Source organism: Daucus carota, chromosome 9, assembly GCF_001625215.2.
Source record: "Daucus carota subsp. sativus chromosome 9, DH1 v3.0, whole genome shotgun sequence".
Classification (NCBI taxonomy): Eukaryota; Viridiplantae; Streptophyta; class Magnoliopsida; order Apiales; family Apiaceae; genus Daucus; species Daucus carota.
Genome location: NC_030389.2, coordinates 15,202,956 through 15,275,044, shown reverse-complemented (window position 1 = coordinate 15,275,044; position 72,089 = coordinate 15,202,956). Strand labels below are relative to the sequence as shown.

Sequence of the window (72,089 nt, the reverse complement as noted above, 5' to 3'; positions counted from 1 at the left end):
TGACCCAGTTGGACCTATTCAAGTTAAGCCTCCCTCAAGAGAAGTGGTGATCCCTCCTGTGCCAGAAATTGTCAAGGTTCCTAAATCTTCTTTTGCTTATGCATTTCATATCAGTGAACAGCCTCCAATCAATCTGTATCTGAATGAATTGCAAAGTGTGAAGGCCTTGACAAGGACAAAGAAGCTTCCAGAAAGATTGGAATTCCACTACTCACCTCAAACAAAAATTGTGTGGCCACTAGAAAGGATCTTGGATCAGGATTACAATGATTTGAAGACAGTATACATGAAGCTGGACAACAGAACTTCATACTCACAGGGAATCAGAAGTGAAATTCTCAAAAGAATTGAAGATATAAGGAAGAAATGGAATAAACCTTCTGATCTCCCCTTAAGATTGTCCCTTCCTAATACTGGTAGCTGCATTCACAATCATCCCTCAAGACTGATGACTTTTAGAGATGATCAAGGCATTAAAAGATTTTTCAGATTAAAAGATCATGCTAGAAATGCTGATATAGATATCTTGAGGGCAATGCAGAACAAACTCAATTCTAAGATCACAGAAGAGGCCAAGTTCATTGAAGATCTAGAGAGGGAGATCAACAAGAAATTGTCCAAACAGAAGAAAAGGAAACAATGAATATCTGCTCAGTCTAGAGGAGCAAAAATCCAATCCTTGTAAAACTCTTATCTTTCAGCAATTTAAATTCTCTTTCAAATACAAAGATATCTGTTTTCCTTATTATGTGTTTTGTAATCATCAAGCACCTCAAATTTATATCTGAAATTCCTACAGATATAAATAGGGGGAGATTGTTAGGAATATGTGATGCTTGATGATACAAGGTATTTTATTCTTACTTAGAATAAAATTGCATGTAGCTGATCAATTGGTAGCATGCTAAGACAGTATCAATTGATCAGATTGACCCATCAACGGCTGATGAGGTATTGTAACAAAGCTGGAGCATTTTAGCAGTTGATGTAAAATAATGTGTACTTTTAGATTAGCAGTTGATCTATCAACGGATGTTTAGATAGGGTGACATAATTGTAAATATGAGAAGTCATGTAATCTATTCAAGTGAAGTGAAGATTGATCGGTAATTTAAAGTATCAATGGCTATTTGGAAAGAAGATTATCAACCGCTACATCAACATCATCATTATCCCATAACTCAAAGAAGACAATCAACAGCTATTTCAGTGTATCATCAATTGATGATATTAGCAATTGATTATCAGCAATTGACAGCTGCAAGTCAGGGAAAAGACAAAGTCCACATGGGTTGATGTGACAGATGCTGCACCAGCTTTGGAAGCTAAACCAAAAGGAGTTTACTCAAATATTGAGAACCTCGAAGCCTACCATTTCTGGCAAAGCAACAAGAATTTCAAGCTGCCAAATGCAGTATCAAGTCCAAGAAATTCTATATTTGTACTAGCTAGAAAGTGTGTAGGAAAATACTTTTACAGACTAGATTTGTTTGTAGTAGTATATATTCACTTTGTAATTTCACATTTCAGAGTATCAAACACCAAGAACTGAAGAGCAAAGTATTAGAACAAGTTAGCAAGAAATTGTAAGCTTCTGCTCTTCATTCTTTTGTAAGCAGCCAAGTATTTTTACTTGGAAGGTTCTTGATATAAAAATCTCTCAGGTGGATCAAACAATCCACCTGAAATTTTTAAGATCCTTGTTCTTTAAATTTCTGTTTTAGCTTTTATATTCTCTTGTATTTTGAATATGATCTGCTATGCAAAAAGATATTGAATTTTTTGTAGATTGTATTCAACCCCCCCCCCCTTCTACAATCTAACTTATTGTTTGATTTGTCTGAATAACACATTTCAATATAAACCATTAAAATAATTTACCATGTCTTTCCGAAGAATCAACATGAGGAGTGTCTCTAATAGAACTATATTCTTCATCAACTGCAAGAAACATCAATCACTTTTCTGTTACCGTTTAGATTATATTGAATATAATTTTAAAAACAGCAAGTGGTTGGATAATATAACCTATCTTCTTAAAGTACTCCTCTGTTAAATCACTGCCCAACACAACTTTGGATTTCCGAGGACTTCTATTCTCTTTCATCATTTCAAGCCCATAACTAACTGAAATACATTAATGAAACAAACTCAAATACTTTAAATATTAATGGCGATCAAGAAATACATTGATGAATAAAAGACAAAAGAAATCTTGTATGTGGGCAAAGTACAACACATTGAATACTCACAAACATTAGACAGGAGCGAATCTTTTCTTCGTTTCTTCTCACTACCTCCACAATCATCAACAGCATCTTCCATCGAAATAAGCTACCAAAAAACGTAAAAAGTAAACTAAAATGTAAGATAAATCAAAACCCAAAAAATCATTGAGCATCAAGAAACTTACAAATGAAATCGCTGAGCTCCAGAGTCTCCTCCAAAAATTAAGCTGTGTAAACAAATGAGTATTTTCTTGCATCTAACATGATTTTGGGATTAACAAAATACACAATCCCAAGGTGAAAAGGATGCTGATTAGTCCATGTCTTAATAATATCCCTTTCCTTAGCAAGTTCTGATTGAAGAGATGTATACCTTTTGAATAATATCTCTCTTGCTGATTAGGAACAGATTGAGTTTTTTCATAGTAAACAACAATGGTGGTAAATATACCAGAACACTGGTTATAATATTCTTATATATGTATTGTTCTAATAGGTGTTCTGTTAGGTCCTATAAACTCACTATATAAGTTAATATAGTGAACACAATCAATAACACAGTATGACAATATAAGAGATTGAAAGCAGTAAACTCTTATTCTCAAAGCTTAATCGGTTACAAAAACTCTCTCAGTGATTTATATATTATCACTAAGAGCTGCTAGGGTTCTATAAGATATACTCAATAACTCAACTCGTATAGAGTAACCCTAATCTGTGTTTATATAGACACAGTTACAAAATCAATCTCTGATTTGATATCCTATAAATCGGCTATGTATTCTATCAATCAAAGATTGCTACTGTTTTCTGTTTGGTTTCCATAGTCAGCAAATCACTCCTCCGCTTCTATCCTTCCTTGAAGTATATCCGCTTCTGAGCTCTTTCCACGTGTAAACTCTGATGAGTCTTGACTATGTAAACTCTGATCAGACTTTAGCAAACTCTGATCAGCTTCCAGCTTAAACTCTGATCACTCCTGTTCTAAAACAAACTTTAAGAACATTAGTAATCATCAATTATATCTAACAATCTCCCCCAACTTGTGCATAAATATGTTATGTGCAAGTTAACAGATAATTGATGATGTCAAAACAAATAAGTCAAATGCAACAGAGTTTAGCTACATAACAGAAAACTTTTAAAACTTACAGATACTTTTACTCCTTAGCTTCATAGACACCATTGGCTGTCTTTAAGTATTCTCTGAGGAGTTCTCTTTCAGCTTCTGCAAGTGCTGTGATCATCTGTCTCTTGATCTCTCTTAGCTCTGGATCTGAAACTCCAGTTTGATAGATTGCAGCTCTAAGATCATAGATCTTGTTTCTTCTCATGTCTTTATCCAGCCTGATGTAGTAACCTTTGTCAGACTCTTCATTGAAACTAAGAGTACTGATTCCAGCTATTGTTTATATTTTTGCTGAATTCTTCTTCATCTCAACTAGCTGTCCTTGGTAATTGAAGTACTTTGGAACAAAAGGTCCAGCATTCTTGTTTCCTGTTATACCCATCTTTCTCTTGATTTGATCCTTGATCAGATTTGAGATGTGCTGACATGATTTGTTCTTCACTTGAAATATGTACTGAACATATCTCAATTCCTCCCAGTGTTTAGCATAGAGATCAGCTTCAATAACTCTAAACACTGTTCCATCAGACATAAAGTAGATAAGAATGTTATCACCTCTGTCATTCTTTACCAGTTGGACTGAATCAAGTTTGTCCATTCTTTCTTGCAATGCTCCAGTCTTGGGTGCACAGAGAGATGAGGGGTCTGTTGACATTGATCCTATACTCTGATCAAATTTTTCATATTTAGATCCTAATCCTCCTTTATCTCTTCCTGCTTTTCGATGAGAAATTGGTTGAATTGAGCCTTTGTCGAAATTTATCTCAGTCATCAGACTTGGCTTTGCAAATCCTGGCAATGGGGTTGTTGTTGGTTTAAACACAGCTTGAGCCTTGTCAGAGGTTGTGTCTTTCTTTGCTTCCTCATTAACTTGAGCTGTGTCAGAGGTTAATTTTTCTTCTTGTGATTCTGCAATATGAGCTTTGTCAGAGATTGCAGCTTCTGATTTCTTTCCTTTTACAACTTGATCTTTGTCAGAGGTTGTAGGCTTCTTCTGAATCCAGCCTTTCTCAAGGCTATCATCTAATATGCTTTTGCCTTTGCTTGTATATTCATCTTCAGAGTATACCTTTTTGATTGGTAAACTCTGATCAGCAATAGTAGTTTCCTTGATCATTATTCCTTTTTCCTTTGGTCTGGCAGTTGATTTTGCAGGTTTCTGGATTTTGCCTGAGGTTATAGCTTGCTCATATTCTTTCTTTAGCTCTGCTTCCTCTGCAGCAATCAACTCCAAATCCAATTTGGCTTCTGGATTTTCTTGTTCAAATATCAGTCTAGCATATTCTTCATCAGTCATTGGTTTATCTGATCCAGCCACTGGTCTTTGCTTTGATCCAGATGTGACATTGTGTGTTGGAGCTGGAGCAGACTTTGAGCTTTGCTTAGACTGTTTTGCACTGTCAGAGTTTGAAACGCTTCAACCAGTTGCAGCTTGAAATCTCTTGTTCTTTGTGAAGTCATCCACATCATCATCATCATCATTTTTCTTTCGTTTCAGAGTTTGAGAAGTAGACTTGCATTTGACTTGTGCTACTCTCTCCCCCTTTTTGACATCATCCTCATCAGGAATCAGTACTGAGGTTATCAGAGAAAGTGAAGATTGGATGGCTTCAAGCTGTTTAGACATTGTCTCTTGAGTGGACTCAATGTTTGACATCCTCTGTTCCAGAGATTGATTTGCTGGCACCAGCTTCTTCATGTCTTCCTTCAGAGGTAGTAAGTTCCTTTTCTTGTCCATGTTTTGAGTTTCAGCCAAACTTGCTACCTCAGTTCTAAGACTATCTACAGACTTTGATGTTTGAGCATGAGCTGTATGAAATGTCTTCAGATACAGGACTGTTGCTTTGAGACTAGACATTACATCAGAGTTTGTAATCTTGGCCTCTGCCATAGATAAGAATTCTTCAGCTTTTGGAGGCTCCAGAGAATGTTGGTGACTCAGCCAGAGTTTATCCCATACTTCATTAGGTGGATCAACCTGAAGATCCCTGGGAAGAGGCTCAGAGTTTGGCTTCAGAGTCTGCAGTCTGGCATTGTATTGACTGGTAGACTCCCACTTCTATTGTTGAAGAGACATGGGGACTTCATCCTCATTTTCATCATCTTCATTTTCATCATCCTCATCATCATCAGATGCAGGATCAACATGATCTTCAACAGGATCTGGAACAACTTTCTCTTGATCCGTAGATTTTGATTTGCTGGGCTCTTCACCAGCCTTAGCAAGTGACTGCAATGCCTCCAATGCTACCTTGTCAGAGTTTGTAATTACATCATCTGACTTGTAATTTTCTGGAGCTGTATCATGAATTATGGCACCCTCAGGAAATTTCAATGGAGAATGAGGAATTGGAGTGGAGGGTCCATGATCAGAGATTGGAGTGTGAGGATCAGACAATGTTGTCCCAGCTTCAGTTGTAACTGGTTCCTTGCAGATTATTTCCTCATCTACTTCAGATGAAGTAGAAGATACTGTAGCAGCAGAAAGTGGAACAGCTTGAAGAGGATGCACCATCAGAGCTTGAGAAAAATCAGGAAGTGTAGTAGATGGTGCTTGCTCTTCCTCAAGAGTGAAATCAGTGATCTCAGTAATGGGTATCTTTGCCTTCTTAGGCTTGTTTGCCCTTGCTTTAAATCTGACTTTTCTTGACTGAGGGCTAGCCTGAGAAGGTTCAGAGTTTGTTGCATGAGAGGGTTCCAGATCATCATAGTCATAAGCTGCAACAAGTCTCCTTCTTTTCTGCTTTGGTGGAGAAGCAGCTTCAGTGTTTAAAGTCTTAGAGACTGTATCAGAGTTTATTGTAGGAAATGTATCAGAGTTTGTTGGCACATCAGACTTTGTCTTCAGAACTTGTGTAGCAACAGAGGTTCTGGTCTTCACAGTGGAAGGGGCTGTATCAGACTTTGTAGCCCTTGCTGACTTTGATGCAGAAGATCTGCTTGCTGTGGGAGTTCTGGAAGGTTGAGGTTGTTGTTGTTGAACTGGGGGCAAATCCATCCTAGCTCTAACTGGAGCTGGAATTAGGAGAGGCCTCTGGATTGGATACTTCTCATCTTTTGAGATGAGGTCCTTGAACACCCTTTTATGAAGCCTAAAGGGCTTGATCTCATCATCAACAGCAAAATCCACCTCACCAACAGTGGCATTAAACAGTAATTGACAAAATCTTGAGAAATATATGATTTGTCTATTTTCATGCATTCTTTCACCAATATTTCTAAGAACTAATCTACCAAAATCAAAATTAGTAGAGTAGATCAGAGAATACCCAATTTGTAGCATATCCATGGGTATAGCATCCCAGTTGGTGCTTTTCTTCTGGAAGGCCCTTGTGATACAGTCAAAGAAGAAGCTCCATTCCCTTCTTAGTCCTGGACGCTTTAATTGTCCCAATTTATCAAGTGATTCACTGTAGCCCAGAGCATTCATCATGCCCCTGAGATTGGTATCTCCATTTGTGATGTAAGCTGCATTCTCTGGCATGTTGAATGCTTGACGAACTGTGGCTGGAGTAACAGCATACTCCTCCCCTTCATATGTGAACACAATAGATGGTGATCCATCTGCACCACCATTATCATACTGCCCTGTCCTCCAAAAAGTGATGATTTGGCTTCCAGAGAGTCTGGCAGGAGCGGTAAGAGCAGTAGCCAGGACACTCTGTGCCAGGAATTGCTGGATTGGATGATAATCCCTTGGAGCATCTGCTGTGTTAAGAATGGCAGCGTGGTTGTTGGGAACAAATTCCACACCTGCATGAATAAACGCTGAAGTCGCCATTAGAACAGAGTTTGTAAAGGAAGAAAGGTGTTTGAGAAAGTGTGTAAGAGAAGATTTGAGTTGCAGAGAGAAAAGCTTAAGAGTTTGTTGAGAGAGTGTGTGTAAAGATGAAGTGTATAAGTGAATAATAAGCAATAAAATCTGATGTGATAAACTCTTCAGATTTTGTTTAGCTGTACACGCTTGGGCTTTTGTTCAGCTGTACACCTGTCAGATTTTAACTGGTAGATGAGTGTTAGTGGCATGGAGAAAAGAAAATAGTAATCATGAGCGCAGTAAAACTTGTGCAGTTATAAATGCTGATTACACGTTCTCCTATTAAAATGTTTTACATGTAAGCCCACTAACAATACAGCCGTTTTGTACACTCTCTTCACATTCTCTGAATATTTAAACTCCTGAGATATACAAGATTAAAAAATCAAGATAAAATCCCTCGAATTTTAAACTCTGAGATTTAAAACAAAGAAAATAAATTTCTAAGTACCTCAGAATAAGACATAATGTTTAGAAGGTTCATCAAAAATCAGAGTTAGTCATAAAATCCATAGCTCAATAATGTGCTGGTGAAATAATGTGTGTGATTTAACATATTAAATCAGAGACTAAAGAATTTCATAATTTCCTAAGAATAAGGAAGACAAATATAATCTGTTCAAACTCTCAAGACATAGAGAAGTGACATACTCTGATGAAGAATTATGCAATTAAATACCCCCTATATATATATATATACATATGTAATTTTTTTTTTATATATATATAAGGACGCTTCTCAGTGTAAATGAGGCACGACCTTTAAATATAATATTGCATCAGTATTTCTCCAGTAATCAGAGATTGTGACTGGTCACCATAGATTTTAAAATCTTAGCAATTACTTAATACCAGCAAATGTTTGGGTCTTCCCAGTCACTGTCATATAGACATCTAAGATCTCAAAGGAGTACCATGCTTATCATCTGGGGTGTATTGGCTTAGAAATAAAGTCATCAGAGTTTATAACCACTGTGCATCTCTAATTTAATGAGAGAAAATTCAAATTAATCAGTCTCACTTATAATTAAGATATGTAAAGTAAAGGAGTCTCAATGATATTAACATGCTTCTTGTGTAATACAGTAGCACAGAATTGAGATCAAGATTGAAGAACTTAACTGAGATTCATGATTACTAATTCAGATCATGCTTCATAGAATCTTCACAGGTTATTTGTCTCAAAGAAATAAAATGAGATCATTTATCAAGATTCAGAGTTTACAAACATCAGAGAATATCGTCAGAGAATGACAATCAGAGTATAACAAACAGAGTATATCATCAGAGAATGTCATCAGAGTTTAACAATCAGAGTATATCATGGCAAATTTGTGAGCAATACATATGGTAGTTTGACAATTTAAACTTGAAAGATCTGACCATTATGTTTACTCAGTTCCTGATATCATTCCTAGCTCATTCACCAGCCTAGTAAAGGTTGCTTCACATAGTGGTTTGGTGAATATGTCTGCTAGCTGCTGTTCAGTGGGAACAAAGTGAAGTTCAATGGTTCCTTCCAGCACATGCTCCCTTATAAAATGATATCTTATACTGATGTGCTTTGTCAGAGAATGTTGAACTGGGTTTCCTGTCATAGCAATAGCACTTTGGTTATCATAATAAATAGGAATTTTAGAAAAGGATAACCCATAGTCCAACAATTGATTCTTCATCCAAAGAATTTGAGCACAGCAGCTGCCTGCAGCTATATACTCTGACTCTGCTGTTGATGTTGATATTGACTTTTGCTTCTTGCTGTACCAAGAAACAAGTCTTCCACCCAGAAATTGACAACTCCCACTTGTGCTTTTCCTGTCAATTTTGCAACCTGCAAAATCTGCATCAGAGTATCCAATTAGACTAAAATCTGATTCTCTAGGATACCATAATCCCAATGATGTGGTTCCCTTGAGATATCTGAATATCCTCTTTACTGCAATCAGATGAGGCTCTCTTGGATCTGCCTGAAATCTTGCACATAGACATGTGGCATACATTATGTCTGGTCTACTTGCAGTCAGATAAAGCAAAGATCCAATCATTCCTCTATAGTTTGTGATATCCACTGATGCACCAGTATTTTTGTCTAGCTTGGTTGCTGTTGCCATAGGAGTAGTTGCAACTGAACTGTCTTGCATACCAAATTTCTTTAAGAGATTTCTGGTATACTTGGCTTGATTGATAAAAATTCCATCTTCAGTCTGTTTTACTTGTAAACCCAGAAAATAACTGAGTTCCCCCATCATGCTCATTTGGTACCTAGACTGCATGAGCTTGGCAAATCTTTGACAGAGTTTAGCATTAGTGGAACCAAAAATAATATCATCAACATAGATTTGAACTAAAAGCAAATCATTACCATGATTCAAATAAAACAAGGTTTTGTCTATGGTACCTCTAGTGAATCCACTTTCAATAAGAAATTGAGCTAGAGTTTCATACCATGCCCTTGGAGCCTGCTTTAGTCCATAGAGAGCTTTGTCCAATCTGTAGACATAGTCTGGATGCTTTGGATCCACAAATCCTGGAGGTTGTTCAACATATACCTCTTCATCCAGTTTCCCATTAAGAAAAGCACTCTTGACATCCATCTGGAATACTTTGAATTTCTTGTGAGCATCATAGGCCATAAAGATTCTAATTGCCTCCAATCTTGCAACTGGAGCAAATGTCTCATCATAATCAATACCTTCCTGTTGTGAATATCCTTTTGCCACAAGTCTTGCTTTATTCCTTGTAATGACACGTTCACTATCAGTTTTGTTTCTGAAAACCCATTTTGTACCAACTATGGATCTATCTTTAGGTCTTGGTACGAGGGTCCAGACTTTATTTCTCTCAAACTCATTTAGCTCTTCTTGCATTGCTTGAATCCAGTCAGCATCTTGAAGAGCTTCCTCCACCTTTTTAGGTTCTGTTTGTGACAGAAAGCAATGATGTAAACACTCATTTGCTGTAGCTGTCCTTGTTTGCACACCTGCTTCTGGATTTCCAATTATTAAATCAGGTGTATGAGATTTTGTCCACTTCCTAGCATGTGGAAGTTGGCTACTTTCATCATTGGATCCTCCCCCTTGATCCATGCTCTCTTGATTCTGTTGATCTTTCTCTGTAGCTCCCCCTGAATTTGTGCTATCAGAGTTTGAATCAGTATTCTCTGATGAGTTTGAGTCAGCATTCTCTGATGAGTTTGAGTCTTGGTTAGAGTCTGAAACATTCTGATGCTCCCCCTCAACATATGTTTCATCATCATGAACTTGTAAATTTTCACCAGAGTTGGCTGTATTTTGCTCACAGTCAGAGTTTGACTGTTCATCAGAGTTTGTCGAATCAGAGAATATTTCTTCATTTTCAAAATGCAGTTCTTCATGATCATCCATATCTGCTAAACCCATAATTCTCTTGTCATCAAATGACACATGTATGGATTCCATGATCACCTTGGTTCTTAGATTATAGACTCTGAAGGCCTTTGTTGTCAGAGGATAACCTACAAAAATACCTTCATCAGCTTTTAAATCAAACTTGGTAAGCTGTTCTGGATGAGTCTTCAATACAAAGCATTTGCACCCAAATACATGAAAGTACTTCAGATTTGGCTTCTTATTCTTCACCATCTCATATGGGGTCTTGCCATGCTTATTAATCAGTGTTGCATTTTGAGTGAAACAAGCTGTTTGAACAGCTTTTGCCCAGAAATAAGTAGGTAATTTAGCCTCATCAAGCATAGTTCTGGCAGCTTCTATTAGAGTCCTGTTTTTCCTTTCAACTACACCATTTTGCTGTGGTGTTCCAGGTGCATAAAATTGTTGCACTACACCTCTTTCTTTGCAGAACTCTTCCATTGTTGAATTTCTGAACTCAGTTCCATTATCACTCCTAATGATCTTTACTTTGTCTTCAGATCCATGGTCCAGTTGCTTCACATGATCCATCAGATGCAAAGCTGTTTCATCTTTAGAGTGAAGAAAATATACCCAAGTGTATCTAGTATACTCATCAACAATGACAAGAGCATATTTCTTCCTTGCAATGGATGGTACATTAACTGGTCCAAATAGATCAACATGTAGAAGATGATATGGCTTCTTTATTGAGAATTCAGTCTTACTCTTGAAGGATGTCTTTCTCTGCTTGGCCTTTTGACATGAATCACATAGACCATCTGAAGTGAGTAGTGATTCAGGGAGTCCTCTCACAAGCTTTTTCTTTATAAGCTCATTTATGGAGTTGAAATTGAGATGTGAGAGCTTCTTGTGCCACTTCCAACTTTCTTCTGCAGAGATTCTTGTAGATAAGCAAATTGCTTTTCCTTCAGAGTTTGTAGGCAAGTTGATTTCATAAATATTTCCATGTCTGTGAGCAATCACTGCCACCTTGCCTGTTGACTTGCTTACTATCTCACTGTGTTCTTCATAGAAATCAACATGATATCCTCTGTCACAGATCTGACTGACAAAGAGTAAATTGTGTTTTAGCCCTTGAACAAGAGCTACATTTGAGATGATGACATTTCCAAGATTGATGTTGCCATATCCCAGAGTCCTTCCTATGTTGCCATCTCCATAAGAAACACTTGGGTCAGCTTTCGCCACAAACTCTGACAGCAGGGCCTTATTTCCAGTCATGTGTCCTGAACATCCACTGTCCAAGACTAGGATATTCTTCTTGTTGCCCTGCAATCACAAAGACCACTAATTGTTAGTTTTAAGGACCCAGACTTGCTTGGATCCCTTGGCCTTATTAAGTTTGTTAGCTTTTGCAGCGGAATTATTATTATCAGAGTTTGAGCTAACAGACTTTGGAACAGGGTTTGTACTAGAAACAGATTTTGTACTTGCAGAGTTTTTATTAACCTTTTTCAAAGAAGGTTTCAATTGATAATAATCATGATACAAACTATGATATTCTTTGCAAGTATAAATAGAATGCCATAAACTACCACAATGAAAACATGGATCTTGTGGTTTATATCTAATACTACTTTTTCTAACTCCAGACTTTGTAGGTAAGGAGTTAATGTCCTTGTTCTTCCTGCAAAAATTAGCAAGATGATTAGTATTTCCACAGTTATGGCATGTCTTCCTAGGTGCATTTGGAATAGGCATGTAGTTATTACTTTTGTCTATTCCAACCTTGCCATTTCTATTTTTCCTAGGCTCCTTGTCTTTGTTATCAGACTTTACCTTTTTAAGCTTATGCTTAAGCTGTTTCTGAGTCATCAGTCCTATGTTAACCTGTTTGGGCTTATCAGATTTTAAATTGTTGTTAATCTCTGATTCTGGTCTACTCTGTCTAGACTTAGAGGATTCAGCAACAAATTTAACAGGTTTAACCTTAGGTTTTTCAGTTTTAACAAACTCTGTTTTTGATGACTCAGCTTCTGAGTTATCAGTGTAACCTAGTCCCTTCTTCCAGTTTCCACTACCTAAGATATCCTGAGTAGTTTTGCCTGAATTAGTCCATGTCTTAATAATATCCCTTTCCTTAGCAAGTTCTGATTGAAGAGATGTATACCTTTTTAATAGTTCATCTTTGACAATGACAGCATCATCTCTCTCTTTCTGAACTTCTAACATCTGAACTAATTCTTTTTCTAGATAATCATTCCTTTTCTTTACACTTAGAGTTTCAGATTTTAATCTTTCATTCTCTAAAGTCTGATCTCTAAAGCTGATATGCAAAGTTTTAAGGAACAATCTTAACTCAGTTATATCTTCAGTATCAAAGGCAAGAGTAGAATGAGGTACCTTAGCAGTGGATTCAGAGTTGTTGTCAGTGTTTGCCATTAGAGCATAATTGACTTCTTCCTCTGAATCAGATGTATCTGTCCAGTTTCCTTTCTTGGTGATAAAGGCTTTTTCCTTTTCTTTCTTGGCTTTCTTGCATTCAGATGCAAAGTGACCCTTTTCACCACAGTTGAAACAGGTATACTTGTCAGCTTTTCCAGCTTTTCCTTCCTTGCCCTCATTCTTCCTGAAGTTCTTCTTATCATAAACTCTGTCAGAGTTTCTGTCTTTCCTTGAGAAACTTTTGCCTTTGTTGAACTTTTTGTAAGCCAACTTCTTGAAGCTTTTCACCATCAATGCTGCTAACTGCATCATCTCATCATCACTGTCTTCAGAGTCTGAGGGAACATCAGAGTTTGAGTCATCAGAGTTTGATGACTCAATGTCAGACTTTGTGACATGAGCTTTTCCTTTGCTCATAGCAGCTTCCTCTTGAACTTTTAGAGCAACAGACTTTGATTTGCCTCCATGACGTTTGCTCCTCTGCTCCATCTCAAGTTCATGAGTCTTCAGTCTTCCAAAAACATCATCAAGAGACATTTCTCCAAGATCAAGATTGTCTCTTATTGTAGTGACTTTCAAATCCCATTTTTCAAGAAGAGCCAGAAGGAATTTGAGGTTTGAGTCTTCAAGATCATATTCCTTGTTCACCAGAGATAAGTCATTCAACAGTTTGACAAATCTGTCATACAGATCTGTCAAGGACTCACCAGATTTTGAGTCAAAGTGCTCATACTCCTGTGTAAGGATGGTTTTTCTGTTCTTCTTGATGGCTTGAGTTCCCTGACATCTGGTTTCCAGAGCATCCCAGATTTGTTTAGCAGTTTTGCACCCAATCACCCTATTAGACATTGCATTATCAAGGGCACTGTGCAGAAGGTGTTTCACCTTTGAGTCTTTACCAATTGACAAGATGTCCTCAGGGGTATAATCTTTCTTGTCTTTTGGAACCATCTTCTGAGGTTCATCTGCAAGCCCAACAGAGAGCTTGGTGGGCATATGTGGTCCATCATAGATCCTGTCAAGGTATTCTGGATCGACAGAGTCTAGAAATATAATCATTCTCTCTTTCCAGACTGGATATTCAGATGCTTTAAGGACTGGAACTCTAAAAGACGAAGCTTGTGATTTTTCAGACATGATTGTGATTAAGATCTCACTGTAGTTATCTTAACAGAGCTCGCTCTGATACCACTTATTAGGTCCTATAAACTCACTATATAAGTTAATATAGTGAACACAATCAATAACACAGTATGACAATATAAGAGATTGAAAGCAGTAAACTCTTATTCACAAAGCTTAATCGGTTACAAAAACTCTCTCAGTGATTTATATATTATCACTAAGAGCTGCTAGGGTTCTATAAGATATACTCAATAACTCAACTCGTATAGAGTAACCCTAATCTGTGTTTATATAGACACAGTTACAAAATCAATCTCTGATTTGATATCCTATAAATCAGCTATGTATTCTATCAATCAAAGATTGCTACTGTTTTCTGTTTGGTTTCCATAGTCAGCAAATCACTCCTCCGCTTCTATCCTTCCTTGAAGTATATCCGCTTCTGAGCTCTTTCCACGTGTAAACTCTGATGAGTCTTGACTATGTAAACTCTGATCAGACTTTAGCAAACTCTGATCAGCTTCCAGCTTAAACTCTGATCACTCCTGTTCTAAAACAAACTTTAAGAACATTAGTAATCATCAATTATATCTAACATGTTCTTATAAGTGTTCTTATAGAACGAGAAAATTTAAGAATAACATGTTTAATCTAAACCAGAAAATTTCAAAAATTATATTATTTTAAATTCATAATCATTTTTAACAGAAAGGAAATCCTAGAATGAAACAAAAAACAATAAGTTGAATCAAGGAACTATGCGGCACAAATCAGTGTCACAGCAACCTTTGGTCTGCAAAGACTATGGCTCCTAGTAAGACAATAACAATAAGTTGCCATTATTTATTAGCTCCTACTCAAATCACCATATGGTACTTAGCATCTAGTTCTTCAGATCAAATGACAAGCAAAAACTCTATGAAGCCATCATTGATCAACCTACATATACAATCAACCTACATATACAATAGAATATATAGGATAAATAACACAAATATTGAACCATCACATTCAATAATAGGTTTGTTTCATAATATAAAAATATAAAACTTGTTATAATTTTACCACTGTCTAAACCTAGTGACTTGCGGACATTCAAGGTTCACGTAAATCTTTGTGGATGAAAGATTAGTTATCTTAATATTCCCTATAGAAGACATAGATCATTCAACACAAAAGGTAAAAACTTTAAAGATTAAATTTTTACAACGTATCTATTTCTCATACCTTTATACTCAGAAATTCTTGTGCTTGCCATTGTCAATCTTGGGATTTTCAAATTGATCGTCATACAAAGATGTGGCATCAGGATTCAAGGGTCCCATATACGAACTTTGTGTCTAACCCTAATATCACATTTATAAAGATGTTACAGTCGCATCTTTATATGTACTTATACTGCAATAAACGGGCCAAAATTATACCTTCCATCAAAAATTGTGAATCTTATAACTTCTACTTGACCATCGTTTGTCTGGAATCCATCGGTTCGAGATCTTCCACCACTCCGATTACATCTATTACAGTATAGTACATATATTATAAATAAAGAATTGCATTATATTAAAATAATTCTGCTAACATACATACATGTGGAAAATTCATTCAGCAAATCGGGATATCCTCCACTAACATGTTCATGCAATTCTCCTAGTGGAATAATTTCAAACTTGTGCATTCGAATAGAAAATTCCTCTAATGGAAGAACATTGATTATGGTCGCTTGTGTAAGAGTTATTTGTCGTGGGTGATGTACAGGTCAGAAAATACCATTGGTAGGTATGACACTGAAAGTCCTAACCATGCACAAACTTCCTTTATTGATTAAATTCTGGAATTGAATCCATATTTCAGGGGTAGTGGATGGATGCACGTGAGTGTTCAGGATTTACAACAAATAAAAAAATATTAGAAATTGTTTTGATGTCAGACTATGATTTGATAATTTTATTTTTATTAGATGACTTCATTTGGTTTGTATTTTCGAACTCTTTTCCAGAGTGTATGCACTTGGTTGTTTAACGTCCATTTTTATGTTGCAAGCTCATAATTTAGGTATGTGTGGTGTAAATTAATTTATATATGTGTGCCGTAAACTCCTAAAGCTCTATTGTTGTTTCCAAGATAATTCGAATGTTGCTCAAAATCTCTATTTCGACATATGTATTGTGTTAGTCATTGTGTTGGTCTACGATTACATCAGACTTGATTAAGAGTTCAATGCTTTTTCTATACACAAGATGGTTTTGACGTGAGATGAATTTCCCTTAGATTTGGACCATGTTTCTGGGGTATAATCATGTACCCGTGTCTATCTAAAAGTGGTGTGCAGTCATATTGTACAAAATAACGAACATATGACTTAGTAAACGTAGTTAATATTAATATACATCATTCAATAGAGTATTACTTATGTTCAATCAAAATCCATTGATACGTCCCAAACAATACATATAGCAAAAGTCGTCCCAAAAACAGATATTAACATCATGCGAAGATGTAACAGATGTTTAGGTTTCTTAGAGGACGTCCACAATAAAGCAGTTACGGATACGCATTTCCACAGTCTTTCTGAACACAAGACGATCGCGAACTTCAACCTTATTGTCCCTAACAAAACGGTTCCAACTAGCTAACATTCTTGGCATCCCATTGGACATCACCAGACCAACTGTCCATTCATCTTTGTTTGTCCTTAGTAGTAAATTATCTCTGGAAACCCAGGTTTTTGTCTGTGGTAAAATAGAACGTGGTATGTATTGCAAAATTACACAAAACACAATTACTATACAGCACTATCACCAAGAAAATAGAACTCAAAAAATGTTTTCCATGCTATATGGAAAATTAAACTGATAAGTTCGTACCGGGCCATGAGATGAGCCATCTATATTAGATGGAGTCATCAAACACGTAAAATCCATGTGTGGGTGAGGAATAGCTTCGTTCAAAAGTAGTGTTGCATTTGCAACACCTGGTTCCAGAGGGATGTACTGATGATGTTCACCACTTCCTGTAAGAGTGCATATACAATGTGTTTTTAGGTCCTGTGTAACTAACCGAATTTCACAACTGGAAATGTTTCCATTCAGCAAGAGTCCTTACCTATCTCAACAGGATTAAGGCTGAACAGTTTGTCCACTCTTGATGCACTAAAGATGTGTACTTTAAAACATCCTTCACCAGAGTAAACAAAGAGGAGCTTATCATAAGGCCTAATGTCATGTTTATTGATGAGTGACATAAATCCGTAAATTTTTTGGTCTCGCTTGGAGTAAATCCCGGAAAATATGGAGCCATTTGACATCTTCAATGTCATTGTGCTTAGCAGGTACATTGTAAACCTTCTCCTAAAGGATGAAGGTATTTCTTGTAAATGAAGAAAAATTATGTATACAGTTCTACATTCTTAGATAGAACTTATTAACAATTTCCTCCTATAAGGAACTCACCGCTGCCCCGTTCAAAAGTATACCACCATATACGTCGTACGTAAAATAAAATCCTCTTGAGGATTCCGTAGCTGCAAAATTTCATTCTTTCATCAAAGTAATTAGTAAAGAAATAATTAGATAGGTGCTTGATTACACATTGTTTTACCTTTACCACGCGTAGTCCTTGATTGGTCAGAAAGCTGTATACCATAGTTGATTTCAGAAAAAGTTTCATCAAGGATGTTAGTCACGAAATGACCATTTCCTAAATATGACAACACTACAATCATCCAGAATTTGACAGGGTATTCAGAGATGAGACTGCCATTTCCTTCAATGCTGCACTCCTCTCCCTTTAACGTGCCATTAAACTCCCGACCATTAGGCAAGAGTAGTTCAGTATTTAACGGAATTTCATTCCCATAATTCCTAACAAAGGTCTCCGGGATTTGTTGTTATCAGATAAAGAAAGGAAGTGCCACTGAACTATGGAACTTTAAAATTACTATGTACTCATAAACTGTGGTGTATAGAACATATTTACCATTTTCAGAATATTTGAGTCTTTGCGAGGTAGGACGCAAATAATCTTAGGGTAACCCGATTTCTTCATATCCTGCTTCACATAACATAATTATTTATAAATTTAATTTTAACGAACAAGATAAAATCTTACAATCACACTGATACGTATTATTTATAAATTTAATCTTAACGAATAAGATAAAATCCTACAATCACAGTGATACGTAGTATGACATGTTTAGACAGTTAAATTAGCAATTTGTTGCCATATATTAAGTCTTTGGGAACTAATTTCTACCTACAAAATGGGCCAAAAATACACCTTCAAATGTATCAGATTTGTATTAAAAATCCAAGCAAAGAACTTAATATATCATGGTCATGAAAAAAGTACAGTGCCGCGAACATCCATCATAATTACCAACCATCTGCACTATAGACTCTACGAGCGATTCATGTACAGCTGCTACTATGTACTAATTTCACCAGCGGTAGCTTGGATTATTAACAACAGACAAAATGTATGTAATTTGGTTGTAATATACGCTACAACTGATTGTTATAATAAAGAAAGCGAATAATTACCTCCATTTGGTATTCAAGAGGGGTTGCGATCAAATCCACTCATGCTCTTTGCTCTGTTTTGATACAAGTAAGCCTAAATTGGGGATTTAGGGATTTGGATATATAAAGGCATCCAGGATATTTTTTAAGTTCAATTTATATTTTAATATAAAATGAGTTGGGGATGTTTCTTAAATTCAAGTTTTTGTGTATTTTTCAAATTAAATTAGTTTGCTCATTTATCCTATTTCAGTAATTTTGATCGTTTTTCGGTATCATGGTTTATAAAAGATTTGGTAACATCTAAAAATATAATAAACACGGATTAACAGATATATTAAGTTATTAATTGTCTAAAAATAATCTTATGATCTAAAAAAAATATGAAGGCAAAAATAAGCTTTCAGAAAGACTTTTTGGATCTCATTTTGTTCCAAGGTTTTTAAAAAAAGAAACAAATTAATAAGTCTCTTTATCCGCAAATGTTTCTCAGTTTCATATTGGAGTTTTTGTTTGTGAGTTTTATGCAAGTACATAAGCTCCATGCAAATGTTATTTGTCTTGACAATGAGCTAATTTATAATATATTAATTACTAATTTAATATAATTTAAGGAAATAAAATTTGTTAAAATTAGATTTATTATACACTTAAATAGTTGAAACCTAAACTGTGAGTAAGACCAAAAAAAATTGCATTTTTGTTAAGTGTTCTGTACTTGAATATTTGTGAGATGCTCAAACATTTGTACCCGTGCTCTCAAATCTGTTTTCTAACAAGTAGGACTAATCTCGGGATTTAAGGATCCAGAAACCATATAAGGACACCTGGGGATATTTTTTAAGTTCAATTTTTGGGTACTTTTCCAGATAAAAGGTTTTGGGGATGTTTTTTAAACACAATTTTTTAAATGTTTTTGAAATTAAAATAGTTTTCTCCATCGTACCATTTTGATAATTTTAAAACATAATATATAATCATTAAAAACAGATAAATATCCGATATCATATTGATTTTTCGGTTTCTCAGTTTTATGCAAGTACATATGTTCCTTGGAAATGTTATTTTTCTTGGTACTGAGTTAATTTATAATTTATTAAATACTAATTGAATATAAATTAAGGAAATAAAATTTGATTAGATTAAATAAAGCATATACATGATTCAATTGGACTTCTCTAAGTAAGTTTTATCCAAATATCTGTGACTCAAACTCTGACTCTCCCAAGGTTGTACCAATGAAAATACGAGAAGGAAAAACGAAATGAGCACTTAGAAAATAGTACTCAACCTTGAGAACAAACTACCACCATTGTCACACATGTAAGAAACGCAGATAGTCTATACTCCAACAATAACATCAATAGTTAATTAACAATGTCATAGGCTAAAGGTTTTGAAATTCCAGGTATTAAACCAAGTCTAAAAAGCATGATATCAGTACTAAGACCAGCTGGTTGAATGAAAAAAAACTACTCAACAAGGAAGACGATGCCATTAATCTCTTCCACCATTGTCAATCTCAATATCTAATCTTCATCCAGTTCATTATCATCAGAATATTTATTCCACCCTCTGGAGAATCGAGCTTTTCTCCCGTCCTTGACAATCACAAGCCTCCATGCTCCTCGCGGGTTCCTCAAGGTGACTACTTCTCCTGCTATCCATTCCCGAGATGATGGCTTCACATAAGGGGGGGGGATATGCTGCAGAAAGTTGATTCACCGAATTATGATTCACCAACATATATTTTTTAATTGAGTAAAATTCATGTTAAAGTAAAGAGATGATGTACCACTCCGCGCGAGGAGCCATTCACATGTGACCAAGAAAGAACTCGGCTGAACTAAATACCGGCCACAGCTCCGTCATCAACGTTTTATGCATTCGCTTCGTCTTCAAAATCTGCATATTTTTTGCAACGAAAAAACAAAAACATCATATATGCTTGCAAAGTGATCATTAGGGACCAACTAAGCAAAAACAATGTGAAATAACATTGGCTTTACGGATTGCAGAGCTATACACAGACATATGCATTTCAATCAGTTCATTACTTACCAACGAATCCGCCATCTATAATCTCTGGATCATCTTCGGCGTCCGACTCTGTTCAGAAATCACAGTTCACAAAAATGAGCTGTCAGTTGCTCAGAATACTACATTACAATCAGTACGGAAGTTCAGAAGTTACCAATGACAACCACATCGATTGGTAGCATCTTCTCCGTTCTTGAATGGTCAAGGATAATTAAATCAAATCTACCAGTCGCAAGGTACGTAAACAATAACATATCCCAGTTCACAACGTATTGCTTCTGAACAATAGGAAGCAGGCCAAAAAAATTTCCCTCCTTCATATCATAAGTGTGCACCGAACTACTTCGTCATTCACAAGTACAACTGTTACTGATTGTTCTATGATAGTCCTAAATTTTTCCAGGAAGGACAGAGGGATTGTCTGATAGCATTATAGTGTTAGTGAAACAATTTATATTAAATTTATCCTAAATTTATATCCAAGTAGTATGTATCAAGTATGAGATTAGTAACTTAGAAAACATACTATCGATCCATCGTCGAAGATTAAACCTATTGCGAAAATCAAGAATTTCCATTTATTTCCACCAACCATATCTGGAGACAAATTAGGTAAATAGACTTATGCACAGAAATAGTCAAATATCAATTACCGGTGTTCTGAAAATATTACCTTAACAAGTGACCGGAGCCCGAGCAATTCTTCTCTTTGATTGATAAACAACTTCTGAACCATCCCTGACAATTAAATGAATGAAGAAAACACCTATGCCCTTATAGGAGAAGATCACATAAAAACCCAAATCAGCACGAAGTTCAGTATATAACGGATCAAGATCGGTTAAGCTCCTGACAGAAATGTTGTAATGGAGGTGTATTTCATGTCCATTTGGCAACTGGAGAATTATATTACTCGGAATTTTTTTGTTAACAGCGTTTACAAACCAGTTGGGAAGCCTCTGCATTGTTTTAGAGGTAAACAATCAAATATGCAAGTACCAAATCGAATGTTAGAGAAATATTTAGGAACATATAAAACATCATTAACTTCATTCAACATGTATTTTAGTTCTTTTAACTTACTAGCATTGAAAATTGTTGCGCCGTACCATGGGAGCTGATCATAAACCGAGGCAAATTCTCAAGTCTTTCGTGACTCATCTACAAAAGCATTACAGATTGGTGCCAATGGTTAAAGTTCTCATGGTCGTTTATCACATAATGTTTATGACATCATAAAACGATAAATATAGTTTAGCTGAAAAAATTCATACCTTCATTTCTTGAAACGATTTGAAGCGAGCAGACATCTCTTGCCTCAGTTGTTTGTAGAAATTTTGTGGGAGTAGTCTGTATGTGGTGTTTTTTCCCCAAATAGATTGTTGCCTTTTGGGGTTTATGAAATTTCTATTCTCTTGATGATAACTGATGAGATTGTTGTCCTTATTAAAGTTAATTACTAATTAATCAGGTATTTATTATCTAAACATTATACTCTATCTGTCCCATATTAATAAGTTGTTTTGCCTTTTGACACTAAATTTGAGATTAAAAAAACACCTCTATCTATTATTTTTCAAATTTTCATTTTCTGAGTAAAAAACAAATGTTAAACTTTTATATGAGTTAAAAAAAATTTGAAAAATAATATGTAAACTTCTGTTTTTTGTACACCTAACATTATGTATAAAAAGTCAAAGCTACTCTAATTATGGGACAGAGCGAGTATATTATAAGCACAGATTTGACATATTTATTATATTATTATAATATTATATTCATATTTTTAATTGTCTTTAATGTAGGATAATACCTTCAAATAAAACATTTTTGCCCGTGTAAATGAACGTGCGGTGTTCACTTAAATACAATTGTCGTCAGATAGACAATTGTTTGGACCTATTCTAACAATGACTGCTATTCGATTCAACTAAATTCTCATTTTATAAATAAAAATTTAATTGGTAAACTTTTAAAGAAGCTTTTGGTTCGATGAAGCCGGTATCTACTAAGACTTTGATCAATTTCTCAAACTCTACGAGGGTAAAGAAGATTGAAAATGACGACTTCATCATACCCATGCACAAGTTCGAGTTGGTTGACATGGGTGATCTACTCAAAATTGCAAAATCGTATAATAATGCTGAACAACCAGAATTTGGAACAGGTAAGACACATGTTCTAATTCATGTCAATACCTCATATCATACCTTATTTAACTGTGAATTCATCAATGATTCTTCGTTTTGACACAAACGCAGATGTCATTGGAGTATGTGAGGAGTATGTGAGGAGTAGGAGATCGACACAGTTAATGGACGTAGAAATATTGTTAGGTTCAGGATGACGGATGGTGATAGGTCCATTATTTTGCACATTTTAACTACCTATTTATTGCTTGTTTTCGTATTTTATTAGTTAATTGTTTTGTTTTCAGGAATTTTTAGAGAAATCGAGAATTCAAGAGAAAAAGGAACAAAAAGGTGCAAGAAGGGAAAAAGAGGAAGAAAAAGAAAAGAAAAAGAAGAAGAAGAAAAAAAAGGGAAAAGAAAATCAAGACACAAAGACCCTTCTACCCCTAAAACCCTAATCTTGGCCTATATAAACATCTTTTTCTCTCATTAGCCACTATCTTAGTTCACCCTAGTTTTTACGTAGTTGTTAGTAGCCTCTCTTACCATCTTCTACATCTAGAATAGTTTTCTCTTTCACTTGTAATCTCACAAATATTGTAAACACTTTTCATATATATATAAGTTCAAGTTTAGTTTTCTTATCTCTTGCATCCTTGCTTTGTTGAAATTTATGGCTATAACCAACCTTCTTTCTAACAAGTGGATAAAGTGGCATTTATGCCAACCACTTGTGGGTTGAAGAGCCTTTATTTTATGTTTTGAATTTACATTTTTAGTATTTAGCTTAAGCCTCTTTTAATTCTCAATATTATTAGTGGGTTCAATGATTTACTTGATATTTTGGTTTGTAGTTTGATGAGGTTTTGTTAGAAACATAGTAGATAAGTTAGTTTTGAAGTTTGTGTGATTTGGAGTTAGTTTGGTGTGATTTGGTGTTGTTTTTGTTCTTGGTTTTGGTAGTTGTGGGGGCTTTTTGGTGTAAATTTTAGTTTATAATTTTGAATTGAGGTTAGTGGGTTTATGTTGGAAATATTATGTTTAGGCTAGATTTGAAATTTGGTGTAGTTTGGAGTTCATTTGGTTTGATTTGAGTCTTGTTTTGGTCAAAAATGGGGTGTTTAGGGGCTATTTAGTGTAGAATTTATTGTTGAATTTGGTTTAGAGGTTAGTGGACTTTTATTTGTTATATTTGGAATGGCTAAATTTTCCGGTCAAACTAATTTTCCGGCGAGATTTAAGCTATTCCGGGCACCTCCATAGATTCCGGTAATTAGTTTATGTTTGGTTAGTTTTTGTTGAAGTTACCCGCGGCGCGTTGATTTCCTGTATAAAACTACTGATTTCATTTCCGTTGTGTTTCGTCAGCGCGCGGTTGTTTTTGTTTTCTTTATTTTTTTTTATTAATTTATTCAGATTTTATCTTTATATTTAATTAACTTGCTACCTAATTTGTTAATTAATAATTTGTTAGTTATTTAAAATTTAGATATATAAAAAAATTCACCTCAAAATCTTTTGGTCTAATTTGATTAAGTTAAAAATTAAGTTTTCGCGAAAATAAATTTAGTCCTTGGAACGAATCTTATATTACTAAAACGGGATCGTGCACTTGCGATTAAAATCATATTTTTAGCACATCAGATGGAAGGTCATTGTTATTTAATATAGAGAAAAGTGCACTATGTGTACCTGTGCTTTGGCCTATACAGCACTTGCAATGCTGTAGTTTCAAATCCTACACATGAAGTATTGTACTTTCGAATTTTATGCAATCAATGTACAATCGTCAAATAAACACTGACGCCGTTAAGGTACATATGAAAATTATTACTTCAACGGCTCTTTTATCTTCTTTAAAGGCTCTCCTCGACCCAGAAGCTTTCTACACTCCCAAAACTTTTAAAGGCCGGAATCACTCAATTTTGTCTCGCTACCGTTGTTTGCGGCCATTTTAGAAGAACATGATTTAGGTCACTGTTTGGGATCAGGGTTTGTATGTTGAGGGACGAGTGTAGAAAGGTTCTGGAGAGCTTTTAAAGAAGATAAAAACCGTTAAAATAATAATTTCCATAAGTACCCTAACGGCGTCAGTGTTTATTTGACGTTTGTACACTGACTGCATAAAATTCGAAAGTACAATATTTCGAGTGTAGGATTTGAAACTACAGTATTACAAGTGTTGTATAGGCCAAAGTACAGGTACACATTATGCACTTTTCTCTTTAATATATTGCACAAGCGACTCACTTCCTACTTGGTATCAATGTCAAGGTCTGTAGTACTGAGGTGAATATATTCTTGCAGGTACTCCAGTGCCGTGGCGATATGGGGTGATCTTGCACTAGCAGCACAAAAGGAAAAGGATAAAACCACCGAAACACCTATCATCGTGATCATGACATGCACAAAGCTTAAAACATTCAGGAGTAAGCATACTACAACCTTATGATTTTTAAACAACAGCCCTTAATATCCCTTAATATGTTGTTTTTTTCAGAAAGCAATAGTGCAGCACTTATTGATCAATGACCTAATTGCAGATACTATGCGGATCAACACTGTCCCGTCCTCGAGAATCTACATGAATCTAGATATCGACGCTGTGATTGCCATGTGTCAAAGGTGGTTTGATCTAACATCATATTTAATATGCTAACATATAAGATATAAATGTTATGACATGTACAAGTGAAAGGCTGATTGACATATAAGATACAAGCTTCGTGACATTTTTAATATGCTAACATACAAGTAACAGGCTGATTGATGAGGGTTACACACATAGCGAGGGAAATACAGCTACGACTACGAACAAAACAGTGCAGCAAATTGTGGAAACCATGACACTGAATGAGCTAAGTGAGAAGATCACTGAAGAATACATAAAGGTTTTGGGTCTACACTAGACGGCTTATCAATTTATGTTTGATTGGTTAATATATATAGATAGATTAAAATGATAATGATATGATGATACGATATATTAATATCCCCGACTTATTAGACACTACTAGTTTGATGAGCTAACATTAACATATCTTACTTAATGTTGGAATTTTATAACTGCAGAAACAGACAAGTACAGAGTTTCCAGAACATATTAGAGCAATAACAGGCAAAGAGCTTAGGCTTAAGTTATTGATCAATGAAGATAACGTTAAGGTGAATAGGAGGCTGTTTTTTGCTGTGGATGCAATTGATGCTGGTGCTCCCGTCTCTGCTATTTGTTCGGTGTCGGGTACATCCAGCACAACGTCTTCTATATGCAATGTATGTGATTTTGATAGTCTTGAGTAAGCAGTTGCATAAGCAAAATAATTGAAAAAATAAATTTTATGATTTACTGTGCTAAAAAACTTACTTGCAGAGTGCTGCCCTCAAGCTTTCAGAAGTCAATGACACGCCATCAACCTCGAAATCTTCTTCCAAAAAAGTGAAAAAGGTTTGTACTTTCTTCAGGCCTGATATTCCCTCACACATTAATACCAAGAATTTGTGTTTGAAACTTAACCGATATAATCAGTCTTTGTGGGTGTTTATTTTCTGTTCAAAAATGGCACACATTTGAATAGATTTTTACAATAAAAAATGCATGACATATACCTACTTAAACGCTAATGTAAACCGCAACATCCACTATTTGGACATCGAATTTAGACTCTGTTACAAAAAGGTAAAACTGCAGTGTATTTGTATGACAAGCTGTTTAGGAACCAGACCTTTTACATACATTAGCTAAACTAGGAAACCATAAAATCGCTGCTTTCTAACTCATGAGCCAATAGTCTTTATTATGAAACTAAAGTTTGTAACACTTTCTACAATTGCAGGAGCCGTGAGTTCCTCATCTAATAATAAAGGATGGCTTCATTTGCTGCGTTTCAAGTATTGCATGAGGAGCTCTACCTTGCATTCTACCATTTCGTTTCGGCATTCCAATTTCTATTATTATTCAGTATTCAATATTATATATTCATTGGAATATAGTTAAACTTATTGGTGTTTGTCTAATGATTTCTATTAGATATTGGTCTTCATGTAAGGATTTCTATTATTGTTAAAAAGTTCCGTTTGCAATAAGTATTTGGTTAGACTGTTTTTATGAGATACCATTTTTGGAATGAATTACTAAAGAAATTTAGAAACCGTTCTAATACCACAAATGTCGTAAAATTGTGGAATCGAGGAGTTAAAAACAGATACACGTAACAATATGCGGTGAACATGAGATTATTGGATGTGTGCATGTAAGTTAAGAAATTATAGCAATACGAAAGTAACATGAATTACCCGTGTGCGTAGCACGGGCAAGATATACTGGTTATAGTAATAGTGGAGTAGTGAGTATAAATCTCATGAGTTTAAAGATAGAAATATGATCCGTGTGAATAAAATACAAATAAATATTTTAGTTATTATAAAATGGCATCATTAAGTTAATTTATATGATTAGGTTTTTGTTTACATTTGTATATAATTGAACATATCTCAAATATTTCCTTGTTCAAGCAATGCTTTAAATTTCAAACTTTCTCTTCACCCATTAATCTAGTTAACTAACTTAACTAATTTATTTATTAAATTGGAAATATGTTTCTTAATTTAATTTATTTTGGTTTTAAAACCGAAACCGCACCAATTAAAACCGAACAAGAATTTTAAAACAAATCAGTTGTGGTTGCGGTTTTTAAATTTTAAAACCGAGGATAGTTTCGGTTTCGGTTTTAACCAAAAAATCGAAGCAAACCAAGTTCTGCTGGATGGTTGTAAATCGAAGCTGACAGTCATCTCCTGGGAACTAAAACCCCCAAATTCAAAAACCCTCGCTCGCTCGCTCATTCAATTTCACCACCCAAATGGCGGGCTTCAATTTCAGCACCAATTCTTCTTCTTCATCATCATCTTCACCATTCTCATTCTCACTCTCTTCTCCAAACCCTAACCCTACTTCTTCATCTTCCCAGCCTTCCTCCCTTTTCGGATCTTCTCCTTCTCCGTTCGGATCCTCCGCCTCCGCCTCTTCCGCTCCTTCTTTCTCCTTCGGCTTCGGCGCCTCCTCTCCCGCTGTTTCCTCCTCGCCGTTTGGATCCACTGCTTCTACTTTGTTCGGAACGGCGTCGTCTGCTACTGCCACCACAACGACGCCGTTTGGCTCCTCTACGCCGGCAACCACTACGACGCCGTTTGGCTCGTCTAATACTACGACCACGTCGCCTTTTGGCGGTGGTTCGTTGTTTGGGACTACTGCTGGTGCTGCCACATCGTCGTTCGGTGTTTCGGCTACTACGACGTCGTTTGGCGCACCTGCTTCTACTGCTGCTACAACGCCGGTGTTTGGTTCGAATTCTGTTACGGCGTCTACTGGTTTTGGCTTTGCCTCTTCAACGACGCCGTTTGCTACAAATGCTTCTACTGCCAATACTAATAGTTCACCGTTCGGTTCGAGTTCAGTGACCGCGCCTACTGGCTTTGGTTCGACTTCCACAACAACCGCGTTTGGTTCGAATACAGCTCCCAGCTTTGGTGCCACTACTGGCTTTGGTTCGACTTCTTCGTCCACACCTTTTGGTGTACCTGCTTCGTCTTCTGCTTTGAATACAACTAGTTCATTTTCTAATATGTTTGGATCTTCGACAACTACAGCTTCTGCTGCTTCATCATCGACTTTTTCGGTCCAATCAGCACCTGCATTTTCGTTTCCTGGCTCTACAGGGTCGACCTCTGCATCAACTTCACCTTCGTTGTTTAGTCCTGCTTCATCGTCTTCAGGATTTTCATTTCCAGCTGGTTCGGGTTCAAGTTCAAGCTCCTCGTCTTCGTCTACGTTGGGATTTTCATTTCCAGCCAGTTCTAGTTCAGCCTCATCCTCTGCAGCTGCACCGGGATTTGTGACGTCGACTTCGCCTTTTGGTGCTTCCAAAGCTACTGGATTTTCAAGCTCAACTCCAGCTTCAACTACATCGGTGTCAACTGGATTCTCATTTTCGTTATCGAAGGGGACAGGAAGTTCTGCAGCATCTACTACTTCTACTTCTACTCCGACCCCTGTTGCATCCTCAGGTAGTTTCTCATTTGCGACTCCGGTGTCTTCAACATCCTTTAATACTATTTCTCCTGCAACAGCAGCTGTTACACAACCCGCGTCTGTTGGATTTGGAACTGCTGCCTCGTCTCTCTTTTCAACCGTTACTAATACTACAGCTGCTTCTACTCCCGCTGCTACTTCAGCGTCAACTACCACTACAACAGCGACTGCAGCTCCTGCTTTTCCATCTTTTAGCTTAAGCACGGGATCAACTACTCCCACTCAAACAACTACAGCTGCTTCATCAGGTCCTTTTTCTGTTTCTAGTTTTGGTACATCAACAGGGACTGCTTCATCGGCAAGTACTGGTTTAAGTTTTTCAACATCGGCAAGTACTGGTTTAAGTTTTTCAACATCGGCAAGTACTGGTTTAAGTTTTTCAACATCGGCAAGTACTGGTTTAAGTTTTTCAACATCGGCAAGTACTGGTTTAAGTTTTTCAACATCAGCAAGTACTGGTTTAAGTTTTTCAACGTCATCTGCCCCGGGAACACAAAACACAACAGCTTCCTTTGGTGAGTCTTCCATTTATATTCTACTGTATTCATGTGTGCTAGGTCACTTATCTTACATTTATAATTTATAATTGTATGTTTCATGTTCAATACTAAGTTCATATTATTGTTTTGTTTAATTTGTACTTTGTATGTGAGTGTTCTTCTGAAACGACTTAATGGTGTTGATTCATTATAGATGTAGACTTTGTAGTTTTGTCCTTAAAAGGGTTCGCCTAACCACGTGTATATTGTAGACAGTTCCTACAAACGCCAAGTTCGCATTTATCATCAAAAATGTTTTTAATATTGTCATATACTAATCAAATACTTCAAATTACTTTTTAAATAATAGAAACCCATTTATCTTTTCACCCAAATAGTTGATAAGGATTATGGAGTTATTCTATTAGAACTTTGAATGAGTGTAAACTGGTGAGAGTGTGGGTAGAGTGTATAGTTACATAACAAAACTTTTAATTACAGTATAATACTGAGTAGTAAAGCCCTAATTTTATATGATCAAGGGAAGATGTTTGATATGCCTTGCGTAAATGTAAGCTGACTCACTGCAGCAGAAAGTATGCGATGATGCTTGGAACTGGTCAGGTTGTGTTAAGGAAAAATGCAAGTAAAGAAAGTGAGGACAACAGACTGATTCTGCCAGAAAACCTAACAAAGACTGCCTGAAAGCCTGTAACAAGGGGGGGATCGTCCTTTCGTAAGAAGACAGGGCAGGAGATGAATTTGCTTTACTCATCTACGGCACAGCCTTTGATCAAGGATACATAAGAACTAGAATTAACCAATATAGTGTAGTGTTCATTTAACTTATATGGGTTTTTTTTTTTTTTTGGGGGGGGGGGGGGGGGGGAGGCTAATAGTTTAGTGGTTAAGAAGTTTATTTAAAATAAAGCCCGACTGTTAACGGGCCTTAATCCATTGGGTCTTTTATTCTCCATATAATAGTGTAATCTCCATTGCCTACATATCATGGTAGTGTTGATATACAGACATTGTTTTCTCTGGATTAGAGTTGATTAGTCAATTTAGGGATATTGAACTTGGGGTAGTGACTTGAGTTGGATATAATCACTTGAAGGTTTGTTTATCTCAGCTTTTGCTATCTTGTCCAGCATCACTATCATTATCTAGACAACTTATGCAACTTGCGTTCTACAAGTATTTACAACTCACACACACATATGTGTACTAATTAAAATGTCTAAATGTGTCTACTTTTGTAGGCGTTGCTCCAAATTCTACATCTGGAGCCACCTCGCTTTCGTTAGGTCCAGCTTCAAAATCTTCAGCTGGAACAACTTTAACTTCCAGTTCTGCCCCACAGTCTTCTTCAGCACTCGCTGTGGCTTCTAGTAGTGGGTAAGTGTACATAACTAAACATTGTTTTTAGCATTACACTAACAATAACCTTTAAGTATATATGATGAACTCATGGATCAGCATCTCAGTTCTTAGAATTAATTTGTACAATTGATGCAAATTATAGAAAGATAAATAATATGAAGATTGGTTATCTACTCAAGTGAATAATGTATACCTTTCTTGATGATTGGAATTCTAATAATTTAATTTTTGGTTACTATGATCACATCAAAATCAACTTAATTGGGGATCATTTATTCAACTATGTAAATAAAGAATATTGAGGAGAGTTTTGTGTTTATTTACTCATACTTCAGAGTAGTGAGATAGATCATCTGATCTTTTGTTCTCTAGGACCACATCAGCACCCGCTGGAGCTGCGGCACCTGTGCCGAAACTTCCATCTGAAATTACAGGGCGTTCTGTTGAAGAGGTAAATTTGCGTTTTTGTAGTTACTCTCTTTTATCTTCTGACTTCTTTATTGTTGATATTATTCATCTTATACATATTTTCAGAATTAACTAGTATGTTTTTATATCTGATATTCTTTTTATTAACACCAAGTGTTTTTTGCGAATATGCAAAACTTGTTCACTTCTACCTGGTATTGGAGCATATCATGGTATCCTTTTTTTTTTCTGAGTTTTAGAATTCCCAGTATCTGGGGGTTTTACTTCAATGTCTTCACTTTTTATCAGTGTAATCTTTGCCACTTGTCAATGTTGTTTTCTGCTCTCTACTATCATTTGTAGACTCTGGTGAGCCTCTTGCTATTGTTGAGTTCACTAATTGTGTACATATCAATGATATCATATTGTGAAGATTATCAAGGAGTGGAACGCTGAGCTACAAACCCGTACTGGAAAGTTTCGGAAGCAGGCTACTGCAATTGGTGAATGGGATAGGAGGATTTTACAGAATCGTGATGCTCTTCTTAGGCTTGAGGTTATCTGTCATTGTCTTTGCTTATTATCTATTGTTTATTAATCGAAGATGTGCTGTACCTAAATGATTTGTAGGATATTTGCTACGTCGGTATGAGAATTTTGTAGGTGCTTCTTGAATCAGGCATTTATATTTGCTACGTCTGGTATGAGAATTTTGTAGGTGCTTCTTGAATCAGGCATTTAGTTTAAAATTCTTGGATTTTTCAGTATCTATATTGCAGCTCAAATTGCTGTTGTGCGTAGTGCTTACGGTGATTCTCTTTTATTTAAAAATAGGCTTTACTTTGAAGATTTCTAGGTTTTGTACTTCTGATAAGCTTGTACTGTGGAGAATTCTCAACTCTTTCTTCTTTTCTTTTTGACGTGATATGATTAAGGAATAAGTTTCTGATGGTTAAAACACCTGTGGTTTCACTTTCGTTATGTCATATATTTTCCATGCCGACTACCAAAATGGAAGTTCCTTTTCGTACACCAATATTGCACGCTGAAAGATTCTTATATTTTGTGTTGTGCCTATAACTTAGACTGAAGTTGCAAATGTTGTTGAGACTCAAACAAACTTGGAGCGACAACTGGAGCTTATTGAAACTCATCAGGAGGAGGTATGTTTTGGTTAGCCTTTTATATTATGAATATTAAATGCAAAGTTTATTCCTGCTGATGGAATAGAGCAAATTACAAAGTATTGGCTGTATTTTACACCATATTTAAATGCGCAATCAAACTTTCAAGTTTGCAGAATAATGGCCAGTTTTAATTTTTGCTTTTAAAATAATGGTGATTCTTAATTTTTCGTTAGTTTTTTTTCTACAAGGATGGCCATATTTTATTTTCACCTATAAAAATAATGGCTCTTTCTCACGGCACAAATTAGCAGGTGCCATTTGTTTAAAAGACAGAAATAAAATCTGTCCACTAATTAGTGAATTTGGAATTTTGGCCACTTTTTTAAAATTTAGTGAAAAATACGGCTGTGTAATTTACTCTAGATAATATGTGCTATCATCTTGGTAAAAGATCGATATGTTTTTGTAGGCTGCAAGTTGCTTACCCTTACTTAAATGTGCAAGTAGCATTGCTGAAATATTATTAGATTGTGAACTTCTGAAGCACCTCTCTGAGAGAGAAGAAAATACTCCCTCTGGTCCCCAATATAAGGCACTGCACGTACTTCTAGGTCTCAAAAGAATTCTATTTAATATTCTTTGAATAAAAATATCTAAAAAATACTTTTATCTAGAAAAAGAATCAATAAAAGTTTGTGAGTAGAACTCTTTTTACTAAGACCTAAAAGTAAGTGCAGTGTCTTTTATTGTACACTGGATGGAGTATTAGACAGCAAGTCTATGGTTCAGGGTCATATTTAGTACAGCAGTACACTTGGTAGAAGTTGTCATAATGGACAATCTGTAATGACATGGGACCATTGACCTACTAATGCCAAACCATATAATTTTTTGACCTCAAAAGGGCCATTATGACAACTTCTTAGCGAAAGTTAATAAGTTCTCTTTCCTTGCTGGCATATGACTTGCACTTGGAAACACATTACTTGTAATGACAACTCTATAAATAGAAGGAGGTTGACCTAAGAGAGGGTCCTTTACAATCATGAAATTATTTCCTGTGTAGAGTAAGAAAGAGAAAACCAAATGCAATATTATGATATAATTATTAATTATATCTGGTGCTTCCTCTTTCTACTCGACACTAGCTTATAAATGTTAAATGCAAATTTTAGCCCTGCTTCTGGAATTTGTGTATTAGGCTATTTTTCTTTGATAAAGATCAAATGGTTATTAAAGGCTACAAGTTGGTCAACCTTAATTTTATGTGCAAGTAGCATTGCTAAGAACTTTATAAATGGTGAATCTCTGAAGCACATTATCTTTCTTGAGGAAAAAAAATGACAGATAGCAAGTCAGTGTTTGGTAATCAGAGGCATATTTTATACTGCATTCCACTTGATAGAAGTTGCTTTAAGGCACAATTAAAATGATGTCTGACAAGTGACCTACTTACCCAAACAAATATATCATTTCGGTCCAAAATAGACTTCAGTAAAGCTTGCTTATCAGTGAATTCTAGATTATCTATATGGTCAGGAAAGGATGACCAGCCAAGGGTAGTTTTATTGTATTAGTTAAAGGCATATGTTGGATCTAATGACTGCAGATCAATCAATGCTATGTGTGTGTTAAGAACTAAAATAACACACATGTAGGGCTGCACTTGTGCATTTCCCTTCTATTTCTGAGTTTTTTAATGGATATGTATCCCTGACTGGCAAATCTGTAATCCAGTTTTGGCAATGGTGTTTCTTGTCGACAACTTCTGTATGACTGTATGTAGTGTCTGTTGTTGGTGCTAACCTATGGGATCCATTTTTTTCCAAGGTCTAATCAAATTGTAGATGGGAAGGGAAATCATAAGTTGTGGAAACTGGAAAGTTTTTTTAAAAGCGAGAGGAGTGGGTCCAAGTCAAGTAAACCTACATGTTTGTCTTCCTTTTCAAATACATATTTGATTACATAAGCATGCTTGAAGGCAAACAAATCAAACTAAAAATGCCATCATAGTGAGATTGAGTTTCATGTGCTGACTTATATTAAATGCCAATATTTAACAATTGTTTAGGAGTTAGCTTATTTAGTGCGTGATTGAGGACTTTTGATAGATGATGCATTAGTAATGAACGGACAAATGGTTGCAAAGATGTCAATCTTGCGTATGAAAGGTGCATATGTTAAATATCATTTTCTTTGTTATATCCTAGGTTGACAAGGCATTGCAAAGTATGGAAGATGAAGCTGAACGTATATACAAAGATGAGCGTGCACTACTTCTTGACGATGAGGCTGCATCTACAAGAGATGCAATGTGAGTGAAAAGTTTTTGTCACAATCTATGATTGATACACTCATATTGCTTACTTTTAGTTTCTGCAGTTGCTAAGCAATTGTATCTTGGGTCCTTATCGTTCTTTTAATTCTTGTTATTTTGTAGTATGTTACTTTGTCACTTCATATTGCCTACTTTTAGTTTCTGCAGTTGCTCAATCAGTTGTATCTTTGGTCCTTGTCATTCTTGTGATTCTTATTATCTTTTAGTATGTTGCTTAGTCACAACTCACAAGTGTGATGAGTGATGACTGATGGCATGCATATGGATTGCTTTATTTAGTCACGGTGATAATTTCCAGAGTGCTGTTAAGAGAATATTAATAGAATCTTGGTTCTCCTTGAATGCTACTGTTTTCTTTCCGGAGGACCAACTTTTGCGGGTTAGCTTAATTTAGCACATATATGTAACTTAATTCATAATATTTGTGCTGCAATCAAGTAGCCATTGTGTTCCTATTTGGCCCGGTTATAATTCACTATATTAAAGTGGAAAAGGCTTTTGAGTTGCACTTACAAATTTGAAACATCACAAAGTAATGTGCACAGATGCAGACACATATTTCAAAAGTATATTTTACATAGAAATTAATTTTACAAGTGTAAATATGTGTTATGACTTGTGGTATCACTTATTGTACATGCTTCTAGTTAGATGGTTACGTCTCACCCGTTCGTTATGTCTAAGCTGTGGTTTGTATGTTTCTGCCCTCTATTGTCATGTGCTAACATGCATTCACTTTTCTGGGCAATTTCTGGAATCAAGTTGCCTCAAACCTTTTCTGGGCAATTTCTGGAACCAAGTTGCCTCAAATTGAGCATCGATAATTGTGTCAGCTATAGTTATCTTCCAGAGTACGCGTTTGATAGTTTCGGTGATTTGATTTGCAGGTATGAACAGGCTGAATTTATAGAACGAGAGCTTGAACACATGACTGAGCAAATCAAATCGGTTATTCAGGCGGTGAATGCCAACCAGGTGGGTGCTTTGTTTTTTTGTTTCTAATTTACTACCTTCCTAAACTATTGACTGGTTTGAATAACTTCCTTCATTTGTTTCACTTAGGCCGGTGAACTTGAGGCAACTGATGGGATGACTCCACTGGATGTTGTTGTGCGAATTTTAAACAATCAACTAAGTTCTTTGATGTGGATTGATGAAAAGGTTAGGTTTTCTATAAATTTTAAGCTTTATTTACTGTCTGATAGTAATTTAAGACAACTAAATGTACTTTGGGTGCAAAAAGTACTTCAGTATATGACTGCAAAAAGTACTTAAGTATATGACTGCCAACTAGTCTTGCACCACTAAATAGTTTCTGAAAAAGCTTTGATCGTAGTTTTCCTGTTCTGTGTATGATAGTTGATTGTCAAAAGGTCGTTTATGCAGTATGTCATATGTGATGTAATGCACAGTTATTCAAGGATTAAATGTGCAGAAAATTGTGGTTGGGGAAAAGGTATAATTTAAAAATTGTCAGTTGCATTTTGACCGTCGATGTAAACTAGATTGGAAAGATTAGGAAAATGAGAGACCTGATTGACTTGAAACCCAAATTATCTGGCATTAGTGGATAAAGGGAAAGATCATGACTTAAAGCATCTGGATGTTAATATTTGATCATATCGGCCTATAGTTTATTATGATCAGATTTACTAATTCATCACAAAGCAGCTAGAGCCAATTGTTATTGCCAATTACAAAAGCAACTAGTTTGGACTTACATCTGTGACTGTGATGTGCAAATACATAATATATCTGGATTCTGGAGTGCTTGTAATATGTTTCTCTTTGGTGAAGTGGGTGCTGAGCATGTGACTTGTTGAACGATTATGTTCTTAGTTATGTTTGTAAACATGTTCTCTCATTCTTGCTGTGCAAGTCAAATTATCTCTGGAGATTGTTAAAACCCTGTTTCTAAATCTGACAAGTTCACTTTCAGGCTGAAGAGTTCTCATCACAGATCCAGAAGCTTGCCAGCCAAGGTTCCGCTGCAGATCGGGATTTGGCGGGTCAAAAATATTGGTTGTCTTGACTGATGACACCTGATGAAATCTGACAGGTGTTGAAGACTGATCTTACTGGCCAAAGCTAAACAGGAATATTAACCACAGACGCAAAACGACTGTGATGTGAAACTTCATTTTTTTTTGACCATTTAGTGCTATAAACTATATTGGTGCATTTTAGTTGAAGCACAGTCAATTAGATGTTAAACATTTCCGAATCAGCAAACAGATAGTCTTTATGCCTTATTGGTTATGTTATGTTTTGTTCTCATTTTGCACTCTTGTGATGCTAATTGGCAAAAGAGCAGACACTGAATTAACGTGTCTGCTTGTTTGTATGGGTCAATTTCTTGTTAATAAAAGATAAAAGATTTATAACACTGCTATAAGAGATTCATGGTTTCATTATTTGTTGCAATAGACCAGTATTTTTTTATGCAGAGTGTGGGTAAAACTGTTTGGGGGATAGAGGAATAACTAAGATTGTGGAAATGTCCAGTCCTGAAGAGGTGATTTAATGTACTTCACAGTTCACACTCAATTTTGGCAAAAATTGAACTTTTCGAGCCACAGAATAAAATATCAAAGCAACCTTATATGAACGATTCAACAGAAGCCAATTGATTTCAGATTTGTTTATTTTAGATGCTTAAAAACTTTACCTATTATTCTGCTTGAGAGCCAGGGAAATTTGGGAAATCTTTAATTATGGCTCGAAGACCTTCTGATTTTAAATTGAGAAATGTAGGTAAAAAATAATTTAATACTAGGTTTTACAAGATAATTTTATTATTAATTATTTTTAGTTTTATAATTTTGAATGATAAAAATTTATGTCTTCTTTTAAAAAAGATAATTTGCCGGATCACCATCATCAAAAAATTGTATTTACTCAAACAGATAACTAATTTAAAATTTTCAATTCGATCTCATCAATATTGAAATCTTTTTATGTTTTTATGTAAATGTCTTTATTGCTGCATTTCAGTTTTCAGCGCAAAACAACAAACGGCGACATTATACCTTACAAAACAAAAAAAACAAAAAACAAACGGCTACATTATCGATTTATTAGCAGTTGCCTGCTACAGTAACCTTTTTTTTTTTTTTTTTTGACGAAGTAACATATTTTAATTGATTCATTTGTTTCCGAAAAATATTTACTAGTATGATTTATGCTGCTCTATAGTACAATCCTGCCAAAATTCTGCGCCAATGGTTTACATAGTTATCCATAAGTGACAGTATTTCCACAAGTATTAAGCATTTAAAATGCCTTTGCTTTCCAATTGAAGAAATTCTTGATCCCAGCAGCCCAAATACATGCATATTACCTATATTTTGTCACAAAGTTGGGATGAGATCTGAAAATCAAATACATATTCAACATATGGTGACCAAGGTTTTTCCAAAGTCATACATAAGCATTACATACTGAGCTGAGGATTATATTTTAGATGTTGTTGCGAAATGGTACAGTCAATCATCAGGAGTCCCCTCGTGGCTTCTAGCGACCACGACAATTATAAGTATCACTACTGAGAGTAGCAATAGAGTTTCAAGTCTTCCGTCAAAATTCTTTATAACTTCTGAGTTGAGATTTTCTGCCTTGGCTTTCTGAAACATTTCACCAATAAGGAGTCCGAGTTTCGCCATCATTTCAGTAAAAAATGACATTGCTATCTTAAAAATCCACTGTAGAATGGTAGCTGCCCAGTCTAGTTCTTCATCAGAAATTTGAGCTGCATACAGTAAATATGTTTATTATAATGTAAACATATCTATTATTGGATAACTATTATGAGTATACCTTGTTTCAGTGACCCTCTCAGATCCTTTACTGCCTTGTTGCTCAAAACAGCATTCCACACTGCTTTATCTGATGATATGGACATCACAACTTTCTACAAAAAAGAAAGAGTTATTAACATATTACTAGATCTCAGTTTCTTTGATTACAGGAAAAAAATACAACAGCATATTAATCCTAAGAAACGATTACAGCAGCATATCATACCCGAACTGTGGAATCTGTTTTCAGAAGATGATAAGCCTCTTGAACTCGTCGATATCCCGGGGACTTGGTGACTTCGTCATTGTTTAGCATTTGAATCAGCCGATTGCGTTCTGATGATTTGGGAGAACTACCGACATCCCCATCTAAAAAACTGCAGAAGTGCAAAAGGGTGCATACGTTTAGTAAAATTTAAAGAAGAAAAAATATTCAGTGCTTAAACGAATCAAGTATATCTAAGCTGTGATTCTTAGAACACTGACTGGTCATTTATATTCATTTAAAAGGAAAGTAACAATTATTGGCATTGCTGCATTAAAACTGCATCTATCCTTTATATTTCACTAATATTTAATTAACTATATTTTTTTTTAATAATCAATAAGTAATTTTATTTTAGTTTTCCTCTGATGAATTGATTGCATAAGAGAATAAAGTAGGATAAGAAAGTGCTAACATAGCTTATTAAATATACACTACTGCTTTAAAATTTAAATTGATATCAGCACTTTATTTAATGTCTTCCTGAGACTCTCTTGATATGAACAGCACATGCTCCGCTCTTTGTGCCACGTCCTCAACTCCTCATTTCGTGTCAAAAAGGAACTCATCCCTTTTTTAACCTTTTTTACTTTTACATCGGGTTTTTAAACAAAGTCTGATTATCATTGTCCTTGTTTGTCTTGGGAGCAATAGTAGACCCCACAATGAATGTTTGACGTGTTAGCTAGGCCTCTAATCTGCCTAGACCTGGGTCGAACTTATTGTTACTACATAGGCTACCAGCAAAATTTAATCCTGTTCACTCCGAGGTCTCATCAGAACTAGATGGTGTGTTTAAAGCCTTAATATTATAAACGCTTAGTAATAGACACACTACTAAAATTAACGTGAATCTCAATCATAAGATTGAGCTCAAATATCTGCCAAAGTGTTGGCAACAAATAAAGTATTATTACTAGAGTGTGTTACACCTGCCGGTTGTGATATTGATTTTTTGGTACATTCATGTACCTCTAGCTAGAGATGGTGTTATATCTGTTGGTAGCTCCCCATTAAGGCAGCTCCTTGTTTAAAAATATGCCTACTCTTTTCGTTAATTTAGCCTGGCTTGCAGTGTTATCGAAAGCATAACACCCCCCCCCCCCCCCCCCCCCCAGGAAGTTGCAAGGCAAGTGCTCCTTTGAAGCTAAGTGCACATTTTACAATTATTATCATAAATATATTACTTAGGTTATATATAAGTTTATTTAGGTTTATAACATGATTTTTATACTTCATAATGTATTAGTTCACACTATTGGGATTAAAAAGACATAATTTAACCGTTATAAATATATTAAATCATACTTCTAGAGGGTAAAAACAATCCTGAAATTAGCCATCAAAATTGTTAGTTTCCATTTCTATAGGCTACTGGTATATATTTCATTTATGATCTTCATTGAATTTATATTCATCTTTAAAATCCTCGTCTGAATCATGTCCTAGTCTGGAAGTGTTTCTTTCAAGTTTAAACTCTTGTTCCTCTCCTTCATCCCTGTCTACTAAAAATCGTCTCACCTGTACTCTTTTATTAACTTGAAGCACACATGTATTTTTGGAACTAGTACGATTTTGAGTCTAATTTTGACATGGATTTTGAAGCTAAAATTTGACAGTGATGGCAGTCCAGCTCCAGTAGCATTTCCAACTGTTACATAATTCAATCTATATCCTCATGTGATTCCCAATCTAGGTTACAAACCGACAAAATCGTTGCTTTCATCAGCCTCAAGCAATGACATGGGGTCAATGAGGGTTCTCACTTTTTGATGTCATTGGAAACTAATATACTATTTTTGTTTGGGCTTACAAATTATATTTTTTTTTGGGGGTGTACTTTGTGGGCCCTTAAATTAGCGCAATAACATTAAATTTTTTTTTGGAGTGTACTCCTGACAGCACTGTTGGGTTGTTCATTTTCATCATTGCAATGTATCATTGACACCGGCTTCTTTGATTTTGATTGAGTTAGCAAGCAGTGTATGGTGCAGTGTATGGTGCTAGTAGGGGAAATGACCAATTGAACCAGAATAATAATTAATTTTTAAAACATTTGGTCATGCTAAAAGGTTCGGATCTCTCAAGCTGATTGGTCATGCGATGTTGTGAGGGATACCTATGTAAGATCCATAAGATACCACAACTTCTGGTGTTCCATGATTCACCCTTTCAAGCTTTAACCGAGAAAGCATAGAAGCTGTTGAGCGCCTTAAGCACAATACATCTATTTATTTGACTGCTCTTTAGACATACTTATTTGTCCATTCTACACAGATGAGAAAGACCTATAAAAAAAAAGGGTCCTGGTCCCCGGCATATTTATGCCACGGAACTCTTAACCAACATATTATTTTTTGGCCTTTGCATGAAATAGTAGCCAGAATTATAACCTCGTCCAACGCTTTTTAACCACGGGACAGGATCATTTTACCCGTCCGGTGACTAAAAAGCGCAGGACGTATTAAACTTTTATTATAATCCTGACCGCTGGACTCTCAAACAAAAATGAGAAGTATCTAGTTCGTATTCCTCCGGTTACCCATGAAAAGCTGTATCTTCGTAACTAAGCAGTTAAAGAGCATAGGGTAGCTACTAAATTGTAATGAGAGCAGATTAGTGTTCAACACTGAGAGGCAGTGGGGATAGATCTAAGTCAATATATGTCTTTTTCTAATTTCTTTTTCTCATATCTGATCATGGGGAGGAACATAAACACTTAATAAGTGGTGCTAAATCCGAAAAAATATGACATGCCAAAAATAGGGAAAAAATGTAGTGTATACCTCTGAAGCTCAGAAATGGCCTTTTCCACTTCAGCTCTAGAAGGAACACTTGCAAAAACACTGTCCTGCTCAATCACAGCTGCTGGCTTACCTTTCCTCCCAGAACCCATTTTCCAGATACAACACTCGAGTTCAATTAAGGGTGAAAGAGTGAGACAGAGGAGAATTAAGACCAAACAAGGAGATGGAGTTGCTTAAAACATGGCTCTAGTTAGTGGAACATCTTTTTCAGTGCATTGAGTGCCCTGAATACTTTATTTTTTAGTTGTCCATTTTTAATGATTGGGTCTTTCTAATGTGTGCCCAAGGGCACACAATAAACACTAACTTTGATGAGTTTGGTGGGTTTTTATTGGTGGACTTGATGCAAATGCAGGGGACCATCCATATTTATGATTGGAGAACCAATAAAAATGCATCATACTCATGAAAGTTAGCGTTTAGTGTGTGCCCATGGGCACACCACAGAAAAACCGTTAATGATTTAGATTGATTATATTTTACCAAATATTAAGAATAATGTTTTTAAACAACTGAATATGTTATATATATCTTATAGTTATATAATCTCATGTCCCTCTCATTTTCTTACAATTTTTTTTGCATTGCTCAACAAGTATTTTAAAACGCATATAAAACATAATTTCATAATTAATTTTTAAAATTTTTCTTTTTTTTATAAAATTTAGATATTGAATTTTTATTTAGAAAGAAAAAAGTACAAAATAATTTATCAAATTTTAATTTATGCCGATATTTTTTTTTGCCAACAATTATGCGTGTATTAAAATGCGTGTTGAACGTCTCCCAACATAAATAATTGAGGGGACGAAGGAAGTAATTTTTAACATTTCTAATTATATAATATATAAAGTTTAGTTATAATATAAGTTTAGTTAAACTCTGACCAATCACAACTAAAAAGGATCAAGGAAATACTATACATGTTCCTCTTTTATTTTATAATTTCTATGTTGAACGTGTGTCATTATATATGGGTTTTTTTTTTCCATAATACCAAGTGAAAAACATTTCTTTATTTCAAAAATACTAATTTTTTTAAATATTTTATAAAAATAACAAACTTTTGAAAATATTTGCAAAAATAATTTGATGCTGCAACCACACGCAACTATACTTGCAACCAGATACAACCATACTTGCAACTCATGTAGGGCCAATTAACTGAAATTACATTTAGCTGCATCGAGTTATAGATCGTATTTTTGTAAATTTTTTCTAAAAAACTAGTATTTTTGCAAATATTTTTAAAAGATAGTAAAATCGCAAAGAAGACTTAGAAAAAATTGTACTTTTGATAAATTTCCTTATATTAAGCTATTGGTATTATATTATATAATTTTAACATATATTAATTTTTAAGAGTAAAAATGTTTTACGAAAAAATTGTTTATAAGATGTATTTGAAACTACAAGTATAAACAGGATACATCAACAAGCAAGATTTAGAATTGAAAATCTTACGAAAAAACCAATTTTCTATCATCAAAATATGTTAACACAAAATTTTAATTATGGATTTTTATCTTATTTTTCTATATCATCCCTATGTTATCCTTAAGTAAGGAAAGAAAAAACAATTCAACATAAAAAATCTTCTTTCTTTAAATATAAAACTATAACACATGGATGTCTCATATTCATACATCTGCTAAATAATTCAAAAACTAAAAATACTAGTGATATATTAGAGGGTGTTGGCCCTAATAACATTATATTACTAAATAATGCCCTGAATAATATTATGTCAAAAAATTTATGTCTTCTTTTAAAAAAGATAATTTGTCGGATCACCATCATCAAAAAATTGTATTTACTCAAACAGATAACTAATTTAAAATTTTCAATTCGATCTCATCAATATTGAAATCTTTTTATGTTTTTATGTAAATGTCTTTATTGCTGCATTTCAGTTTTCAGCGCAAAACAACAAACGGCGACATTATACCTTACAAAACAAAAAAAACAAAAAACAAACGGCTACATTATCGATTTATTAGCAGTTGCCTGCTACAGTAACCCTTTTTTTTTTTTTTTTTGACGAAGTAACATATTTTAATTGATTCATTTGTTTCCGAAAAATATTTACTAGTATGATATATGCTGCTCTATAGACTATAGTACAATCCTGCCAAAATTCTGCGCCAATGGCTTACATAGTTATCCATAAGTGACAGTATTTCCACAAGTATTAAGCATTTAAAATGCCTTTGCTTTCCAATTGAAGAAATTCCTGATCCCAGCAGCCCAAATACATGCATATTGATATTACCTATATTTTGTCACAAAGTTGGGATGAGATCTGAAAATCAAATACATAGTCAACATATGGTGACCAAGGTTTTTCCAAAGTCATACACAAGCATTACATACTGAGCTGAGGATTATATTTTAGATGTTGTTGCGAAATGGTACAGTCAATCATCAGGAGTCCCCTCGTGGCTTCTAGCGACCACGACAATTATAAGTATCACTACTGAGAGTAGCAATAGAGTTTCAAGTCTTCCGTCAAAATTCTTTATAACTTCTGAGTTGAGATTTTCTGCCTTGGCTTTCTGAAACATTTCACCAATAAGGAGTCCGAGTTTCGCCATCATTTCAGTAAAAAATGACATTGCTATCTTAAAAATCCACTGTAGAATGGTAGCTGCCCAGTCTAGTTCTTCATCAGAAATTTGAGCTGCATACAGTAAATATGTTTATTATAATGTAAACATATCTATTATTGGATAACTATTATGAGTATACCTTGTTTCAGTGACCCTCTCAGATCCTTTACCGCCTTGTTGCTCAAAACAGCATTCCACACTGCTTTATCTGATGATATGGACATAACAACTTTCTACAAAAAAGAAAAAAAGAGAGAGTTATTATTAAGAACGTAATACTTAAGCCTTGCATTTTCTTTATACAGATCTCTTTTTCTTTAATCATAGGAAAAAATTAACAGCTTATTAATCCTAAGACACGATTACAATAGCATATCATACCCGAACTGTGGAATCTGTTTTCAGAAGATGATAAGCCTCTTGAACTCGTCGATATCCCGGGGACTTAGTGACTTCGTCATTGTTTAGCATTTGAATCAGCCTATTGCGTTCTGATGATTTAGGAGAACTACCAGCATCCCCATCTAAAAAACTGTATAGAGTGCAAAAGACATGTTTAGTAAAATTGTAAGAACAAAAAACTTTGTGCTTAAACGAATCAAGTATATCTAAGCTATGATTCTTAGAACACTGACTGATCATTTATATTCATTTAGAAGAAAAATAAAAATTATTGGCTTATTGCCATTACTGCGTTAAAACTGCACCTGAATCCTTTATATTTTAGTAACATATAATTAACTCTATACTTTTTTAATAATCAATAAGTTATATTATTTTATTTTTGCTGTAATGAAATTGATTGCATAAGATAACAAAGTGCTACCATAGCTTATTAAATATATACTGCTTTATATTGATGTCAGCACTTTCTCTAATGTCTTCCTGAGACTCTCTTGATATGAACAGCACATGCTCCACTCTTTGTGCCACCTCCTCAACTTTCACATCGTCTCTTTTTAACCCATTTTTACTTTCACATCGTTTTTTTTAACAAAACCTTGTCTTTGTTTATGTGTTGGGTTCGATAGTACACCCCACACTGAATGTTTGACGTGTTAGCTAGGCCTCTAATCTGCCTAGACCAGGGTCGAACTTATTGTTACTACATAGACTGCCAGCAAAATTTAATCCTGTCCACTTCGAGGTCTCATCAGAACTAGATAGTGTATTTAAAGCAGTAATATTATAAACGTTTAGTAATAGACACACTACTAAACCAATTGTGAATCTCAATCATAAGATTGAGCTCAAATATCTGCCAAAGTGTTGGCAACAAATAAAGTACTATTACTAGAGTGTGTTACACCTGCCAGTTGTGATATTGATTTTTTGGTACATATATGTATTCTAGCTAGAGATGGTGCTATATCTGTTGGTAGGTCCCCATTAGGGTAGCTCCTTGTGTAAAAATACGCAAAGGGCCGGGGGGGGGGGGGGGGGGGGGGGGGGGGGGGAATTAAGCGCACATTTTACAATTATTATCATAAATATATTACTCTGGTTATATATAAGTTTACCTAGGTTTATAAACTATTTTATACTTCATAATGTATTAATTCACACTGTCAGGGTTAAATAAAAATTATCCTTTATAAGTATATTAAATCATACTTCTAGAGGGTAAAAATTAGACATCAAAATTCTTAGTTTTCTTGTTTATAGTCTACTGGTATATATTTCATTTATAATCTTCATTGAATTTATGTCCCAGTCTGGAAGTGTTTGTTTAAAGTTCAAACTTTTGTTCCTCTCCTTCATCCCCAACTACTACGTCTCACCTGTGCTCTTTTATTAACTTGAATCACACATATATTTTTGGAACTAGTAAGATTTTCAGTCTAATTATGACGTGGATTTTGAAGCTAAAATTTGACAGTGATGGCACTCCAGCTCTAAAAGCTTTTCCAACTGTTACATAATTCAATCTATCATCATCTGAGTAGACCTTATCATTATCCTCATATGATTTCCCGTCTAGGTTACAAGCCGGCTAATCGTTGCTTTCATCAGCCTCAAGCAATGACATGGGTCAATGAGGGTTCTCACTTTTTGATGTCATCGGAAGCTAATATACTCTTTTTGTTTGGGCTTAGGGTGTACTTTTTGGGCCTTAAAATTAGTGCAATAACATTAATTTTGTTTTCGGGCGTACTTTTCACAGCACTGTTGGCTCATTCATTTTTATCGTTGCAGTGTATCATTGACACCGACTTCTTTGATTTTGATCGAATTAGAAAGCAGTGTATAGTGCAGGGGAAATTGCTAGTAGGGAAAATGACCAATTGAACCAGAATCAAAATTATTTCTAAAAAATTTGGTCATGCTAAATAAAAGGTTCGGATCTCTCAAGCTGATTGGTCATGCGATGTTGTGAGGGATACCAATGTAAGATCCATAAGATACCACAACTACTTGTGTTCTATGATTCACCCTTTTAAGCTTTAATAGAGTTAGCATAGAAGCTGTTGAGGGCATTAAGCACAATACATCTATTTATTTGACTGCTCTTTAGACATACTTGTTTGTCCATTCTACACAGATGAGAGAGAGCTATCAAACAAAGGGTCCTGGTCCTGGCATATATAAGCCCCGAAACTCTTAACCAGCATATCATTTATAGGCCTTTGGATGAAATATCCAGTAGCTAGGATTATAACTCCGTCCGGCGCTTTTTAACCGCTAGACGGGATCATTTTACCCGTCCGGCGATTAAATGTGCAGTACGTATTAAACTTTTGTTATAATCCTCGTTGTTGGATATTCATCCAACGGCCAGAAAATGATATGTTGGTTAAGAATTACCTGGCATAAATATGCCACGGATCAGGACTCTCAAAGAAAAACAAGAAGTATCTAGTTCTTATTCCTCCGGCCACCCATGAAAAGCTGTATCTCTGTAACTAAGCAGTTAAAGAGCATAGGGTAGCTACCAAATTGTAGTGAGAGCAGATTGGTGTTCAAGACTGAGAGTCCTCATCTCAGTCAATGGGGATAGATCTAAGTCAATATATGTCTTTTTCTAATTTCTTTTTCTCATATTTGATCATGGGGAGGAACATAAACACTTAACAAGTGGTGCTAAATCACAACAAAATATGACATGCAAAAAATAGGAAAACATTGTAGTGTATACCTCTGAAGCTCAGAAATGGCCTTTTCCACTTCAGCTCTAGAAGGAACACTTGCAAAAACACTGTCCTGCTCAATCACAGCTGCTGGTTTACCTTTTTTCCCAGAACCCATTTTTCAGATACAACACTCGAGTTCAATTATGGGTAAAAGAGTGACACAGAGGAGAATTAAGACCAAACAAGGAGATGATGAAACTGTGGTGGAGTTACTTAAAACATGGCTCTAGTTAGTGGAACATCTTTTTCAGTGCTGCTGAGTGCCTGAGTACCATTTTTAATGATTAGATTGATTATATTTTTACCAAATAATAATAATAATAAATTTTTATTTAAAAACCTGAATAGATTATATATATTTTATAATTATATATACTCACTCTGTACCTCTCACTTCTTTAAACTTTTTTTTACATTATTCGATACGCATTTTAAAACGCATATAAAACATAATTCTATAATTATTTTTAAAATTTTTCATTTTTGTATAAATTTAGATATTGTATTTTTATCCAGAAAAAAAATTTAAAATAATTTATCAAATTATCTTTTATGAGAGTATTAAAATGTGTGTTGAACTCCGTCCCTCAATGTAAAGAATTGAAGGTGTTGTCTCCAACGAAGTGAAATTTATATCTTAATGCCATGAATCTCACTATCGAGATAAAATGGTCATTACCATCATTTAGTGACGACAAAATGTGTAGCGTTTTGCATTTTAGGGCAAAACCCTCGTGTAGCGTCTCAAGCCAAGATGAAAATACTAAAACGCTACTTTATGTAGCGTTTTTTTTGAAACTCCGTGTAGCGTTTCCCATTATTCTATAAATATTAAAATGGTTCTTAGATTGTAGGGTCTCACGGCCCTAAAGTCTAGAATTAATTAGGATTTAGGCCCGACCTCGATTCTAAACAGTAACTGTTAGTCAATTTAATTTCAAGTATAAATTTATCATTTTAAAACCCAAATATGAATCCTAAATTATTAGTGACTGTTAATTTACGTTCTAATTATTACTTTATTATGGGTTACCAAAATTATTTTTAAAAAAGTAAAAAAGAAAAAAAAATCAAAAGTGTGCAAACAATATTATGTTGCGTTCTGGGTAACGAAAGACGATTAACGATAGTCGGGGGCCATTATTTTGGTTATGTTATTTGAGGCATTTTAACTCTATATTATGATATTAGGAGCCTTTTTTCAAGAATTGAGGGAGTCAGAGGGAGTAATTTTTAACATTTTTTAATTATATTATATATAAAGTTTAGTTAAGCTCTGAACAATCACAACTAAAAAGGATCAAGGAAATACTATACATGTTCCTCTTTAATTTTATAATTTTTATGTTGAATGTATATCATTATATATGGGATTTTTTCATAAATATCAAGTCAAAAATATTTTTTACAAAAATGCTATATCTTTTTCCAATATTTTACAAAATACCAACTTTGCAAAAATACTATTATGCAATCCGTTGCAATTACATGCAACTATACTTACAACCCCTATGGGCCAATTAACCTAAGTTGCATTTGGTTGCATCCAGTTACAGATTGTATTTTTGCAAACATTATCTAAAAGGTTAATATTCTTCCAAATATTTTTAAAAGATATTTAAATCGGAAAAAAAGACTATAAAAAAATGATAGTTTTGACAAATTCCCTTATATTAATCTATTTGTATTATACTTATTATATAATTTTAATGTATATTAATTTTTAAGAGTAATAATGTTTTACGAAAAAATTGTTTATAAGATATATTTGAAAATACAAGTATAAACATGATACATCAACAAACAAGATTTAGAATTGGTAATCTGACTAAGAAAACCAATTTTCCATCATCAAAATATGCTTACACATTTAATTATTGTTCGCACAAATTCACGCAAGCGTACGTGGTCACAAGTAGTATAGAATCAAATTCAGTTCGTTCCCACAGAGACTGGTGTATTCAGAAATATGCACTTATGCACCAATGTATGATTATTATTCAATGCTTGGACAATTAACAATTTGGTTGGTTTTATCTAAATTAACTAATTAAAGTCGAATTATAACTAAGTGATTCAAATTACTTATGTGAATAAAACATGGGACTCTAACTTCATTATATACTTCATTCAGAGTTATGCCTTATCGATATGTGATGGTTGATAACTAATCAGATAACACGAAACTGATACACGCTAACTGTCGTTATACGTGCACCATACTGCTACACATCCACAATTAAGATAGAAGGTAAACAGACACCAATTATACTTAGACCCTATATGTCTATAGAATTTGAAAACATAACGGTTGAAGAACAAGTTATCTATCAAGATTACATAGGGCGATGCAAGATGGTTAAAATCACATCACTAATCATGTATATCGAATACATAATCCTATGTTCGCATGGCAAGTTCTAAATCAATATATCCACTGTCGCTTCAATAAAGATTAACAAACAATCTAAGATGTTAGCTACGCATCCAAGACGAATAAGCACAACCAATACGAAGAAATCAACATTCATCACACAAATAATTAAGGCAAATCAACTACTGAAATCCATATATTAATCCGCTAGAATCCCACGATAATGATTAGTTCATAATCGAACTTCTCATCATCATGGGTTCGAATGTAAACATGGTATGGAATAGTCTAAACAATATTAAAAGAGTAAAACAAGAGTTTCGAAACAAATCCGAATGAGCATCCAAAGTTGCGCCTACTTCGAAGAATTACAAAGAAGAAATTATGAACTAGATCTTCTTCGTAGCCGTCACGTGCTCCTTGGAATGTTTCTAGGTTATTAGGCTTCTCCCTTGAGCTTTTGTTTAAGTCCCACAGCGATCGGGCCTTCAAACGGATCAAGAATAGGCAATTCGGGATTTTTCTCCCATCAGAATGGGGTGGAGACCCCGTCAGTAGGGTGGAGACCCCATCAGTGGGGTGGAGACCCCATCAGTGGGGTGGAGACCCTGTCTGGGCAGCCTCTATTCTGCTGAAGTGGGGTGGAGACCCCGTTAGTGGGGTGGAGACCCCATCTTGGCAGATTTTTCTCCTTCAGAACGGGGTGGAGACCCCATTTGGGCAGCCCCGAACGCTCTTGGAACCTCCTTTCCCTTTTCTCCTTCCTTGCTCGCTCGATCCCTACGCCGTTTCTTCCACCTTTTAGCCTTAAATCCACCCTTCATCCTCCTTCTAGGAAACCTACACAATACCACAAGAACACATCAAAAACACCACATACTTGAGGCCAAATCATCAATTTAAGTCGAAATGAAGGCATTCCAAGTGGATATAAAATCCACTTATCACACCCCCAAACTTAAACCGATGCTTGTCCTCAAGCATAGACAAACACACCAACTACTAATGCAATGCATGAATGCAACTATATGCCTACGTCTACTCGAATCATGAAGTGTAATCCTTGTTAACATAGAATCCTCAGAATATGCAACATTCTCGGCATTCATCTCTATCACATATTAGCCATGTTCTCTTCCACTACAAGTGTGAAGTGCATCGTGTGTGCTAGCATGCTCTCGAGTGAAACAAAACAAAGACTATCAAACTTCAACAGAGTCCTCACTATGAGCCGTTAATCAGAATCAGGCTTAAACACTTCTTTACTAAAGAGTCGACTACAATTTAGGGTCATTAAAGAATTCCTATGCCTTTCCTATTTTTTTTCTATTTTTTTTTTCTTTTTCTTGCTAAGTCTAAGGTTGGGACGCTTCTCAGTGTAAGTGAGTCACGACCGCCATTCGACTTCGCTTTTTTTTTTTATGTTTTTTTTTTCTTAATCAAGTATTTCTCCAGTAATCAAGGGTTGTGAAAAGTCACCAAGAAAATGCTTATTCTAATACATTTGCACTTAATACCAGCACAAGTACATGGATCGTCCTTTTCACCTGACATTGCATTTTACCCATTGATCTCAAAGGAGTACCTGATAATTTTTATTCTTTTATTCTTTTTCTTTTTTTTTCTTTTTTTTTTAGAAAGGCATATTCATCCCTTAACTCCCCCAAACTTAAGATTTACAAACTCTAAGTTCAAAAAGGGAATAATCCAAACTCTACGCCCGACTCAACGCGAGGACTCAAGAAATAAGTTAGTCTATGTCTTATCTCTAGAGCATAAGTGTAATTACAATTTCCACACAAGCAGTTTCCAAGAAACAAGGCATCACATATGATCGAAACTACTAGCCAAGAAATTATGCACATAAACTCATCATTAGGAAATCAACTTGGAATACAACTATCATGATTCATGCAAAAACAACTATATGAAACTACTAACACATCCTAAACACAAGCATATACATATTAAAAAACACGTACTAATATACAACTAAATGAGATAATATGCTAACTATATGCATCATGCATCCTATATGAACTCACACTACTACTAGTCCTTAGATTACCACCCCCAAACTTAAAATATTCAATGTCCTCATTGAAGGTGATAAAAAGGATCGAATGTACCTAGGAGGAGTCTGAGCGATCGCTCTCCTCACCCTCATCGGGTGGAGAGTCTGGTGGTGAGTCTGGTGGTGGATAAGGCATGCCAGCCCCGAACACAGGCCACTCAATCTCTACGCCTGTAGCTCGAAATGCAGTACCCAAGGCCTGTGTCAAATCCTGAGCGAACTGACGATGAATGTTGTGCATGGTATCCATACGCCGAGTGAGCCTCCTGTACTGTGCATCACTAAGACCCGAATGCCCCTCTGACTGACGAGAAGGTCCTGCTGTAGCTGGTGGTCCTCGGGGTGGCCGATGGAGATTACCCTCCGAATCATCCACAAAATATCCCAACCCCTTAGGATGGGCTCGACCACCATCCCACTCAGGTAACCTCTCAATAGCAGCATGATCTATAACAGAGCTCGGCATCTGGAGCTGCTCCTCAGCTGACCAACGAACTCCCACAGCAGTGCACAACTTAGTCACTAACGTGGCATGAGGGATGGCCCCAGTAGTACTACCCCTCAGAAAGCGCAGAATATTTTGGTGGATCACATATGCAATGTCCACATACTCATCCGTCAGAATCCCAAACAATAGAATAGCCCTATCTACTGTGACCTCATGTGTATGTGTCGACGGCATGATATTGGCACAAATAAACAGGTTCCATGCACGGGCATACCTGTTCATTGCAGAGGCAGGAAAAGATAACCGCTCATTGGTGGAAGGATTTCGCCTCCACTCTGTATTCGGCATACACAAATAGTAGATAATTCGGTCCAAATCCATGTTCCTCTTGTTCTTCCTCACCCAATCATCTTGAGTGGATTCCATCTCCTTACCTCCAATGACCCGGCGAATCGCCTCTACTGTGTAATCCACTGTGAAACCCCTAACCACAGAAAACCCATTCTGCTCGGCCTTGGCATTAGCATAGAACTCCCGCACAATGCTCAATGGCACCGCCGCCGGTGCCTCGCAAAAGGACTCCCAACCCCTACTTTGGATCATCTCCACCAACTTCCCATCAGCTGGAGAAGGTAAGAATCCCCTCTCTTTCGCAATTGATTTGCCCATCAATCGAGTGAATTCGGCCTGAGCCTCCGGAGTTGTGAAATTGATAGCACCATACCCCGAACTAGATGAATATGTCGATCCGGCTTGAACACTCGAACTCAATGCCCTCCTTGCTCTCTTAGGTGCCATGGATTGAAGTTTTAAAGCTTGGTAGAAGGTTTGAGAGATTAGGGATTTTGTGTGTATATAGGTGTAGTGTATGTATATGGAAGAGATTAGGTTACAAGAGGGGAGTAATGTGTTTATAATCAAGTAGTAATCTGAATTTAGGGTTTTTGGGAGGCTAGAGTTTGGCTGGGGAAAGGATTGTGTGCTGGGTTATGAAAAAAAAACGAGCTGAAACAATACACAAAGAAGCAGTTTTTTTTTAAATCTGTCGGAACAGGGCGGGCGCGCTATGCCTGGCGCGGGCGCCCCGCCCATGGCGCGGCCGCGCTACTATTGCAGTGAGTTGCAGCGATTTCCTGGCTCTGTTCTGGTGTTTTGGGGCGGGCGCCCCATTCATGGGGTGGAGACCCCATTTCACCAGAATGTTTTTCTCAGCTCTTTTTTTTTCTTCTTTTTTTTCCTAACGAAAACTCGAAAAAAAGGGCGTGGGTTGCTTCCCACGAAGCGCTTTTTTAACGTCTTTAGCTCGACGTGAAGTCCAAGAATTTACACAATAGTGAGGATGGTGCTTACCGACTCGCGATTCACCGGTCCTCCGAAATATGGCTTCACTCTTTGTCCATTCACTTTAAATGATTCCTCCGGTGTTGTTTCATAAATTTCTATGGCACCATGTGGAAACACCTTCTTTACTGTGAACGGACCCGACCATCTAGATTTCAATTTCCCCGGAAATAGTCTGAGACGAGAATTAAAAAGCAACACTTGTTGGCCAATGAAGAACTCCTTTTGCACCAACTTCCTATCATGCCATCTCTTGACTTTTTCCTTATAAAGCTTGTTGTTCTCGTACGCCTGAAGCCTGAACTCGTCGAGTTCATTTAATTGAAGCATTCGTTTCTCACCAGCAGCTGTCATATCAAAATTCAACTTCTTCAAAGCCCAATATGCTTTGTGCTCCAGCTCCGCGGGTAAATGACATGCTTTTCCATAGACAAACTGAAAAGGTGACATCCCCAATGGAGTCTTATACGCCGTTCCATAGGCCCATACGGCCTCATCAAGCTTTAACGCCCAATCTTTCCTCGAAGGACTCACAACTTTCTCCAAAATTCGCTTGATTTCACGATTAGATACCTCAGCTTGGCCATTCGTTTGAGGATGATAGGCTGTGGCAACTCTATGATTGATACCAAACCGTTCCATCAGCGCTGTGAACTTGCGATTACAAAAGTGTGATCCTTCATCACTGATTATAACTCGAGGAGTACCAAAGCGAGTGAATATGTTCTTCTGAAGAAAACTGATGACTACCGCAACGGTGTTGGTTGGTAAAGCTTTGACTTCAACCCATTTAGACACGTAATCCACAGCGAGAAGAATGTAGAGATTATTGCAAGACGTGATAAAGGATCCCATGAAGTCTATACCCCACACATCAAAGATTTCAACCTCAAGAAGTACATTGAGAGGCATTTCATCCCTTCGAGAGATATTACCAACCCTTTGGCAACGATCGCATTTCAACACAAACTGATGAGCATCCTTGAAGAGTGTAGGCCAAAAGAAACCCGCCTGCAAAATACGAGCTGCTGTCTTCTGTCCTCCATAGTGTCCTCCATAAGTAGAGTCGTGGTAAGCTTGCAAGATGCCTTCAATCTCACTGTATGGAATGCACCTTCGGATAATCTGATCTGAACCTTGTCGAAACAAGAATGGCTCATCCCAACGATACCACTTCGCCTCATGAAGAAACTTTTTCCTTTGAGCATAAGACAAATCGGGAGGAATGACATTACTCACCAAATAGTTAACTATATCAGCGAACCATGGCTCTTCTTCTTGAATCCCAAATAGCTGTTCATCAGGAAAAGACTCGTTGATCAAGGTGGTGTCTTTGGATGCTCGCGCTTCGTCTTCCAACCGAGAAAGATGATCAGCCACCTGATTTTCAGTGCCCTTTCTATCCTTAATTTCCAACTCAAATTCTTGAAGCAAGAGAACCCAACGAATCAAACGAGGTTTCGAATCTTTCTTTGACACTAAATACTGAATGGCAGCATGATCAGTGTAAACCAACACCTTCGTCCCAAGCAAATAAGACCTGAATTTCTCGAATCCATACACAATAGCCAGCAACTCCTTCTCCGTAGTAGTGTAATTCAGCTTAGCACCATTGAGAGTCTTACTAGCATAGTAAATCACGTGAAAGACGTTACTCTTCCTCTGACCAAGCACGGCTCCCACTGCATAGTCACTAGCATCACACATCATCTCGAAGTGCTCATTCCAATCAGGTGCAGTAATAATAGGTGCTGTGGTTAATTTCTTCTTGAGAGTTTCAAACGCCGCCAAACACTCTCCATCAAATTTGAAGGCCACATCCTTTTCTAACAAGTTGCACAAGGGTTTGGGGATTTTAGAAAAATCCTTGATGAACCGTCGATAGAAACCCGCGTGACCAAGAAAACTCCGAATCCCCTTTACTGAAATTGGTGGAGGCAGATTTTCAATTGTCTCCACCTTAGCTTTATCCACCTCAAGACCCTTGTTCGAAACTTTATGCCCAAGAATTATGCCTTCTTGAACCATGAAGTGGCATTTTTCCCAATTAAGAACGAGATTAGTTTCCACACATCTTTTTAGCACCATCGTCAAGTTGTTCAGGCATTCATCATAAGAAGAACCGAACACAGAAAAGTCATCCATGAACACCTCAACATTGGTACCAATCATCTCGGAGAAAATAGCCATCATGCATCTCTGAAAAGTTGCTGGTGCACCACAAAGTCCAAAAGAAAGACGACGGAAAGCAAATGTGCCGAAAGGGCAAGTGAAAGTGGTCTTCTCCTGATCCTATGGCGCGATACAAATCTGATTATACCCTGAATACCCATCAAGAAGACAATAGTACTCATGACCGGCCAACCTATCCAGCATCTGATCAATGAAAGGCAACGGAAAGTGATCTTTTCTGGTGGCTTTATTGAGCTTCCGATAGTCCATGCATATTCTCCAACCTGTGACTGTACGAGTCGGAATGAGCTCATTCTTCTCATTAGCTACCACGGTCATGCCTCCTTTCTTAGGCACACACTGAACAGGGCTCACCCAAGAACTATCCGAGATTGGATAAATAATGCCGGCATCAAGCCACTTAAGAATCTCCTTCTTCACCACTTCTTTCATGATTGGATTGAGTCTTCTTTGATGTTCAACAGTGGGTCTACTACCCTCCTCGATCAGAATTTTATGTTGACAATAAGAAGGGCTGATTACCTTGATATCTGCAATAGTCCATCCAATGGCTGATTTGAACTCCCTAAGAATTCTCAAAAGCTTTTCTTCCTCGACACCTGAAAGGTTAGATGCAATAATTACAGGTAATGTAGAAGCTTCGCCAAGAAACACATACCTTAGGTGTTCGGGAAGTTGCTTAAGCTCGAGTTTAGGAGCTTCGACAATAGATGGTTTCAGCTTTTCATGAGGGTCCTTCAACTCCGATAACCCAAGAGATTCAATTGGAGGATCCATCCGTCTTCTCCAAGGAGAAGCATTTAAGTATTGAAGGTGCTCTTCTTCCTCCTCATCTCCGAAATCTGAGTCACCTGATAGAACCCTTTCCAAGATGTCAGTTTCCAGCCTGTTATCGATTTCCGAATGAGCTGCAACTTCGAGCATATCCACTTTAAAGCATTCCTCCTCATCTGATGGAAGTTTTATGGCATTGAACACGTTGAAAGTGACCATCTGATCTTGAACTCTCATTATGAGTTCACCCTTTTGAACATCAATCAAAGTCCGCCCTGTCGCAAGGAATGGTCTCCCCAAGATGATGGGGATCTTCTTATCTTCCTCAAAATCGAGAATGACAAAATCAGCAGGGAAGATTAGCTTATCTACCTTTACCAAAACATCTTCAACTATCCCCCTTGGGTATGTAATCGACATATTAGTAGGTTTCAGCTCCGGAAGACCAAGTTGCAAGAAAATAGACAAGGGCATCAGATTGATGCTAGCTCCCAAATCACATAAACACTTGTCGAATGACAATTGCCCAATAGTACACGGGATTGTGAAGCTTCCCGGATCTTTCAGCTTCGGGTGCAATTTCTGTTGTAACACAGCACTACACTCCTCAGTCAAAGCCACAGTTTCCAATTCCTCGAGTTTGAGTTTTCGAGATAGAATGCCTTTCATGAATTTAGCATAACTCGGCATTTGTTCCAGAGCCTCCGCAAAAGGTATGTTGATTTGTAATTTCTTGAAGACCTCTAGAAATTTTGCGAATTGTTTGTCGAGCTTATGCTTTTGAAGTCTCTTCGGAAAAGGTGGAGGTGGATATACTTGCTTGACCCCAATATCAGCTTTCGGGCTAGATTTCTCGGTTGAATCCTTGCTTGCTGCCTCGTTGATTTTATTCTTGTCAGCTTCAACAACAGTTTTTCCACTATCTGACTTAGATGAGAGCACGGGTGTCTCAACCTGTTGATCACTCTCTTCCTTGTTTTGCTCTGTTGCTGATTCTTTTTCCTTCGTAACCTTTCCGGACCTTAAGGTGACAGCCTGTACCTGTTCCTTCATCTCTTTCTTACCCGGATTGGCCTCGGTATCACTAGGAAGCGTTCCTTGTGGTCTGTTTGTCAACGCGTTGGCAATCTGCCCAATCTGATTCTCCAAAGTTTTGATTGACACCGCTTGGCTTTTAATCATTAATTTCATCTCTTCCCATTCAGATCTTTCGTTGGAAGACTGTCCAACCACCCCATGATTTTGTTGCTGGAATCCAGGTGGATGGAATTGCTGCTTCGGTGCAAACTGTTGTTGAAAACCAGAAGGGATAAAAGGTCTAGATCCTTGCTGCTGAAACTGTTGCTGTTGTTGTGGCATGTAATTCTGATTATTGCTCCAGCTGAAATTCGGATGATTCCGATTATTAGGATGATAAGTGGCCGGAGCTGGCTGTTGTGACCTCTGAAAGTTGCTCACAAACTGAGCGGATTCGCTCGATATAGCACATTGATCCGAAGAATGTGCTCCAGCACAGAGCTCGCAAACTGAAGGTGGCTGCTGATTTCCTAGATTTGCCAAAGAATCCACCTTCATAATAAGAGCCTTAAGCTGAGCAGCTATGGCTGAAGTAGCATCAACATCCAGAATCCCTGCTACCTTGCTCTGATGAAGACGCTGAGTAGGATTCTGATATTCATTCGCGGCCATCATCTCGATCAACTCATAAGCCTCATCATAGCTCTTAGCCCATAGAGCTCCACCTGATGCAGCATCGAGCATTGGCCTCGATTGAGGACCCAACCCATTGTAAAAACAATTTATCACCATCCAATCAGGCATCCCATGATGTGGGCACTTTCGAAGCATCTCCTTGTAGCGTTCCCAAGCTTCACATAAAGTTTCACCAGACAGCTGAGAAAATTGAGTGATAGCATTCCTGATTGCAGCTGTTTTAGCCATAGGGAAGAACTTAGTAAGAAATTTCTGAGCCAGATCCTCCCATATTGTAATAGATCCTGCAGGAAGACAATGCAACCATCCTTTAGCTTTATCCCTGAGAGAAAATGGGAATAGCCTCAATTTGATGGCCTCATCAGTAACCCCATTGAACTTGAAAGTGTCGCAGATCTCAATGAAATCCCGAATATGCATATTAGGATCCTCTGTCGGAGAACCCCCAAACTGCACTGAGTTCTGTACCATCTGAATAGTGCTCGGTTTGATCTCAAAAGTGTTGGCCTCGATCGCTGGCCTGGCAATGCTCGATTGAATGTCATTGATTTTAGGCTCAGAGAAAGCCTTCAGAGCCTTAGTGACATTCACAGTTGGTGGTTGATCAACCATCGTATCAATCTCTATCGTTTCTTCCTTAACTAATGCTTCCTTACGAGCCTGAGAACGTGTTCGCATACACGTCACTCAAGTACTTGAAACACACACAACGAACTAAAGTGAGAAAAGAATCCAAGTCACTGAACTTTAACGACCACTGATGACAAGCACATAAACTAAAATAAAACACCGACTCCCCGGCAGCGGCGCCAAAAACTTGTTCGCACAAATTCACGCAAGCGTATTCAGTTCGTTCCCACAGAGACTGGTGTATTCAGAAATATGCACTTATGCACCAATGTATGATTATTATTCAATGCTTGGACAATTAACAATTTGGTTGGTTTTATCTAAATTAACTAATTAAAGTCGAATTATAACTAAGTGATTCAAATTACTTATGTGAATAAAACATGGGACTCTAACTTCATTATATACTTCATTCAGAGTTATGCCTTATCGATATGTGATGGTTGATAACTAATCAGATAACACGAAACTGATACACGCTAACTGTCGTTATACGTGCACCATACTGCTACACATCCACAATTAAGATAGAAGGTAAACAGACACCAATTATGCTTAGACCCTATATGTCTATAGAATTTGAAAACATAACGGTTGAAGAACAAGTTATCTATCAAGATTACATAGGGCGATGCAAGATGGTTAAAATCACATCACTAATCATGTATATCGAATACATAATCCTATGTTCGCATGGCAAGTTCTAAATCAATATATCCACTGTCGCTTCAATAAAGATTAACAAACAATCTAAGATGTTAGCTACGCATCCAAGACGAATAAGCACAACCAATACGAAGAAATCAACATTCATCACACAAATAATTAAGGCAAATCAACTACTGAAATCCATATATTAATCCGCTAGAATCCCACGATAATGATTAGTTCATAATCGAACTTCTCATCATCATGGGTTCGAATGTAAACATGGTATGGAATAGTCTAAACAATATTAAAAGAGTAAAACAAGAGTTTCGAAACAAATCCGAATGAGCATCCAAAGTTGCGCCTACTTCGAAGAATTACAAAGATGAAATTATGAACTAGATCTTCTTCGTAGCCGTCACGTGCTCCTTGGAATGTTTCTAGGTTATTAGGCTTCTCCCTTGAGCTTTTGTTTAAGTCCCACAGCGATCGGGCCTTCAAACGGATCAAGAATAGGCAATTCGGGCTTTTTCTCCCATCAGAATGGGGTGGAGACCCCGTCAGTGGGGTGGAGACCCCGTCAGTGGGGTGGAGACCCCTTCAGTGGGGTGGAGACCCCATCAGTGGGGTGGAGACCCTGTCTGGGCAGCCTCTATTCTGCTGAAGTGGGGTGGAGACCCCATCTTGGCAGATTTTTCTCCTTCAGAACGGGGTGGAGACCCCGTAAATGGGGTGGAGACCCCATTTGGGCAGCCCCGAACGCTCTTGGAACCTCCTTTCCCTTTTCTCCTTCCTTGCTCGCTCGATCCCTACGCCGTTTCTTCCACCTTTTAGCCTTAAATCCACCCTTCATCTTCCTTCTAGGAAACCTACACAATACCACAAGAACATATCAAAAACACCACATACTTGAGGCCAAATCATCAATTTAAGTCGAAACGAAGGCATTCCAAGTGGATATAAAATCCACTTATCAATTATGTTCATTTATCATATTTTTTTATCATCCCTGTGTTACCCTTACCCTAAGAAAATGTTACGTAGGAAGATTCATTTATACATCAGGAGATCATCACAATGAAGCGACAAGGAATAATGCAGTTGACAGAAACTGATGACCGCATCAATAAGCGGATACTTGATCAGTATGAGTATAATCAGTATTTGGAGATTGAGTTTGAGAAGGAAGGAAAGAAGATTGATACGATATAGCTTATTTATAGGTATATACTTCTGTTTGAGTAAATCAAGTTAGTAATTGTAGAAGCTGTGTGCTATATAAACACAAATTATTAGGTCTTACGAAGATACGAGTAAGAAGCACAAACACGAGTAATATTTGTGTAACCTAGCAGCTCTCAAGAACGTTTTTCTTGAGAGAGTATTGTAACAGTTCTTATTGTGATTAATAAGATCAGAGTTAAGTTAAATCTTGTTTGTTGTTTAAATCAACTTATTCGACATTCGATTGATCAATAGATAGAATTCCGCTTAAGTCTATTGAGTCAAATCAAGGCCTAACAAGTGGTATTAGAGCAGGCTAGTTACATACTACCAGTAAAGATCGAATCATGTCAACAACCAAACAAGAATCACTCAAAATTCCAGTCCTCAACAAAGTTGATTATCCGACCTGGAAATTGAAGATGATACCCTATCTCGAAGCCGCAGATCCTGACTTCATCGACAGGATTACTGATGGTCCCTACGTCCCAAAGAAACTAGTTGCTAAAGAAGGAACGACGCCTAAACACTATGCCCAGAGCTGCTTTGACGCGAAAAGAAAGACTTGAAGTACTCAAAGACTCAAAGCTAAAATCAATCCTTCAAAACAGACTGGATTCCGTCATGTCAAATAGGGTAATTGCTTGCAAAACTTCTAAAGAGATATGAGATACATTAGAAGTTCAATGTCAAGGAACAAAAGCGATCAAAAAGAATCGAATATCATTGCTTGTTCAAGAATACGAGAGATATGAGACAAATCCTGATGAAGATCTCACTAACTCATATGATCGGTTTCTCACCCTTTTAAACAACTTGTCTCTAACTGGAAAAGAATATGAAACTGAGGACTCCAACACAAAGTTTCTCAGATCGTTACTTGAAGAATGGGATACTCAAAGCTTTATCATAAGGCATCAGTATGACCTAAGTTTGTCTCTCTGGATGAAGTATATGGATTACTAAGAACTCATGACTTGGAAAATCAACAGAGAAAAGCCATGATCTCTCTCAGGCAGACTACTCGATTCAAGGTAGCAGGCTGCAGGCTGTTAAACCAAAAAAAAAAAAAACAGCACACACTAACAGAAAACAATATGCAAAGGCAAACTACTATATTACCTCTTCTTAGTTGATTACTCATCGATAACACATTCATCAAAAAGCTTTTGCACATCCTTGAATTCATCTACAACATATAAATTACAAATTATAAAAAACTAACATACAATATAAAACTAGTAAATAGTAAAAAATAAACCTTTTTTAATATTTTCATATCTTTTTTTGTCTTCCAATCATTGACGAAGGTCAAAAAAAATGTTCTCAATTTGTAACCAATCTTGAGTGCATATTAGAGCTTCGGTCATTTGAGGTAAAAGTCTACTCCTATATGCATCAAGAGTTCTACCTCTGGTGCTAAATGCCGACTCGGAGGCAACGGTAGAAATTGGCAATACCTAATATGCGCCTTGCAATATGTGAAAGAACTGGAAATTTTGTGGAATGTACTTTCCACCAAGCCAATATGTCAAAATTTTCTTCTTCCATCTCAATTCCATCCGTCAAATATGTATCAATTTCTGACTTTCCCTTCCCTCCTTGAACTTGTTCCGCCATATACTTTCCAGAATCCACATTCTTACTACTTCCAATATTTTACAAAATACCAACTTTGCAAAAATACTATTATGCAATCCGTTGCAATTACATGCAACTATACTTACAACCCCTATGGGCCAATTAACCTAAGTTGCATTTGGTTGCATCCAGTTACAGATTGTATTTTTGCAAACATTATCTAAAAGGTTAATATTCTTCCAAATATTTTTAAAAGATATTTAAATCGGAAAAAAAGACTATAAAAAAATGATAGTTTTGACAAATTCCCTTATATTAATCTATTTGTATTATACTTATTATATAATTTTAATGTATATTAATTTTTAAGAGTAATAATGTTTTACGAAAAAATTGTTTATAAGATATATTTGAAAATACAAGTATAAACATGATACATCAACAAACAAGATTTAGAATTGGTAATCTGACTAAGAAAACCAATTTTCCATCATCAAAATATGCTTACACATTTAATTATTGTTCGCACAAATTCACGCAAGCGTACGTGGTCACAAGTAGTATAGAATCAAATTCAGTTCGTTCCCACAGAGACTGGTGTATTCAGAAATATGCACTTATGCACCAATGTATGATTATTATTCAATGCTTGGACAATTAACAATTTGGTTGGTTTTATCTGAATTAACTAATTAAAGTCGAATTATAACTAAGTGATTCAAATTACTTATGTGAATAAAACATGGGACTCTAACTTCATTATATACTTCATTCAGAGTTATGCCTTATCGATATGTGATGGTTGATAACTAATCAGATAACACGAAACTGATACACGCTAACTGTCGTTATACGTGCACCATACTGCTACACATCCACAATTAAGATAGAAGGTAAACAGACACCAATTATCCTTAGACCCTATATGTCTATAGAATTTGAAAACATAACGGTTGAAGAACAAGTTATCTATCAAGATTACATAGGGCGATGCAAGATGGTTAAAATCACATCACTAATCATGTATATCGAATACATAATCCTATGTTCGCATGGCAAGTTCTAAATCAATATATCCACTGTCGCTTCAATAAAGATTAACAAACAATCTAAGATGTTAGCTACGCATCCAAGACGAATAAGCACAACCAATACGAAGAAATCAACATTCATCACACAAATAATTAAGGCAAATCAACTACTGAAATCCATATATTAATCCGCTAGAATCCCACGATAATGATTAGTTCATAATCGAACTTCTCATCATCATGGGTTCGAATGTAAACATGGTATGGAATAGTCTAAACAATATTAAAAGAGTAAAACAAGAGTTTCGAAACAAATCCGAATGAGCATCCAAAGTTGCGCCTACTTCGAAGAATTACAAAGATGAAATTATGAACTAGATCTTCTTCGTAGCCGTCACGTGCTCCTTGGAATGTTTCTAGGTTATTAGGCTTCTCCCTTGAGCTTTTGTTTAAGTCCCACAGCGATCGGGCCTTCAAACGGATCAAGAATAGGCAATTCGGGCTTTTTCTCCCATCAGAATGGGGTGGAGACCCCGTCAGTGGGGTGGAGACCCCGTCAGTGGGGTGGAGACCCCTGTTAGGTCCAAAGTATCGTAGAAGGGGGGGTTGAATACGATACTCACTACAATTTAAAATTCTTTCGAATCTTGCGGATAAATAAATTGCAGTCCTGTAATGTGTTTCGTGTTCCGGATATTTATTGGGTCGGTTTCTGAGGAAATGAAAATATTAAACCAACACACAATATTTTCCAAGGTATATCTGTATATTGATAAATACCTCGAAGGTGCTACAAATCCAAACCCGAAGGTTGGCTACAATGACCACTCCTCTAAATATTACAAGCCCTATCCACTACAAATATTTATGGTACAAAACTAGGCTAGGGTGTGTGTATATTTGAGAGAGTTTGTGCAAAGCACTTGGCCATCCATCCCGAAGGATGATGTGTATTGTGAGAACCACAATCACATATTTATAGGCTTTCATAAACTAACCATGGTTAACGAGTTCGTCCTGGACGGATTGAGTTCGTCCTGGACGGATTCGATTTAACAAAATAAATCTAACTCCAAGAAACTGAACTTGCGCCAGGAGGATTTCCATATATGTGAGTGTGTGGCGCCAACTTTGACTTAGTCAAAGTTTGCGCCTCACAGGTCTCCACAGAGTCTTCTACTTAGAATTAATTCCAAGAAATCAAACTTGCGCCATGATTGTTGATTAGAGGAGCAACATTTGACCAGGTCAAATGTTGTTCCAATATAGTGCATCCCTTGTAGAGTTGTGACTTAGAAATTATTCTAAGGCACAAAGGGTTAGTGCCAAGAGTTGTTAGTAGAGGAGCAACATTTGACCGGTCAAATGTTGCGCCCGGGTCAAATGTTGCGCCTGGGTCAAATGTTGCGCCCGGGTCAAACCTTGCGCCTTGGTCAAATGTTGCGCCATAGAGTGTGCAAGAGGTATATGGTGACTTAGAGAAATTCTAAGGCAAATATGAACTTGCTCCACCATTGTAATGCTTCCCCTGTTATCTCTCATCTCTTGGGGACGAACTTTGACTTTGGTCAAAGGTTGCGCCTCAAGAGTGCTATGTCTTCACTGTGATGTACTTAGAGAATTTTCTAAGTGAGGAAGAGCTGTTGACTTCGGTCAAATGTTGTTCCTCACATAGTAAGAGCTTTCATTGTTATCACTCCTTTGACTGAGATTGACTTGAGTTTGCTCCATCCATATATTTATATTATATTCATAATATTATATAAATATATGTATAAATAAAGATATATATATAAATGTATATAAATAATATTTATATAAACATATAGTAATATATATATATACATATATTTAAATATATTCTCATATATTTAAATATATATAATATACATAAAATTATATGTAAATATAAATATAAATATATAGGGATATATATATAATTATCTATAGATATAAATATACACATATTTATGCACATAATATAATATATATATATACACTTAAATATATAAATGTTTATGTAAAATATAAATACATATACTATATACATATATATTTATTTAAATATATATACATATAAATATACATATACATATGTTTAAAAACATATATACATATATATTATATATATTATATTTAATTAAATATACATATATACATATATAATTATATTTGTACATATACAAATATATAAGTGCACACATATATAAAATGTCACTTCCTGATATGGCTTTCTGTGGAAGCTTTGACATATGGCATTTGAGCAGTAAGCTTTGGCATAGCTGGCATTTGGCTTGACTTGGCTTTGGAACAAATGACTTGATATGACTGGATCAATTCTTCGATCGATAAGTACTTTGCAAAGCTCCGTACGTGCTGACGCTTAGTGCACTGGTCTGGTTCACAAGCGACTAACACTGAAGTTGAACATTGTACCGTCTTTGTCAGCAACCATTGATCAGTCGGTTCCGGGTTAGTTTATGCTTCAGTTTGTTGATTATAAATAACCAACCAAGATATATAGAAATATCTTGCTTCAGGGGTTGCACTGAAATCTTTCGAGTACTTGGACAACATCTTCATTGCTTCCACAATCTTGAATACTTCAATCTTTATTCTTCACTGAGGCATGAACATATTAATGAACTTCTTCCAGTGAACTTATTCCTTCAAGACTGTAGATGGCTTCTTCAACCTTTGTCTTCGTATCTTCCGATTCCGGTGCAGGCGTAGTGTTATTTACTTGTCCTGTTCTATTGTTGAGTTATCATCCCTATGTAACAGATAGGGTTGTCTTTACATTTAGACTTACAATCTCCCCCTATTTGTTTGTTAATCATAACAAGCAAATCCTCTGGAGGATAACTCAACTAACACTAGAAAAAGTAACGTCCTGGACTAGTAAATAATGCTACAAAGTTTCTGGATCATATAATACATTTCCAGATTTCATGAATAGAAATAACAGATGTGCATATCACCTTCATTTCTCTGGTTTTTGCTTACCTGCCAGATAATCCTCATAGTCTGTCTTGAAGAGAATTCAAAACATTCCATTATGCAAAGAACAATCAGCAGCTTCATTGAATTCTTCAGTGGTAATGAATAAGTTCCTTTCTACCACTTACTGAAGAACAGATGTATCACCTTATACTTCTCCTCCCGTTACCTTGATCAGGTTCCCCTTCGTTATAAGTAGCTATCTTCCTTAGATGAAAGATCAATCCTCCTCCTTAGTTGAAAGATGAATCTCCCCCTCCGTATTACACAGCTAAAGAGTAGTTTACTCCCCCTTAGTTGTAGACAGCAGAAGAAAGCTAACTTACTTTTTCTTCCCCCTTTCATATATTCTCCATACATTCTCCCCCTAAATATATTCTCCCCCTTAGTTGTGGAATCCTCCAAGGATATGTGGTATCAAATAGGTCAAGGAATGTGTACAATACTTCCTGTACCAAAAGATAATCTCCCCATAGAGAACTAAACAACGCTAAAGCTGGGGTCGAAGAAAGAGTTCAGAAGAAGGGTTTACTTTGATTGGGTTGGTCCCTATGCTGAAAGAATAGGTTCCAAACGGAAAAGTAAGGAATAAAAACTGACATTCCAGTAACAACATCCACTTTGTCTTTAGGTATAAATTTGGTAATTAGTGGGTGTCTCACTAAAATGTTCTGCAGGTGTATCACTCAACACTCAATTTTCTCTCGGTTTTTGGGTAAGGGTGTCACTCACGAGTTCTGTAAGTGTATCCCTCCACACAAATACCGAGCTTCCAAAATGCTGAGTACCTGCAAGAAAATCACCTTAGCCACCCTTAAAGGGGGTCACCGGTGGTGCAATGGGAGTTCGTAATTCCCAGTCCTTGTAGACTCATCAGATAAATCCGAATCATGGTCCACAAGTTGCCAACCACTAAGTGGCTTATCCAATTAAGGATCCAGAGTTGTTTTCTCTGGGAGGTTAGACAAAGGCTTAATTATGGCAAATGCCCGAGTCCTCCTCAATGTCTATGAAGACACTTGATTCAAGAGAATCATCAACCATAAGTTCACAACATGAAATGGAATGAACCGTAGTTGCTTCCGTCAATTCTTTCAACAATGTGTGAGTTTACGATACCAATTATTATTATATGTACCTCACAAGTGTTTCACTCTTCTCAAAATCCTATGTGTTTGCACTCACTTATGCTCACATATTTCTCATTCTAATATCTCACTGGTTCTTCTCAGAATCTCACCAAGTGTTTAACTCTCAGTGTTTGGCTCACAGTGTTTCTCTCAGCACTAAAAGTATGGTCTTCTGTACCTGCATGAGAAAATCACCATAGCCCCTTCAAGAGAGGTCACTGGCGGTGCAATGGGGTTTCGTAAATCCCCGATCCTCAACCGACTCATCAATAAATTGACTCATAGTCAGAGAGTTGCCGATCTCCTATAAATAGGAAATCCATTCCGATTGGATCCAGATCTGTTCTTATCTGGGGAGGGAGACGAGAATCCTGAAGATTTGGCAATTGAGATCCTCGTTTCCTCCTTATACCTGTAAAGGCATCAACCATCTTATTTATCGTAAAATGATAAATGAAGAAGTTGCTTCTGGAACAAAACCTTTAACCTTACTGTGCACTCTCTTGTATTGTGTCCATAAGATTTTTGTTTAGGCTCTTCATCAGAGTGATTACTGATGATGTGCTTGACTCAATACAAGATGCTCTGGCTGACGAGCGAATTTCAATGGACTCATCCTGTTGAGAGAATGATTCCAGAGACTGTTTTATTGCCTTTTCAGCTCTATATTCTTTTGAGAGAATACAGATGAGCAACAGTTACCTCAAGTTCAAAAACACCTTTTCTTCTTGAGAGGTAGAGCTGTGGGTACACTATCCCTCACATCCTTATTTGCTGCAACAAGTACAGTTTCTCCCTTATTGACCTCTAGTCTAATAAGTTATTCCTTATCACTCCAGGAGGAAAGTTAGGATGTGTTCTGAATTTGGTTTTATAGTCTGGGATAAAGATTGTTGGTTTTCAACCTTATGACTATTTAGGAAAGCCAAGAAGCTGATTAAGTTCCGAAGAACAGAAAGAGATATAAATGCATTTTAGAAAATCTATGATTTTGAATGAAAGCAATTACATTTAATCTTTTGAGGAAAAATGAATCAGTTGTGATTGTAAAAATGATTTGCATAAAGAATGACAATCACAACCGATGAAAGAATCAAAGTTTTCCATTAAAAACTGGTTTGAGTACAAGAGTCTGAATCTATGCATAAAAGGTTTAAATGAACTTGTCTTTGAAAAAGACACAGACTCCTGTTTCTCACTACAATTTTAAAAAGGAAACAAGAAAATTTATGCGCTACAGTGTATAAAGCACTCGCCACACTAATTAGTGAAAAGGCCTCATACTAGCACATCGTCAAAACAGACGCTGCAAGTGACAAAGATCACCAAGTACACAAATACAAGATAATCAATATCTCGTCTTATGACGCTACATGTATAGATGCAAAATATTCTAAGAAGTATTTATGAAATAGAGTAGTGGATACCAATTGTTGAAATCAATTGATAAGAAAATTTCTTTGAAGAAACTCACCACTCCAGAACATAAATATGAGACAGAATAAAGATTATGTTGTCTCCCTTGTACTCAGAATATTAAACACCTAAAATATATTAGCACCAGTGGTTTTAAGAAATATGCAACAATATTTCACCAGTGCCAATACATCACAATCAATTCACAAATAAAACATCAATAAAGCATCAGAAATAGATACCAATTAAATATTTCAAAAATGAATTAATTATGCTTCTATTATTCTATCAAAGTCAATCATGAAACAAATAATCATATAATTGTCATGGATCACAATTTAACTAAGATAAAATAAAAATTACTTACGAAATATCATATAATTATCAGATAAGCAAATAACAACTAAAATCATGACAATCATACAATGATATTCGGAAACCCGAGGGAAAGTTGAAGAAAAGTTCACAAGTCCTATACATGTAAGCATTTAAGTACAAGTAAACTCACACAACTCCTCGCAGAAAATATTAACAATTAATATTAGTGATCAACATATAAGCATGCAAAAATATCACTAACACTAAAAGTATCACAACTATATGCAGTTAGACATGAAATAAAATATCAATTAATAAATCATCAAATATCCAACACAAATAGTTATGCTTCAAATATATGCACTAATATAAATGGATTCAGCCTAGAGAGAATCTAAGTAACTCCACAAATACTAGTATATCATGACTAAATTCTAAATAGATTCTAACCACATACCAATTACTGATACAAGTCACAAGTCTAGAAACAAATAAGTCATGCTTCAGATTTTATACCTATAAAAGTGAATTCAACCTAGAAAATAATCCTAAGTATGTTCACAAATACAAATATATCACGACCAGATTATGACAAAGTTCTCTACTAGATACCAATTGTTAAAGAGGTATAGATCAAGAAAAATAACATAATTAAGTCATGCTTCATGTCATATCTAATCATTTAAATCATGAACAAATAAGTCACTTAATTGTCATGCAACACAATTTAAATAATTGAAATAACAAACACTCATGCTAAAACATATAATCACTATCTAAGCATGCAAAGCAATAAACATGGCAATCACATAGAATAACAAAAAGCACGAGGTACTTGATTTTAAATAAATTCACAAGTCCTACGTATAGACAATTTAATACTCATGAATTCATTTCAGAAATACGATAGACATGCTCATGAAAGAAGTAGTACATTATAGAAAATATAGTATGTGATCCACTTGCAGTTGAGTAAAGTGATGAGTTGAATGCCTCTGAGACTTGACATTTCAGTTGATGTACCTTTCTTGTACTGATCAAGTCCAGTGGTTGTTGGCACAAGTCTTGGCAGGTCTAGAATCTTCCAAATTGCGCATATTCAAAAGATCCTTGACTTCCTTTTATTGCCATCATTCTTTAGACTAGCTAGTAGACCATAAAGAATTGCAACTTTCCAACAAACTCATCATATCACTAATCTGCATTCACTTAGCAATTATCTTGCACAAGTGACGTTAGTCCACATATAATATAATCATGGTATCACAGCACAGATAGTTGTATTGTGTGTGCCTTGTATCATGAGAGGTAATAATTTGGATACCAAATATGACTCTAGCAAGCAGATATTTAAAAATAATATGCTAGTCAGAAGACATACCATGTCCGTGACGATCGTTAGGTCTTGGATAACAACTCAATGAGAGCTGATGAAGAAAGAGCATACAAATTCCGTTGGATCTGCAACTGCAAAGCCCTTGAAATGTTGCATGAAGCTTCATCTTCTAGCTCAGTGTAATATCCTGAACCCGAGTCTTGTCAACGGTGCTTTAGTTCAATCATGAAGGTCGTTGAGTTCCCTAAGATGTAGAGTTCTGAACTTAAAGATTCTATTTCTATCATCTTCATAACCTTCTCCTTTGAAGTAACTCTAAGCAACCAAATTTGGCTTGTCCCTCGTAACAGAGCCAAAATTATCCAGTTGGAATCTGAATACCCGACAAGTATTAAGTACTGAATTGTCTTTAGGTCAGGGTATCAGAATCCGCATAATCTGCTTTACAACTTGATTGAGATCATATTGTTGTGCAATCACTCAATCTGGATCCCTTTAAGAGCTTCTGAATCTTCCTTAAGTTTCACTTCAGATTGAAACCCAAAGAAATAACACCCTTTCACAATATCTCTCCTAGTCTTCACTTCACCATTCGAAACATTTAAGAACTAGAACCCGAGAATGATATTGACTTCAAACCCTTTGTCTAAGCAGATGCGTTCTTGATATGTCCTATTCATCTTCAATGTGGTGTTGAGTTTGACTAGTGGATCCACCAAATGCTCCCCCTAAGCTGTTGCTGGGATCTCCTTAATAATCCTTATCCTTGCAAAGAGATTCTGCTTGGATCTGAATCGTTATTAAACCAATACTATCACCTTTAACAGCTTGGAGCAAAGTGTCGTTCAATGTCCTATCCAGACTTACAATCACCTTCTGTTGATTAATCACAATCACCCTGTAGACTGTAGACTCCATAGAGTAGCCGAGGAAAGTATTCTTTGATCTTCAAATGCAAGACTTGCAAAGATGCTCACACTAATTTCGAGATGAAGCATTTTCCTCCAAACACATACCAAGAGATAGTGTTTGCTTCTGATTGGCCACTAACAAGAATGGTGTCTTTCTGGATTTATCAATGATTAGGGTTCATCTCGATCAACCTTCATTTGTGATGTCTCGTCCTTCGAACACATACGAACAACACGAATGCATCTAGAGTAGTCAATGATCATCGCAAAAAGATATCTGGCTTTGTTGTAGACATGACATTAACTGATCCGTAGAAATCCATACGTATCATCTCAAGCGGCTCAGTAATGTTGATCATATCTTTGCTTCTATGCGATGCTCCTTCGACTTCCCTATTAACATACCTCATAATCTTCATCCATAATGAATTTCAGATGAGGTAGTCCTCTCACCAATGCTCTTCTTGCAAATAGAAAGAGCTCCTTGTTTTGACATACAAGTTTGAGAGCTTCAAGTGCCATAGCTAATACTTATCTGATGAAGTTTTACTATAGAAACAGCTCACTCCATCTTCAGTTAAAGTTACATATTAGCTACGAGCAACTTCACATCCTTCCTGATTTGAGATAAAACACTATTCCATGAACTGACATAATGTCCTTTGTCAGAGAACAGCCTGATACTAGGAATTTGTGTGCTTTGACTCTTTCAAGAAAGATATGTTT

General features: G+C 36.2%; 3 protein-coding genes and 1 non-coding gene across 7 annotated transcripts; 2 read left to right on the top strand and 2 right to left on the bottom strand.

Moving 5' to 3' along the window:
- Positions 1-27,535: 27,535 nt before the first annotated feature.
- LOC108192474 (nuclear pore complex protein NUP62) lies at positions 27,536-36,998 on the top strand. 4 transcript variants are annotated; one of them, XM_017372967.2, is made up of 10 exons: positions 27,536-28,852; positions 28,919-29,392; positions 30,619-30,754; positions 31,112-31,190; positions 31,581-31,703; positions 32,233-32,310; positions 34,485-34,588; positions 35,500-35,587; positions 35,675-35,773; positions 36,552-36,998. In XM_017372967.2, exons 1-10 carry the CDS (start codon positions 27,649-27,651, stop codon positions 36,642-36,644), a joined length of 2,478 nt encoding a protein of 825 aa, XP_017228456.2. In that variant the 5' UTR covers positions 27,536-27,648; the 3' UTR covers positions 36,645-36,998. The 4 variants fall into 4 exon arrangements, with proteins under 4 accessions (XP_017228456.2, XP_017228455.2, XP_063940427.1 ...); XM_017372966.2 differs by having other exon boundaries at positions 27,537-28,852; positions 28,916-29,392; XM_064084357.1 differs by having other exon boundaries at positions 27,537-29,261; positions 29,352-29,392; positions 36,552-36,889.
- Positions 36,999-37,865: 867 nt separating this feature from the next.
- Positions 37,866-41,718, bottom strand: LOC108192465 (uncharacterized). The gene is made up of 4 exons (XM_017372971.2): positions 41,461-41,718; positions 38,636-38,786; positions 38,429-38,522; positions 37,866-38,360 (listed from the first exon to the last, which is right to left on the bottom strand). Exons 1-4 carry the CDS (start codon positions 41,568-41,570, stop codon positions 38,098-38,100), a joined length of 618 nt encoding a protein of 205 aa, XP_017228460.1. The 5' UTR covers positions 41,571-41,718; the 3' UTR covers positions 37,866-38,097.
- A 1,997-nt stretch (positions 41,719-43,715) lies between these two features.
- Positions 43,716-47,481, bottom strand: LOC108192580 (uncharacterized). Its single transcript, XM_017372970.2, has 4 exons — positions 47,227-47,481; positions 44,472-44,622; positions 44,230-44,323; positions 43,716-44,161 (listed from the first exon to the last, which is right to left on the bottom strand). The coding sequence occupies exons 1-4, from the start codon at positions 47,334-47,336 to the stop codon at positions 43,899-43,901; spliced, it is 618 nt and encodes a 205-aa protein (XP_017228459.1). The 5' UTR covers positions 47,337-47,481; the 3' UTR covers positions 43,716-43,898.
- Positions 47,482-58,244: 10,763 nt separating this feature from the next.
- Positions 58,245-58,351, top strand: LOC135149779 (small nucleolar RNA R71). The gene has a single exon (XR_010287994.1). It is a non-coding gene; the product is annotated as a small nucleolar RNA R71 (small nucleolar RNA).
- Positions 58,352-72,089: the final 13,738 nt, after the last annotated feature.

Excerpts from the sequence above, each read along its gene's own strand:
- LOC108192474 (XM_017372965.2), top strand. The coding sequence starts at position 27,649 with ATGGCGGGCTTCAATTTCAGCACCAATTCTTCTTCTTCATCATCATCT. Across the intron at positions 29,393-30,618 it reads AAACACAACAGCTTCCTTTG|GCGTTGCTCCAAATTCTACA; the intron begins GTGAGTCTTCCA and ends CTACTTTTGTAG. Across the intron at positions 32,311-34,484 it reads TTGAAACTCATCAGGAGGAG|GTTGACAAGGCATTGCAAAG; the intron begins GTATGTTTTGGT and ends GTTATATCCTAG.
- LOC108192465 (XM_017372971.2), bottom strand. The coding sequence starts at position 41,570 with ATGGGTTCTGGGAGGAAAGGTAAGCCAGCAGCTGTGATTGAGCAGGAC. Across the intron at positions 38,787-41,460 it reads GCCATTTCTGAGCTTCAGAG|TTTTTTAGATGGGGATGTCG; the intron begins GTATACACTACA and ends GCACTTCTGCAG. Across the intron at positions 38,361-38,428 it reads GAGAGGGTCACTGAAACAAG|CTCAAATTTCTGATGAAGAA; the intron begins GTATACTCATAA and ends TACTGTATGCAG.
- LOC108192580 (XM_017372970.2), bottom strand. The coding sequence starts at position 47,336 with ATGGGTTCTGGGAAAAAAGGTAAACCAGCAGCTGTGATTGAGCAGGAC. Across the intron at positions 44,623-47,226 it reads GCCATTTCTGAGCTTCAGAG|TTTTTTAGATGGGGATGCTG; the intron begins GTATACACTACA and ends CACTCTATACAG. Across the intron at positions 44,324-44,471 it reads AAACAGATTCCACAGTTCGG|AAAGTTGTTATGTCCATATC; the intron begins GTATGATATGCT and ends TCTTTTTTGTAG.